General features: G+C 35.8%; 5 protein-coding genes across 7 annotated transcripts in view; 3 read left to right on the forward strand and 2 right to left on the reverse strand.

Annotated features, from left to right (window-relative positions):
- Positions 1 to 617: 617 nt before the first annotated feature.
- LOC113755411 (protein FAR1-RELATED SEQUENCE 5-like) lies at positions 618 to 3,244 on the reverse strand. Its single transcript, XM_027299417.1, has 2 exons — positions 1,083 to 3,244; positions 618 to 969 (listed from the first exon to the last, which is right to left on the reverse strand). Exons 1-2 carry the CDS (start codon positions 3,242 to 3,244, stop codon positions 618 to 620), a joined length of 2,514 nt encoding a protein of 837 aa, XP_027155218.1.
- A 7,050-nt stretch (positions 3,245 to 10,294) lies between these two features.
- LOC113762507 lies at positions 10,295 to 13,313 on the forward strand. The gene is made up of 4 exons (XM_027305980.1): positions 10,295 to 10,763; positions 10,881 to 11,155; positions 12,573 to 12,706; positions 13,034 to 13,313. Exons 1-3 carry the CDS (start codon positions 10,487 to 10,489, stop codon positions 12,636 to 12,638), a joined length of 618 nt encoding a protein of 205 aa, XP_027161781.1. The 5' UTR covers positions 10,295 to 10,486; the 3' UTR covers positions 12,639 to 12,706; positions 13,034 to 13,313.
- A 3,394-nt stretch (positions 13,314 to 16,707) lies between these two features.
- LOC113760456 (nuclear pore complex protein NUP88) lies at positions 16,708 to 25,987 on the forward strand. 3 transcript variants are annotated; one of them, XR_003467041.1, is made up of 11 exons: positions 16,708 to 17,183; positions 17,814 to 17,965; positions 18,309 to 18,431; positions 19,455 to 19,599; positions 20,337 to 20,398; positions 20,768 to 20,984; positions 21,838 to 22,752; positions 23,899 to 24,148; positions 24,384 to 24,944; positions 25,405 to 25,461; positions 25,571 to 25,987. XR_003467041.1 is itself a non-coding variant. In XM_027303036.1 (9 exons), the coding sequence occupies exons 1-9, from the start codon at positions 16,866 to 16,868 to the stop codon at positions 24,644 to 24,646; spliced, it is 2,445 nt and encodes an 814-aa protein (XP_027158837.1). In that variant the 5' UTR covers positions 16,708 to 16,865; the 3' UTR covers positions 24,647 to 25,092. The 3 variants fall into 3 exon arrangements, 1 of the variants encoding a protein (XP_027158837.1); XR_003467040.1 differs by having other exon boundaries at positions 25,405 to 25,987; XM_027303036.1 differs by lacking the exons at positions 25,405 to 25,461; positions 25,571 to 25,987 and having other exon boundaries at positions 24,384 to 25,092.
- Positions 25,988 to 26,148: 161 nt separating this feature from the next.
- On the reverse strand, positions 26,149 to 32,798 carry LOC113760457 (cytochrome P450 90A1). The gene is made up of 8 exons (XM_027303037.1): positions 32,062 to 32,798; positions 31,196 to 31,345; positions 30,808 to 31,062; positions 27,210 to 27,296; positions 27,035 to 27,113; positions 26,703 to 26,809; positions 26,472 to 26,611; positions 26,149 to 26,371 (listed from the first exon to the last, which is right to left on the reverse strand). Exons 1-8 carry the CDS (start codon positions 32,593 to 32,595, stop codon positions 26,257 to 26,259), a joined length of 1,467 nt encoding a protein of 488 aa, XP_027158838.1. The 5' UTR covers positions 32,596 to 32,798; the 3' UTR covers positions 26,149 to 26,256.
- Positions 32,799 to 61,067: 28,269 nt separating this feature from the next.
- Positions 61,068 to 62,743, forward strand: part of LOC113762051 (protein yippee-like) — a 2,924-nt gene continuing 1,248 nt past the window's right edge. Inside the window, exons 1-3 of the mRNA XM_027305297.1 lie at positions 61,068 to 61,341; positions 61,570 to 61,742; positions 62,655 to 62,698. Coding sequence (XP_027161098.1) covers positions 61,647 to 61,742; positions 62,655 to 62,698 — 140 coding nt within the window. The 5' untranslated portion in view covers positions 61,068 to 61,341; positions 61,570 to 61,646. The remainder of the gene's footprint in view (positions 61,342 to 61,569; positions 61,743 to 62,654; positions 62,699 to 62,743) is intronic.

Below are 62,743 nucleotides of genomic sequence, written 5' to 3' on the forward strand. Positions count from 1 at the left end.
TACACACCAGGAACCCAAGTAGAATAAATAGTTTACCGATTCCTTTGGGCAAGCATAGTAATATCTCCCTAGATTTTTCTCCGACTTCTCAACAATCTTGATGTCACAAACCCTTCCACACGAACACAATCGTTGGGGCCATTCAACTTCATAGCCATGGCGAAGGTGAGAAGAAGCTGAAGACATGCTGTTTACTATGTCAGCTATCGAAATGGCCACTTGAAATACGGGAGTTGGCCTTTTATTTGGCTACAAAAACTTGAATTGGTGGCTTTTGATTTTTCTACCACGCGCGTCAATTTCATATTATGAAAATTTTGAATTTGGTATTCAAAATTATAAACATAAAGTGGCGCGTAGAAAATAAAACACGCGGGAGTTAAAAATAAAACAGGCGGGAGTATTAAACAGATTCAGGTCGGTTAGTCAGTTGGCCCACCAAGAAAGACCCAATGCTTCCTATCACAGTGAAATTTTGAATTTAGTATTCAAAATAATAAACATAAAGTGGCGTGGAGAAAATAAAACAGGCGGGAGTAGAAAATAAAATCACGTCGGTTAGTCAGTGGGCCCACCAAGAAAAATCCAATGCTTCTTATCACAGTATAGCCTAGCGATTAACTTTTCCAAAAAGAAGCTGAATAGCTATTTCGGTCTGCAATTGTGTATGATCCTGTTCCATTCCATTCACTCCAAGGACTCTGCATCGTGTGAGATTGACTATGATCAATTTTTTGGCTACTACTTCCATCTCTGTCAACTCTATTTAACATTCCTGAGTGACTTAGGAATGGATGCTGAACTCCTTGAAAATCACCAGATGAGGATGCACCGAACTGGAATCTTGAGTCACCCATAGTCCCTGATCCTGGGTTGCTATAATGAATTGCTTGGCTTCCAGAAATACCACATGCATCGTAACTAAGCAAGTTACGAGGACATGTCCTTTTGTTGTGGCCATCACGCAACCTGTGATCACACCAATAAAATTAATGAAAGTACAACAAATGCAATGATAATCCATTTTATGATTTTCAGTTACTGCAAATGTATAATCTAATGTATTATTTACGATAACTAACCCACAGTTTCCACACTTAGCAGCTTTGTTTTTATTGGTATGAACCCGGTCACCTTTAGCTCTTGTCCTCTCGGGGTCCTTCACACAATATTGGCTCAAGCGTGACTTTTTTGGATCCGCAGCTAACCTTCCATTAGTGCCACAATCAAATCCACGCTCCACCCAAGCTCTCCTCCAATTATTAGTCTCCTTTATAACAATATCTCGTACACGAGCAAATCCATCATCCATATGGGATGCAAAGAAACACATTTCCTTGCAAATTGATGTCAACGTTCCAAATCTTGCAGTTTGAACCAACTCAGCATATATCTCCTGCCTCCCTTCAAGAACTTCATTATCCGCCTCCTCTCTGGCCTCGCATGTCCATCTTTTTAAAATGCAGGATTTTGGTATTGATTGCATGTTTTCCATCAGCATTACACGAAACATGTGTGCGCATGGTAACCCTTTCCATTCCATTTTCTTGCACGAGCACTTTAATGATAGGGTCCTTCGATTGAGCTCTACGGTCCATGTTCTGTCATCGGCATACTTTTTGAGAAAAAATATGCAGCCATTCCAAGTTTCTTTCCGTTCATAACAATCATATAGGCCTTGTCTGTTAAGGTGCTTCTTTACCCGAAAGAAAACATTTCGAGTATACACTTCGGATGCATGCTTCTCCAACTTTTGTAATGCAGTTGCCAAAACCACTATTGTATCTTCTGTCTCATAAACTGCCTTGGCCCCAGTATGCCTCAAGTGAGTAAGAGCCAACTCATGGATGATGACTGACTCATAAAATCGCATGTTCTTCTTCAAATACTGTTTAAGAAAGGCATTCATTTGTTCGCACCTTTGAGTGCTTCGCATTCCAGCAAAAAAAGTATCACGAAGCAACGATTCAGCCCATAGCAACCTCATTTCGAAAATCTTTTCCACCCATTTATTTTGGCGGAGTCCACATTTACCCAAAACAGCAAACCACTCTTCCTCCAAGTCACCAATGGGGTACGCCTTTTTCATCATCCTACCGAACATTGACTTGAATACATTTGATTTGGCTTTAGCGTCTGCATTTTTCATCAAATGCCAAATGCATAATCTATGTCGAGCATCTGGGAACACATTATTTATTGCCCTCCTCATTGCTTTGTCCCCATCTGTTATCACGGCCTTTGGCTTTCGTCCTCCCATAGTTTTGGTTAATGTGTGAAGGAGCCACTCATATTCTTCAACACTCTCACCCGATACCAAGGCTGTACCGAATACAACAGTATTATAATGATTGTTCACTCCAGAAAATACAACGAGTGGCTTATGATACTCGTTGACATTATAAGTCGAATCAAATATTAGAACATCACCAAAACATTTATAATCCAATTGGGACTCATAATCTGCCCAGAAAAGGGTCTTCAACCTTGATTCTTCGTCTACATCATATTCAAAGATGAATGATTTGTCACTGGCCTTCCTCCCATTGAAATATGCAATTGCATTTTTTGCATCCCCAGCCTCAATCAAGACTCTCCTTTCTTTATCGACACGGTTATATAGGTCTTTTAGCACAAATCCAACATTACCATATCCACCACACTGCATTGCAAAAAATTTCATAACCTGACTTGTTTTCACCCCTGCCATTTTCATTGTTCGTACTTGAGCATAATCGGCATCTGTTACGTGTCGATGAGACCATAGATATGGAATGCTTGATTTGGAAGCCATTTTGTGATTGTGTTCTTTCACGAAATTCGTCACCACATATTTTTCAGATGCTTTGTCATGTTTGATGCGTAGACATGCAAGACATCCTGTCCTTGTCTCTGGCCTGGGCTGCCTAATCCTCTGTGCTAGATTGTAATATCTCTCGTGCCTTTTTCCTTCCCGAGAACATGCGAATTTTCTATACCGTACAGTTCCATCTTGACTAATTTTAACATCTGCCTTCTTAATGCCAAAACCAGTGAGCTTGCCATACAAATTGTAGAACTCATATGCATCTTCCTCAGTGTCAAATACCATATTCATCACTTCTTCATCCATATCATCAACAGGGTAATTTTTTTCTATTGTTTCCGAGGAAATGAATTCTTCTTCACTTGAGCTAAATAACTCACAATTCTCATCCTCTTCATTCAAATTTATTACTGCATTTTTTCCTTTCTCCTGATCCATCTGCGACTATCAATCAACACAATATAATTATCTACAATTAATTTATCCAAATTTTACTACAAATATCTAATTTTATATTATCTTTGCTGAAATTTTATGCTCTTATGTCATTTTACACAATTAAATTAATCTAAATTTATTTAATTTTGCATATACATATATAATTTATTTTTTGTAATCCATATAATTGTACTACTACTACCTAATTTTATATTATCTAGTTTGAAATTTCTTCCAAAATATTTAAATTATCCACTCTTATGTCAATTTATTTATTTTTTCTAACTTCTTTTCAGTTATGTATCCAGCTTTACATTTTCTTCATTATGTTTATTGTTCACTCAATTAATATGTACTAATTGTCTTTTCTATGATGACAATATTTTTCACAATGTCATATTATTTTTGCCTACAAATCAGGCCGGTAGTCAATTTTCAATTGAACCAAGCAATATTAGTCAATAACTTTCGGTATGGACCAATATAACGACAAACTTTACTTACAATTCTATTCTAATTCTTCAATTACAACATGTACAAAATTAATTCTATTCTAATTCTTCAATTACAACATGTACAAAATTATATTTAATCTTCAAAATTTGTATTCTAGCAGAAATTCACTAATGATCCCAACATTTCACTTAATCCTTAGTGGGTCCATAATCAATTCGAGCAATCCAACTACAATATTCCCTGAGGTTTTCCACATAAATCAGTACATTTGTGCCTAATTTTATTAAATATTTTAATTGCATTTAGCATTTTCTTATCCAACTCATACAAATATTCATTAAATAATCGTGTTCAAGTCATCGAATATTTACCTTATACAATATTTTGCCTCTACAAACCAGTTTCTTTCTTTCTACTTTCTACAACTACACAATGAAACTAAAAACAATATTTCTTATTTTTTTCTATGCTCACAATTCTATCACTCTATTGTTCATAATTTAGAAAACAATATTAACAAATATTTTAAATTGCTCTTACCCATTTTATGTCATATACTAAACTAATTACATCATATTTTATGATTATTGGTTCATGAAGAGAGTTACCATTCATATACAAAAGTACAACATATATTCAAATAACAATACTGCATAAGCAAATTTATTCCACATTTCAATTTTTTCCCTCGATTACAAAAAGAATATTTCAAAACGACATCCACTAATTGATCATTGTTACAAAACATATTACCTTATCCACGTACCAGCTGCTTCTTCACCTTTATCTATTTGCGTTTTTTTCCTCCCGGCCTCTCCACTATTCACAAGACTTTTGCTCAATTGTTTGCTCTTTTTACAAGTATTTCATACGGATCCATCTAGCTTCATTTATTACCTTAGCCATTAATTTTCACCTATATTGGTTGGTAAAAGTAATTGTACAGATTAATATTCCTCGTTCATTCTCTTGCCAAATAAATGCTTTATACCTGGTATGATGCTAGCCAATTTTCACGTCACATTATTATTCCTCGGACTAGCGAAATAACCGACGAAATAAGTCTTCTTATTCCGGTCCTTCACATGGTTCCTTCCACTGACAAAAGTTGAGACCTTCAATTGTGGAACCCACTGTCTTTTCAGTGTGGAGCCCACTGTCACTTCCAATTTCGGTTGCCTTTCCATGACCGAAAACAACCTTCAATTTTGTTTGGGCTAACGTGTCTTGTCCTCCTCTCATCCGTACCTCCTTACTCCACTTTACCAATGCATTGGTACAAACCACTATACCAATCCTTAGAATTTTCGATAAGTTAAGCAGAACAGGAACACTTTTGACAGTTAACGGTCGGTCTAATGAGCTGGGAACATCTAAAATTATCGATCTGGTGTGGGAACCCAAGTTACCGAATGTCGGCTGGGGCAAGAACCCAAAAGATTTTAAAGCGGCCGAATCTTATCTGTAATTTCGTAAAAAGTAGCAGCAGTAGTGGTACATCCGATTGGGATGATGGCCTATATTAATGTTTCGCGTAATCGCCGTGGCCTGGGCCTGCTCCGCGGGAGAAGCGTGTACGTGGATGAAGCAAGCCACAAAAGCCACTAGGCTATAGGTCCCTCCGTTGCCTGAGAAGAAAAGGATCGCATAAATAAATCAATAGCATTTCCTTTCCAATCCTGATGGTGAAATGGGATAAACGTAATCTTGATTTTTAATTCATTTGATAGTCAATCGTGTAAAGAACATTTATTGATTAGCGTGGTACGTGGTATGTTCGTGCGATTCATGATTAATAATACCTCAATCAATTCCAAAGAAGGAGGCCCCCCAGGTTACTTGTCTAATGGACAGAAATGCTGCAGTGTGACGAGATCAGATACATGTAGGCGGGTGTAAAATGGGCAACTTCCAACGATGTCCCAACACTTTTTTTTTTTTTTTTGTCAACACAAGGGTGTCCAGATCAATTCTTACGGGGCTCGACTAATCTCCTGCGGTCCGGGAGAGGAGGCCCCACTCCACACCAAACACATTAACAGCGGGACTCGAACCCTGGACAACGATGTCCGAACGCAATTGATTGCTTTTTCTAGTTTTTTGATCGCTAGCATGATACGCCAATTTAGGTTCCAGTTGGGATTGCCAGACTTGAGAATTCGCCATATACTCAACACTTGGCTGTGTGGCTCTCATCAATAACAGGAAATATTTGGCTCACAATAATAATAATAAAAAAATGTAACACTAAGTGATTTCAATCTATATTAATTTGCTTGGGTAGGGATGGATTGGAAGATTCAGAGAACGATTAGGTAGTGTAAGTGAGAGGTTTTAAATTCGAACCCTTCCATTTATATTAATTTGCCTGATTGGATAAATCAACATGTTGCTGTTTTGTCAATAGCAAAGCTTAGACAACGGTGGAGAGCGCCTCGGGTTATACTTGACGATTTAGACTTGCTACTAACCGCAAGTCATGGTGAAAAGGTTCGAAATGCTCCGTCAAATCGTTACAACACTATTATATTTTCACGTTTGGATGGCAGTTTGTAAGATAAAATTTTTATGTTTATCGTAAACATATTTTTCAGTTATTTTTATACCTCATATATATTAAATCGTTATAATATATTTTTTAAAAAAATTTCAAAAAAAAAAAAACAATTCAAACGAGACCTAAAAGGGAGCATGCCAAGAACGTGTGAAGTATTTGCAAAGTAAATACTCATGTCATGGTTGACAATTTACACCTTACATCACGAACCTAAAAGAAGAATTAGAAGGAAGGGAGCAGAAAAAGAGCATGAAGGTGGGATTGAATTTCCCAGAATTTAATATCATCGAATAGGTGGAACTATGGGAGAATGATTTTGCAAATCCCGGGTGAAGCCAACTCCACGCCATATATGTAACGTCAAGAATTTCTTATTAGCTGAAAAATGAATTCCGATTGAAGTTGTCCACGGCGGACGTCAGAAACCATATGGCCCTTCCTTGCAGACTTGCAGTTTTGTTTCTTCTTACCCACCACTAGTCCACTATTATTGACTTAAAAATAACAATTACCATCACAGATTGCATTTCCTCAGTGGTTGCTGGGGAAAAATCTTTAATCAATTTTTTTTTTTTAGTTTATAGAAGGATAATAATAATAATAATCCAAAATAAAAAAAAAGGACGACAATAATCCAAACTGATTCAGGCAAGCCTTTCTGTTTACATGATCACCCACGCATTTTTTGTATCTCTCGTTCATAAAAATTATTCTCTCTTTTTAAAATTTTAATTTTATGCCGTAGATCCAACTTAACTATTAAGAAAATCAACCAGGTGACAATAACGATTTTTATTCTGACTTTTTCCCTCTCTCTCTCTTTCCTTGCTAAAGTTTGAAGTCAACCAATTAATCGGAGCCCGTGAATGAAAAATTCGGCGAATATCATACCCGGAAGAGGATTCTTTGACGAAGATTCGGGCCCAAAACCACTACGAAGTTTCGACGAACTAATGATCGATGACGGCAAGGCCATATTTATGGATTTAAATCAATTTTATTATCTGAAGTTGATCCCAATGATTTAAGCCTCCAATAGTAGAAGAAGGTATGGGATGATTTCGCTGGGACTCCTGCGCCGAGGGGGGCCATTGGCGGCTTTCAATAAAATATCTAAACATGTGGCTTGAGGATTTCAACCTTTCATTTCATGTTAATATGGTCTAAAAGATTCATAATATGCATATCATGTCCGCTAGAATTCAAAGCCATATTATGAATTTGTATCACCTGCTTTGACTTAAAAATAGTGGAGACAAGGCTGCTACTTGAAGAAATGCCTGAGACAACTCTTATAATTAATGACAGAAGCAGTGACTCAACATCGGCTTCTGCTATTCAACTCTATGAAAAGCCCAAATTGCAGCATATTTTAGACTAAACGCTAACCCAGTCGTCATCCGTGACTTAATTTGGAAACAGCAAAGGGAAAAAGGGCGCTGAATTTTATACTGTTTTCACTGGGTAGAAAGATAATAAAATGGTCAAACTTCTGAGACGAGAGGCCAGAGAGGTACAAAGGCTTCACATCTTCAAGCACTGCTGCTCCATTCATGTGAGAAAGTTTTTCACTTCGCAGCAGGAACTCGATCTTGTAATCGATTGTGTGAATATTCAACTGAACGACTTTTAAAAGTACGTATATCATATTGAGATTTATTATCCCAAACTAGTGGGTAGAGGTGTCAATTTGTCCCAAGTCCCAATGGGTTATCCATGCCCATGGGGACTTTGGGCGGGATGGGTATTGGATTTTGATATTGGGTTTAAAATGGGACAAATCCCAATTGTACCCATTAATTGATGGGAATACTTGGGTACCCATTGGGCTCAAATAACAAGGGCTCTGTTTGGTTTAACTCTTTTTGGGGGGTATTTTTGAAATATTTTATTATAGCAGTGTATATGAAAAATTTTTACTATAAAATTTTTTTGAAATATTTGATATACTAATATGGATGGGATGTTTTTTGAGTTATTGTATATTACTGTAATATTGTATTTGAAAAACTTATTTTCAAATTAAAAGAGCAAATTAAAAGAAAGAATTTATATACAAAGGAAGTTATTCTCGTAATGTTTCTAGAAACATCTAATATCGTGGCAATTTGTTGGCAATTAGTGGTGCCTTGATATGAGAGTGGAATGCAAAATTCAGAAATGTTTGGTCTGACCTTAGTTGTTGTAAGTATAGAATATCGTTGCAAATTGAAATCCATTGTTGGTTACTCCTTCAAATCATTCACCTCATTTTTTTGCTACAATTCAAGGACCACACTCGTTTTGAAGAGATTTTTTTTTTTTTTTGGACCTTCTTGATGTCTTCTAATAGTTTCACTGCATTTCTCAAATTTCTTTCCCCGTAATCCAATTTCCATTTCCAGATGATATTTTAATTTCCTTCGTTGACTACCGCAATTGGAAGGATTCTTGGTCAATTGATGGACGTTGACCTCCAAATAGGGATGGCAACGGGTGTGGGTGCCCGCGAGGTCTATTGGAGCGGGAGTTGGGGCGGGGCGGGGGGCGGGGCACCCGTTTTAAAAAAAAAATATGTATAATTATATATATAATGATATTATCAATTATACTACTAATTATATATGTCTATTAATAAAAATGATTAATTATTTATACTAAATTTATTAATACATTTATATGAAATTCCTAACTACACTTAATACAATAACATTTTTTTCTAAAAAAACACAATAATAATTTGGTGATTGTATTTGTATCAAGAGTAAAAACTTGATTATTTTAGTTATATTTGTTTTATCATATTATATTATATTCAAATAACTTTTGTTTTATTATTTTTATAAGTTTCAATAATGAAGTTACAATGAATAATAATTTGGTGATATGTTGATATTTTAGTACTTGATTATTTGCTCAAATTTAATTATAATAAAATTATATAATAATTTTTTTTTAACCCCACGCTGGGGAAACGGGGCGGGGGAATTATTTTAGCCCTTCCTTCTTGACTCTGAGAGTGGTAGAGCTCCTCCTAGAGTAGTAACACTGGACCAACCCAAGTGAAAAAAAAAAAAAAGAAAAGTTCCTTCATCAGAAAAATACAAAATTTTTTTACTAATACCTATAAGTGCTAATACTATAAGTGGAAAAAATAGCACCAGATTCGGGAGGGAGAACAAACATTTACATGTGCCCACATGATCGGTTGGTTTCCGTCGGTTCCACAATACCTGCTTGATTTAATCATGTGAAATTTTAATTACAAGCGTGATTGATTGATTTTTATATATTTTAAGCCATCCATAATCGCATGCGTCTGTAACAAAAATATTAACTATCCGTTATCCAAATTAATCCCTGGATCATAGAAGATACAAAAAACGATTGGAGGCCACTGTAGCTGGTAGCCATCCATATATATTATAATTTGATGATAAACCAAGCTGTCTCAGCATCTTTGTGCTGGTGCAGTTTGCCCCACCTGCTTGCTTGGCATTTCAGAATTTCTAAAACTCATCCCATTTTAGAATGATTTTTCCCATTTTTCCCGTGATGGATGCTTGAAAGCTATTCATTGAATCGTGCCATTATCTTACTCAGTGATCACGGATTTGCTCATTTAATTTAAGACTAGCCACCCGCAAAAGGGAAAAAAAAAAGAGTAATCAGCGTTAAAATGAAAAAATTCTGAAAAGAAGTTATTGGTCTAGATACCTCCAAATACGCACGCTATCGATCCATGATCACAAGAGTGTATGTGAGCAGACGCAGGCAAGCCAACTCAACAGACCGCAGCATAATAATAAAGAAAAAATTTACTGCATAATAAAATCTAGAAAGTTGATGCAGTTAATTGTCGTTAAGAAAGTTGATTAGGTATTGCCGTTGATTCAAACAAGAAAGAGAAAAATATGAATGAAAAGCATGCCCTCTTTGACCGATGCCTTCCGCGTGTAAAGTTCCTACTTCCCAAGTCGCTTGTCCAACTTGATATATGCACAGTCAAAACGTCGAACCATTGCACCTTCCACATATATTAATCGTTCGTCTAGTGGACCAGACATATATTGCCTCTCTGGTCTGGCCTCCCTCCATTTCATTCCTTTTCCTTTTCTTTGATTTTTTCCCCCACATAGACCATCTTTCTCCATTTCTCTTCACAATTCAAACGTACATACTACCACTAGACGACATTAGATTAGATCGGAAACAAGCAATTTTCAAGATTCTTTGGAAGAAATTAAGATATGGGGTTTGCCAAGGACGAGAAATCGAAGCGAGCGTTAAGATGGATTAAAACTTTTTTCTTCCTCATCACTATGCTGCTCTCGCTTCTCGTATTCTCAGCACCAATTCTCGTAGCTGTCGCGGATGCCCTCCTTCCATCGGCGCTGTTGTCAGCTTCTCTGTCTCCATCGTCTCTTTCCCTCCAAACCCTCTCTTCTCATCTAAGCAATTACGACTTCCGCTATTCCCTCATCGACATACCCCTCATCTCCCTCATTAGGTCAGCTGTCATTCTATGTAAGTAAAAAAATGAATCCGAGCAACCATTCAATTTCTTCTTTTCTTTTCTTTTTGTGCGATAAAGGTTAATTAATGGTTTCTTAAATTGGGTTTCATTCATGAATAATCATATAGGTGTTTACGGTTTATGCGATGGTCCGAAACTATCAGGAGGGCCGTACTTGAGTATTGCCACCGTGTTTTCAGTGTCGTCTCTGCTTTTCGTGTCGTTCAAGGCTTCGTTCGTGTTTGGCAACGCAAGTGTGAATGGAAGTGGATGTGTTCGGGGCATGGAAGTCGCGTTGTTCGCGTGCTCCTTGGCTCTGGCCGTCGGACACATAGTGGCGGCCTACAGAACGAGTTGCAGAGAGCGAAGAAAGCTTATGGTCTACAAAATTGATATTGAAGCTGTAAGTCAATTCCTCCGCCCCTCTCTGCCTTCTTCGCTAACCAGAAAACGGATATTTAGCAAATCACTAGGGACCATTTTGTCAATAAACATGGATATCTTAATTGAGTTAATATTTTCTCTATATTAAAAAAATAAATCTTATATATACTGACTGCATCATACATGAGTAAAATTTGAATTCATATGAATTGTCATGCATTTAATAGTGATAGCGTATAAAAGATTAATTTATATTTAAATTTAGAGATATCCATAGAATATTTTCTCTCATTTTTTTTTACCCCACTTTATATAACCATATATATTTCTCTTCCGCGAACATAATGGTATGTTTGGCTAAAAATGCATCAGACAAAACTAAGAAAAATCTGCAACTTGGCTGGGGTCCACCGTGGTGTAACATGGACCAAGTAACGTTTTGTTGAATTAGTGGACGGGATGTCCAAGGGATTGAATTCAAGCCGTCTTCTAGATGGCCAATTTAGAAGAAGAATCGCATGATTTTCAATGCTAAGTCGCTTGCCAATTGCATTATTCATGTCGTCATTTGACTTTGTCCAATTTTGTCTGGTACGAAAACGAGAAAAACATTTCGCTGATAGAGGCTTTTTATATTATATTTTTTAAAAAAATTTAGTGTAACGATTTCATATATATAAAATAAAAAGATAATTATGAAATATATATAAATTTTTTTTTCCATTGGGTCTAAGTGTTATTGAAAATTCTTGTTTTGGGTAGAGTAGAGGAGGGTTTTCATCCCAAATGCTTTTCGTTTTATTTCGAGAGAGTTATATAGACATTTTTTCCCTTTTGTGTTTACGAGAATTCCGGCAGATTCGGTTTACACGTTGTGCTTATGCCGGTCTTAGACAACAATTTAAAAAGTTGAACTGTGCGTAGTTGAAACATCGCTGGCTGCACAGGCTCGAAATCTTAATTGCTACGACTTAGGCCTCCACATAAATCCTCCTTTTTGACTTTTGTTCTTTTCGATAAGTGGGGTTTGCTAGGAAATGTAATCAATACAAGCCAATCGGTTGATATATTCCAAGCATATATCATGAACGGGGTCGTTGAGCACAAAGATGAACCCGATACAACTAATGGGATTCTTTGTTCTAACGTCCAATTGTAACGTGGCTTTGTTTGACAACTAAAAAAGAGGACAAGAATGATGAGTTCATCCAAAATACACTCATGAACAACAGAAATGGAATCATCACTGGCTTCCTGCATTATCACCTCACTACAAAACTCTCCCTACTAAAACTAAACATAAAAGAACGGCGATTATTGGTTTTCATTATATTATAATCAGGAAGGAAAAGAAAAAAAAAAAAACAAATAGTAGTATTGCTTTAGCATTCTGTCTAACTCTATATATGTATATGTTGTTATTCACATGCATTCAGGTCTCAGCGTGCAAGAATGGATTCCCAAGATACCAAAAGTTACTCCAAATTGAAAGATTGAAATAGTGACAAAGCTGGATTCTGTTCAATGTTACCAGTTTCTTGACCAGTTCAAATTTTCCAGCCAGGTTCAGGTAACCGTTAACATTCATGATGATTTGTAAACAATTAATGTCCATAGGCACACACTCCTGTGTCTGTCTGTCTGGTGGTGTACCTATTTTATAAAATTTCTTGGAGGACCATAGCGCGCATGTGCATGTGCGGTCACTTGAAATGTGTATGGGTGCCTACTAAGTTCTATCATGTGGAAGATGGTAGTACTTGTATAATAGCTGCTGGCCTAACTGATCATGTGAATCTGCACTATTCTTTTTGGCTTGATTTGCACTTTTATCATTCAACGTGGGATTTCATAGCTAGCTCTGAAATTCTGACTCGGGGTTTTGTACTTTGTACAGGTTATCCGAAGGATATCTGCAATCTGATGGTCCAAGAACTAGCAAAAGAATTCATCCGATCCGATGTACCATATACGTGTATAAAAAGTGTGATTGTAAACTGTAATGGCTCGTGTCGTTCGGTTATTGAATATAGAGGCAAAGGACCTCTCAAAAAAAAAATATATATATATATATATATATAGAGAGAGAGAGAGAGAGAGGCAAATTAAGGATACAAGACAATTTTGACGTTGTACATGTAGCGTTATCTTCCACGAATTGTTCATAGAGAATCACATATTGCTACTGTCTTCAATAATCAGCTGAAGGATATATATAACGAAGATCCAAATCAATTTGCAGCGTCAACATTTTTATGAAAGGATTTGATGATTATACATCGTCGGAAGGGGGGATGAACTGGTTAGAATATTCCACATCACAAACTGGATGCACAGCAGCCACTCAACTTCTATAAATTAATGAACAATTCATCAGAATACAACTCTAAAACCGATGATTGTTGTTGCCTGGCATGATTCTTGAGGACAGAATGACAGAACCATATATTCCATGAGTTCAGTTGATGTCATTTAGCCCTTAATCAACCAACCGAACGGACTCCAGGTTGCTGTCTTCCTTATCTATCCATCGCAGCTGGCACCTTGCTTAAAAATCAATAGCCAAAATTTACTCTGGTGGAATAACTTAGAGAAGTAGACCAAAAAAATATATATATAAAATAAAGAAAGAGTAACTACACAACCTGAGAAAGTTGAAACCAAAATCAGGTAAAAAGCTTCATACCTGCGCGGCGCAATTAAAGAATGGAAAGGGTACAAATTTCGGGTCCAATTTCGAGCTCCCCAACTTAGAGTCTGATATTTTTCCAGTCTACCATATTTGCACAGAATGCAAATAATGAATTTGAAGTGAAACTCAAACCATCCTGAACAAGCGTGAGGCCTTAAAACAAGCAGTTGTCCGGTGGTATTTTGTTAAGTTTGATTTAAAAGTTTATGAATTTATGCGTTTGGCAATTTCGCATGACACCGGACGCTCGGCAGCATATAGTGTAGACGTGTTAATAGCTCTCCTGGGTTTTGGGGATTCGGAGATTTGTCGTATGGTATTGATGATCCATAATTGCAAGATTCGTAATAATACTCATTAGTCATTACTCCCTCCGTCGCTGTCGCTGTCGCTTCTCTTCTGGTTTAGTGCTAGTGGCGTGCAGTTTGCAGGGGAATTTCTAAGAATATTGGTAAAATTGAAAATTGTCAGAAAAATGGGGTGTTGTTTGGTGGGGCTTGCCGAAACTGGGGTTGTCACATTTAACGTTTGAGGCTACCAATGAGTTTGTTTGGACAAAGAGAATTTGGACACAGATTACGGCCAAAATAAATTTTTTATGTGAAATACAATTTTGGATTGTGGCAAAATTTATTTTTTTTAACTAAAAAAACAATTTTTTTAAAGTAAAACCTCAAACCTCGATTGCGGCTATAGTTTGCCACCGTCCATCCCACCTAATCTGCGTTAACCAACGGTTGTGATTGCCATGCTTATTATTTCTTTATACGGCCATGCACTAATTTTTTTTTTTAAACTAACGCCGCAATTTGAATTTTCGGCATTAGTTTTTCCACCATCTATCCATCACAAAGTTTTTAGATCTACAAATCAAAGTGTCATGATTTAGTCAAAAAACAATTTGTAGTCAAAGTAGCACTACTCCAATTATTTGTTATATTGCCGACAATAACGACTCATGCCTCGTCTTCACGAACAACCTCAAAGTAGCACTACTCCAATAATTATTTGATTTTAAAATTAGGGTTAAAGGGTTTATGTTTATATTAAGGGTTACAATGTGAGGGTAGGGGTGGCAATTCGGTTCCAAATCAGGTTGCGGGTCGGGTCGGGCAACGCCAGAAATCTGTTGACCCGAACCGACCCGCCAACCGTGACGGGTCAGGTATGCTGACCGACCCGAAAATTTCAGGTTTACGGGGCGGCGGGTCGACCCGAAATGACCCGAAACTTAATTTTATTATTAATTTTCACTGTAATCTAATAAATCATTTCTCCAAAACTAATTTACATAATCAAGTAATAAAAATTTAAATAAATATTCCAAACCAACTAATAAATTAAACACCGAAAAGTGTTTTATCCAAACAAATATAAAATAATTAAAACAATATAAGTAAAAAATAATATAATAATTATTTGTCAAAATATATATTTCAACTTCACACAATTAAATAAATTCTTTAGGATTAAGTAATTATGCTTTGAAAAAAAGAATAATCAGTGTTAGATAAAATTATTTTTATGTTATTAATTATTTTTAATTCGTAAACGGGTCATATCGGGTCATATCAGGTCACCACGGGTTGACCCGAATCGACCGTTTTCTTTTCGGGTTCATGGGTCCAACCCGATTCTACCCGAATTCCGAAACCTCAACCAAACCCATTAATTTCGTGTTAGGTTCGTGTCGTGTTTTCAGGTCGTGTCGAAAATTGCCACCCCTATGTGAGGGTTTGAAAATTAGGGTTTCATATTAGGCAAAATGTTAAACACTAACCCCTAATTAAGCCTAATTTATTATTATTTAAGTTTATATACTAATTATTACATTCTATAAATATTGTTCAATGTTGCATTATTTATCATTATTTAAATTAACATTAATATTAAAAAAATTTTAAAATATGACTTAGGCAAATTTTATTAGTAATTTAATGGCTTACTTGATTATCATCTAAATTTATAAAATTAATATTATTCTAATATCATATATTAAATTTTTGACAATTCTACTTTATAATAGAATTTTAGTAATACGATTTAAGAATTTTGATTTTAAAATTAGGTTAAAGGGTTACACTGTGATGTGATGGTTTGAAAATTAGGATTTCAGGTAAAACGTTAAACCTTCAAACCTAATTAAGATTACATTTTACCAGAAAAAGAATACTTCATCGCGATTACCTTTTAATAAAAGTTACGTTTTATTAAAAAGTAAAAAAAAAAAAATCGCTTGTGAGAGGCGATGCATTAAAAAAACAAACCATTCCAAAAAAAACAAAGCGATCCAAAAATAAATGAAAAGTATAATTATTTTTATTAGAAGCCTCACATCACAGATGCGGCGACCCCTTTTTCCGGTAAACCCCACCAAACAACACCATTTTTCTGACAATTTTCAATTTTAATGATATTCTAAGAAATTCGCTGCAGTTTGCATATACGAGATATTATTTTGAATATTTATTATAGTATTTTTTATGACGTGACATATATAAAATAAAAAAAATTTAAAAAGATAAAAAATATAATAAAAAATATATTAATGATGCAAGTAAATAATTTTTATATCCAAACAAATATAGTAGTGTTTGGTATTTTGTCCCTTAAATTAATAATCCACCAATTTGCTAGTCTAGTGCTGAATGTTTGTGTACGCTGTACATATTGGTGAGAGAATTGTTTTAACAAACTCATCCATCCATTTCTCTTCTTTTCCTTCCTTTTCCTTCGACTTAGAAGGTCCCAAACAGAGGAAAGATTGAACAATTCCCTTCTTTTCTTTCCAAATTCCCCATCCAAACAGCGCGTACATGACCGATAGACCTCCCTCTGGGGGAAAAAAAAAAGGGGAAAAAAAAAAAGAACAGTTCAGTACTATCTAGCGTGCGGAAGCAGCACGACGTCGTGGAGCAATTAGCAACAGCGAAACTGGAGCCGAAGTTGTAAGTTTTGTGGGCGGCGGAGAGCATAGTGCAGGACGGACGACACCCAAATTGGCCGCGAACCAAACAGAGAGAGGGAGAGGGACACAATGAGATTCAATTTCAACTTCATAGGGCTAGACGATTCCGGTGACGGCCTTGAATCCCTATCTTCTCCGTCTACTTCAACCCCAAAAGAAGATGTTGAATGGCTTCCGCTCCAACACCACCCTATTTTCACTTCCGCTGCCGATGGCGCTCTTCCTCCCTCCTCCTCAGCCTCCTCTAAAACGCTCACGAATCTCTTGGCATGGGATGGAGCCTCGCGCCTCTACTTTTGGGACTCACAAAAACAGTGTCTCCACCGGATTTCTGTTCAGCTTGGCGAGCCTGATCCTAGTTCTATACTCGCCGCTTCTCCTTCTAAGGTCCCTCCCCTTCCGCTCTCCTCCTTCTTTTCCATGCAATTTTTTCAGCTGAACTGATAGCCTTGATAGTTATGTGCGTCTACTTATTTTTCTCGTTCATACGTTTCACGGGGCGTCCAGGTCCGGCGGCTAGGGTTTACTAGCGGTTCGTCGAGGTGGAAAGAATTGAGATGATAAAAGCGTAATGAGCGGGGAAATTAGAACAGAACACGAACGGAATTGTATTAATTAAATTGTGATGAATTGCTTTTATCATCTAATGAATAGCTTAGGCACTGATTGTACACGTTTAGGAAAGGTTTGGCTGCCTTTCACTAAGACAGCTCTAGCATGCTTTATGAGAAGCTTGTTATATTTCTTCTAAGAGATCTTAAGCACGTCCGTTCCTTTTTAATTTTAATTGTTTCAGCTGTGTCCTTATGCATTCACGCCCTATTGTTTTTCCCTCTGTGGTTTTTTTTTTTTTAAAAATTTATTTTAAAATTTTGGGCATTTTCTGACATGTTACCGCAAGATAACCAGTTCATGCTGTACGAGGACGGAAGAGGAGTCGAGTCAGTTCATGATGCTTTTCTTTTTCCTATTACATTGGGGATTATCTGTTTCTGATATATCACGTACTTTCTTAAGGTATTACAAGCAGATGTGCAGCTTAATTACGAGGTCCAGAAAATTTCCATCAATAGGCATGGATCTGCGATGCTCCTATCAGGTTCAGATCGACTGTGCGTAATGTATCTATATGGAAAGACTTCAGTCAAGGACAATATTGTTATCTGCCGGTATGTCATGAACTTCGAGCTTAAAGCAATTCCTCTTCACTGAAATGTTGTATTTCATGACGGTTGTTTTTTACTTTAGGATTTAGGGTGATTCTTGAATCTGTGCCTGGATTCTGTGGTGACTTTGATGGTGTAATGGATACTTAGTTAAATGGGTAACTGATGATTCAGCGTGATACATGCTTCTGGAATCAGAAATGAGTAGAGTCCAGTCGTCTTTGTTATTAGTATCTGGCTCTCAATTGAATGCCGCTCTAAAATGTTACTCGAATATAGTTTTTTAATCAGCTAGTTATGCTGGTAAAAATTTCTGTCACGTGATAACATTTTTCACTTTACACAGGACTGTAACAATAGGGGCAGAAATATACTTTCACAGAAGGAGTATAATCCGCATGTTGCAAGTTTATTGGCACCCTTCCAGTGATACACATCTGGGAATCCTTTCTTCTGATTCAGTATTTAGGTAACCTTTCTTCATTGACAATTATCTCAGTTGCATGTTCCTATTATAGAATATTTGCATTGGTTAAGAATTTTGATTTTCTATCCCTAGCCAAAGAAGTCCATCTAATATTTTTTGGAAAATGATATGTTTGAATGTTACTTTGATGGGATTCAAGCTCATTTGGGTAGTCAGTTTTTAGGTGTAGTTTAAGAGAAGTATATGTTTAAGGCATGGTAAGCCCTTTCAAACTGGCATAATGGTTTTACAGAGAACCTCATTTATGGTGATTGCTTGTATTGGAGATCTCTGCAAAATTCTGATTCATGCCTGTTACCGTGGCACTATAATCTTGATGAAATCTTAAAATGATCCTTGTTATGTTAAAACGTCTTTCCTTTGGGTTCCCTTTCAAAACTTTGGGGCTGAATTACTGATGTTAGGATTTATTTTTTTTCCTGTTAACTGAAGATGTAGAAAACGAGAGGAGGATGGTTTTGATACAGCTAATTTTTACTAATTTCCTAATTTCAACAATAAAAGGCATAGGCTTTCCCTGGAGTCACTATGCACTTTTTTGAGGAATTAAAGATGCTATTTACTTGAGCTCAGATTATGACATTAATTTTTATATTTTTGGTCTTTTCTTGTTGTGTAAGTCAACAAGCAAACTCATATTACACAAGTGATGGTCTTCAAATATTATGCCATGAATGTCGCACTTTGAGACTCTTTAAAGCTCTTGGATGTATGTATTTTTATAGCTTTCACGTGTTGGAGGCTCACTGAAGATGTGTCATTGCTAAATTTAGTTGACTGGTGGAAAACTAATCTTTCTTACGTACAAAAGATGAAATACACCATTTTACTTTGATTGGTAGAACAAAACTCCGACATCTAACAGTTAATTTCTGAGAACTCGAAGAAGTTTCCTTATATGTAAGATGTCATTCTTGGAATAAAGTGTGTGCAATCCATTGTAGCCAAGTATTTCTCGTCTTTCTCATTTTGAGAGTGACTATCTTTCTCTTCCTTATTTTGCAGAATTTTTAATTTGTCTATGTCTCTTCAGCAACCAGAACAGGAATACTATTTGCAGCCTGTGAAGTTTGGCAGTTCAACTAGAGCTTCGTCAATCTGCCCTGTTGATTTCTCCTTTGGTGGCAATCATTTATGGGACAGATTTAGTGTGAGTTAAATTCAATTTTCCATTATTTATTGCTTACCTTTTTACATCAAAAGATAAGCAAGTGAAATAGTCTAAACCATTCTGCTAAAGCGAGAAAAGTTAGCATAAAACCATTCAGGAAGATTGTTGCACTACCTTTGTTCTTGGATGTGACAAATATTTGGAGTTGAACCATGTTTGCACCTTTGCAAGCATGTTAATTAATAGTCGAGATATGTATGCATCCAACCATCACATAAAATGTTTCTTTTTTGTTTCTAACATTCTTATCACAGTTTCTGATTTTCAAATTTGATTTTTTTTTCTAATGTACAAAATCCTGATTCTTGTTTTATGCTTGAACAAAAATATTTAGATCCTCCAGCTAATTGGTACCATCTATGATTCATGCTCAAGTTCTTTGTGATGTCCAAGATTGTTGCTTCTATCTCTGGCTTTCTTGACGCTCTTTGGACATCATGATCTCTGCTAATCTCTGTCTCAGTAAATGTCCTGTAGTTCTCCCTGCTAATCCCTTTTAGTGATGTTCCAGTACTCTTGTGGCTAGTAATTCAAACTATTTTGTATTACCTTTGTTTCATCTAACTAATTACTTGTTTGTCTCTTGCATATACAATCAAGTGTTGCTAGAGTAGTGATTCTGTTTCTTTATGCATTTGTTACAGCCTTCTCAACCCTTATGGGATATACTTTGAGAGGTTACGTTGGCATATTGATTATTATATTCCATTCTACAGGTTTTCATTTTATTCAGCGATGGATCAGTTTATGTTCTTTGCCCCATTATACCATTTGGAAGGTAATTGCTCATTTATGCTCAACATATCAGTAAATTTAGAGGGAGCCACTAACTACTTCTCTACTGTGTTTGGCTGAACTCTGCATGATGTGTTAGCATCTGAGCCAGGTTCGTCGCTTGCATGCTTGGTTTGTATTATTGTCATGCAGATCAAGAGTAGTAGATTCCTGAATTGCTCATGGAGTTGATGTTTGTTACTTGACGAAATGATCTAACTGTAGAAACACTAATTTCTTGACACAGTGTATCATTGGGATGCTTCTAGTGCTTTTTTTTATAATATACTAAATTGTTTGCAATTGTTTAAGTAGTTCTCTCTGGAATGTAATTGAGTAAATTGATGAGCTGAATTTTAATGATTTTTCCCAGTGTTTACAAGTGGGAGGCGTTGCAGGAAATTTATGTTGATGCCAAAACATTTGGGTTAAATTCTACCAACTCAAAAGCTGTTAGTAATATCAATATGGCAATCTCTTGGTTGGAAGCAATATTTCCTGAATTAAGTCAGCAATCTGCTGAAGGTGGGGATTCGTTTGCTCTTAAAGCTCGGCCTTATGCTTTTATTGACTCGTCCATAGTATTGCAGGTATCTTTTCTACCTGTCAAGCTGTCTTTTTCTCTTGTATTAACCTCTCATCTGCTTATTTATCAGATTTACATAGTTTTGAAAGCTAAGCTTTAACATGTCCTGCATGCTCATCTTCTGTGTGAACTTTCCCCAATTGCTTTTTTTTTTTTTTTAAATCATCAACTCTGATTCAGTGTAGTTATCCTTGCTGTCTTTTACTTGGAATAGACCATAATATTTGGCTTTGTTGCTCGATTAATTCTCTTGTCCTTTCCCCCAGTTTTCTGCTGCTTATTTAGAATTTAAACTTTTGATGTTCCAAGCTTGCATTGAGTAAGATAATTGCAATTGTTTGAGATGCTTTCAATAAAATGAAGCAGGAAATGCGATGAAATGGAAGAAAATACTTTTTCCCTTTCCTTATCAAGCTTTAAGATTTTTGCACCCCCCCTCCCCCAAAAAAAAAAAAGAAAGAAAAACCCTAATAAAATGACAGTTTTTGTTGCCTTTACCGATTGCCAGAGGGCTGTCCATAGGTTTCTGCTATAAACTATACTAAATAGAATAAAGAGTGGAGATATCAGGAAAATTTATGTTGGTTAGGACCCACTTAGTTCCACAATCATCTAGGTGGAATGTGAATTGGAACCAATATGTCCACATGTAACTCTCTCATTTGTCCTGGACCAACTACTAAGCTTGCCAAGTAGTTGGTGATGATCGACATAAAATTTCTTGGAGATATCATTCTTTCTGATTACCATCCATTTCATTTATCTTGATGTTCAAGCCAGGAAGTTTTCATGATGAAGTGTTGTAAATTTTGCTAGTTCTGCTGAGCAAATTGAGCTGACAACAATCATGTTTCTAGGGGCCTCTACGTAATTTTTGTCATGGTGAAAAGAAAGATACTCAAGTTCAGGATGCGGAAGGTCAAGGGCGTGCAGTTAGTTTTCTTTATAACTTAGTTAGCAAAGATTCGGTTTTGGTAATTGCTTGGAGTGGTGGACAACTACAAATAGATGCCTTCGCTGATGAGATCCAGCCAGTCTGGAAAGCTGGTAGTCCTCCTCGTCTTTTTGTTGATTCATGTGACCGCATACTTGGTATTGCTATGATTTGTGAGTCAGTTTCAAGTGATCTCTCCTTTCTGGAGCCTGATCCAACCCTTGATCGTGATGTTTGGTTGGGGCATCCAGCTCCTTTGTTGAGATTGGCTATTGTTGACTTAGCTTTACCAGGTAAAGGTGGTTCACATATTTCAATGTCTGTTGATCCTCTTATGCCTGAAAGAACATATTGCTTTCATAATGGAGGCATAGATTCTGTTGTCTTGCACTTTCTGCCTTTCTCAAGTGAGTCAGATGGCAAGGATGGGGCAAGGAGAAGTCCATCTGTAAATCCTGTGATCAGTGCCTGCCACGGAGAATCTTCCTCAACACCTTCACTCTGTGGTTTCTTGGCTTTAGCAGATTCATTTGGAGATTCATGGATTGTAGGAGTTACATATTCTCGAGAATGTATTGTGTTAGAGATGGAGACTTGGAATTTGTTGCTTCCCCCAATTGTTGATGAGGAGAAAAACCCTGCTCTTGAGGAAGAAAAACAATATACCAATAGTACAACTATTATTAGCAAGGAACTCCTTAGTGGCCCTAAAGTGGTTCTTCTGCCACCATCATCACCAAATCTACGTTCTGTAACTGCAGACTCAATTGAAGGGCGATCTACTCTTCATCAATACTTCAAACTCTTTCATGAAAATTACATGGAATATGCTTACAAGGTAGCAGCTTATCATGTTGTTTTGCATGTAATGGCCCCATTAGGTGAAACTATAAATTTGGAAGGAAGATTAGGAATATTTTCCTAGCTGTGTGTTTATGTTGTTAAGCCTTTGTTCCTTATTGACTTTGTTCGTTAAGAGATATTTATGTTTCTGATGATAATGCCTGGAATATTGACCTATAAGACTACTATGTCTTCGGAGTTGCTTTAGATGTTGGGTTATCTTATTTCACATCTAAAACCAATAATATTATTGCTCAAATTATGTCACCGATGATCTTCAAAAAGAGCATTTATGATGATCTGCTATATCAGGAAGCAAAGAATCATATTTGCTGTATGGTTTATTGTGCCTTGCAAACATTTAAATTTCCTTTTCTAAATAAGAAATGATATAACAGATTTTAATGTCACCGTTTCTTCTGTAAAAGCAATAGCTTATTGAAAAATGGTATTATTTGGTGTTGCACTGTGAACTTTACAAAGTAGAAGGATAGGCCATACACAGGAAAACTTAAGAAGGTAGACTATTAGTGGTTCATTGTCTTCTTCTGCAAACAATGCAGACATAGTGAAAATTTTCTCCTCTTTATCCCAAGTTGGATTCAGTTAGAATGCTCCCTTGAGCACCCTACTCAGTGTAGAAAGCAACCAAGTGAGAATGCTGATCTTTTCTAGGTTCTACCATGGGCTCTTGGGTGTAATGTTCAAGTTCCCACTACATTCATTTGATTCTAGATTCCTCCAAAATTGGAAACCTGTGTTGAAGATTTTCTGAACGGTGGTTTATGGTATCTTTACACCCACTCACTTCAATATGACTGGTTGTTATTCATAGTCTTCCAAATTTGCTAAGTTTTTCTATTTTTGCTCAGCTATGCTGATATAAAATGATAGTTTATACTAGCTGCCAGAAGAATTTTCACATAGGTGAAGGTTCTGAATTTTCAGAAATGCGTTAACAAGTATAAGCTAGATTCTCAACTGGCTTTTTATTTTTTAAATGAAGAAATGGTGCAAAGTTGATTCTAGGGGATAATGATCATGTCTCAAGGATATGGGGAGTTGGGACTTTTGCCTTTTTAGTCTCCCTTTTGTCTCTGTGGGGTTTTAACTCCTGTTTTCCTCCATTGACATTTTCTAGGTGTACTTTGAACTCCAGCACCATGCACCTCAGCTGAAGAAGATCATTGACAACCAGCATTCTCGTTTACAGAAAGCAGAACGAAAGCTTTTAGAAGTTGAAGAGAAGCAGGAAAAGTTAGAGAGTCGCATTACCAATGCAGTTCAGCATTGCAATGTCCTAGAAGAGCGCCTACTCAAATTGAGAAACCTGCCTGGGATACACAAAAAACCGCTTTCCAAAGCAGAGCGAGATTTTAAAGCAGAACTAGGTAACCTCAGTTAATGCTTTAAAATATCTTTTCCTCCCTAGCTGCCACTTCCTGCCAGAAAACTGATTTTCAGGTGAACAAAGTGTTGTTACTATTCATCTTGGGTTGTCATTATGGTGTAGAATTTGGTCATCATTTATGATATACATCTTTGAAGTGATTATTCCTTTACCATTTCATGGATCAAATTCTTTGTCGATACGTTGTCTTATAGACCAATTAAACAATTTTGCAGACAGATATAATGGCGTGGAATTAGATGCATTGCGGTCATCCATTGAAGCTTTGGATGCAAGGTTGAAAAGATTTGAAAATTCTCAACAGGCCAACCAACATACTCAAGTATCAGGGAAGAGGATGAATTATATGCCAGCAGAGGAAGTATCCAAGCTCAGATCCTCGATTGAAAAGCTTTCACTTGTCAATAATGAGAATACTAAGATGGTTAAACTCATAGAGCCTGCTCTGAGAAACCTTGAAATCAACAGCACTCAATGAGGCATTTGCAGTTCAATTTGGCATCGTTTTGCTGGCTCATTGGTGGTCAAATTGGACAAGTTCAAGCTTGCAATCTACTCAGGAGATGCTGTTTACTTGGTAGCTAGAACCATCTTTTTGCTACTGCTACCCTTGCTTCTGTAAGTGTCAGATATGGAAATTCTTTGATGGTTGCATGCTGGTCCCACCTGTTGCTCTTGCTGTTTACAACTCAAGCTGAAGCTTCGCAGGCGCGCAAATAATTTTGTGACTAGTTGTTCTTTAACAACTGAAATTTGTATGTGACATGACTCATGAGGTTAGAAAAGATTCAGTTACAGAATTGTATGTGCAGTCTCGTGATATTCTATTGTCAAATGTGGTTCCATTAAAATTTATTGCACCTTTTTAAGGTTCTTTGAGTAATCAATTTGCTAAAAGCTTTACTGCTGTGTTTTTATTTGTTAGTACAGTGGTTTGCAGAACATTTTGAAAAGTACTTTTTGAGCCATTTTCAAGTGAAGATGTATGTTTTCGGCATACAATCTAATTCTCATAATTGGAATCAAATCAACATATGTTTCCAGCATGTCGTATATGAGTCCAAATTTTTTATTTAAATTCCATATCGCCCCCAATACTTTGAATAGCACCTTTTTTTTCCTTAATTAGCTTTCCATTATATGGTTTACACGAGTTGCATTATTTAATACTATATATGTGAATTGCCAGCTTAAAATCTATTAATATGACTATTTTTTGAATTTTTTTTTTTATAGGATCTTACAATCCTACGATTATACAGTTCGATCCTGTGAACCTCAAAATGATCCTAGGTGAGATCCTGATTTTGAGAACTTTGCTTTCAGAAGTTGTATGAAAGTGGTTTCCTATTTCTGCGCCGGTTTTAGGCAGATGAGCAATTTTTGGTCTACGTTATTGTAGTCAAATATGTCCGCACGTTTTTACGAGTGTTCTACAGCTGCCATGAGAAAGTTTGTGTTGCTGGACTCCTCCAAGGATACAGATGGTCTTTCAGTTTTCTTTATGCCTTATTAAGATGCAAAAACCAGAATGTCTCTCTGCCACAACCATTGAACATCAATCTGCTAGAGATGTTCCGCTTTGAAACTTCAGGAATGTTGAGCTTTCAGTTAATGTCCTTTCCTGGGGGTATTTGTTTCATCGGTAATGAAGTTGTGCCTCAGCTACTTCCCTCGTACCTCTTAAGAGTGAAATAAACATTCGAGGAGCACAATGATCAGAGCACGACCACTGAGTAAAAAGTTGCACATCTTATGGTACTATTGAAATAAACTCTAAAGAATTCTGTAATTTGACGCACTTACTGAATGGTCCCTTTCTTTTTTGGACTTGAGATTGATAAAAATGACGAGTTCTCACTTGCCAAAATTTTTTGCATCAGCAATTAGCACATTAATCTCCTTGTTCCCAATCTAGGTCCTTCTGTCATTATTGTAGTACTAGTTTTTGATGGGTTTTTTGTTTGCATCATTTGATCCTGAATGTGCTAAACTGTATAATGATATTTTATTAAGTCCCAGTACATACTGCTGACTAAAGCTGGATTCCTAGAATCTGATAGCCATATATTTCTCCCTATTAGGCCTCTATACTTCTTTACACGGCCCGGACACAACTCTACTCTGGACGATGATTGGGCAGCGCTTCTGCGTTCTTGTTGTTGGGAAAAAAACCAGCTTGTCTTGCTCAGCAGGAAGCCAACTGTTGATCAAAGTTTTTATCAACGAGAACAGTTAATTTAGGTGAACTTAAATCTTAGATAATAAATACCTAGTTAGGCGTCGATGAATGAGATAGATACCTGAAACGGGTAACTATGTGGTGAAGGAAAACTGAGAGCTCTACCCTGGCAAGCTCATAACCTGGACAACGCCTTGGTCCTCCACCGAACGGTGTAAATACATTTAGCGGACTTGTTGCTCCAGGAGTGTTGTTATTAATCTAATAAGAGTACAGAGAGAATCTGAACAAATTAAAATGAGTGAGAAAATAATAGTCTGAGAGAATATATGAGAGGCTATCAGGCAAGTACCTGCCATCTCCATGGATTAAAAGAGCGAGCATCTTTAAAATATTCCTGATTCAGATGGACTGCCCTCAGTGAAGCGAAAACCTTCCATCCTTTTGGAATTGTGTAACCTGCTTGGGGAAAGGTTGAATTAAGTATGTGTTTATGCAACATCTAATCCTAATAATGTTGTTGATGGGCAGGGAAGAAGGTAGATCCATGCAGATTCAAGATTCCAGCAGTGAATATCTCGTATAGTCAGGTATATAAATTATCTCATCAGCTCTTCATTCGCAGTCCAAATGCTTTATACGGACACTACAAATTATGTACTTGAATTGGCTGCTAATTCTAACCTTTCATATTGACATCTGTTATTGCTCGCCTAAACACCCCACTGATTATGTTAGCTATCCGAAGAGTTTCATTCACTACCTGAAAAGCACATCATACTCCGTTATTTAGAGAAAAAGTAAGATGCAAGTCACTACAGCACTGTTAAAATTTCCCCCCCTCATTCGACAGACTTACACACTGGGTGAAAGGCATTGATTTGTAATCTTCCCACGTCAACGCCTCTTTTTCACCTTTTCTTGCTCTGATCTCATCTTGTTCCTCCTGCCAAAGTCAAAAAACAAAAAAGAAAAAGATAAATCATCAGTTCGAAATCTCAGCGAATCTTTTAATTTCCATCCTGAAGCCTCGTTGCATGGTTGAGTAATTTCACATTACCCTTCTCCAAAGAGGACAAAAACTACTGCATTCATTTTACTAAACCATGTATCATTTGACAGTATGAACATGTTGGTAATGATGATATATTGTGCCGCAGAGCTTGTCTACGTTCTAGTGGAACATTCATCAAAACCAAAATCACAATCTGAGAATCATCCATCACCAATTGATGAGTCATTGACCCCTTTGTTTTCTCAAAATAGCACCCGGCAAAGCAGATGGTTATTACATTTACTATTACTCTGTTATTATCAATTCATTGGAAACTACTCCATAAAAGGTCCTGTAGAATATTTACCGCGTAAATGCAAGGCAGTTGGTTGGTGTTGTATACTATTGAGCGGCCATACGGCAGGTACAGTAGTCTTAGGAATAAAAAAACGGGTGTGTGGCAACTGGTAAACCTCCAGATTACGACAGCAGCAGCAGTACTACTACTACTACTACTAGTATTTTCTTGAAATCAGCACCAAACTTTTCCCGAGGATTCATTTTCTTCCTCCCTTGGAGCCCTTTAGTCCAACCCTTTACATAGCGGCCAGCCTAGGTTCTCCCCACATCTCACTGCTGTTTTAGTAAAAAGCTGCATCCTCAAGCATGATCCCCATATCTTTTAGACAAAGAGGTAGAGGAGTAAAGGAAATTACAAATATTGCCCTCCATAGGGACAGCTCACGGACAATAGTTAGGAAAAGTCTGACAAAGAAATACACTAGTGTTGCGGAAAAAGTAGGAGCAGTGTTGGGCGTGCAGATCAGATTTTTCTCAGACATCGAGGGATTGCCAGACATCAACTTGATGTTGTCCAGTTCCTTCCTCCTCCTCTCGCTGTAGCAACTGACTAAAATGTCTATAGTTGCTCAGGAAAAGCATTTCGTATTGTTTGACTTTCCGAACACCGACCGTGTGCCCATTCGACTCTGTCCCTCTTACCATTCGACTCACTTTTGGTGGAGAGAATAGCTTTTACTACTATTTGTTAAAAAGTCCTAAAGAACCAATTACTACCAGTCGCTAGGATTTTGTTGGTAGAAGGGGATGGCTATTAGGACTCGTTAAAGAACAATTCCCACAGCACCACGCTTCTTCAGTATGGTACTAGTGTACTACCAAATTACTGCTACCATGTCGTACTACTAGACTTTATTGCCACCAAAAGTAATACGCATCAATAATGATGACACTAATCAATTGTCCATACCTTTTCAGAACAACAAAAAAAAGCTGTCTACACCTAAATTTTTTTACTTTTCTTTTGTCCCGAAATTGGAGATTGATTGAATTGCATTTTTTCGAATTTTCTTTTGTAAAAAAATTACTGTAATAATTTGATATATATGGTGTAAAATGGATGATTGAAAAATATGTTCACAGAAAACGTAACAATTAATTTTGCTTTAGCCAAACATGGCCTAAGATAAAAGTTAAAACTACATAAGCTTGTTTGCTTCTCCCTCTCTCTTTTCTTTCATTGAAGGAATACAAACTTCTCTCACAATACCCATAAGGCATCAAATCCTCTATCCCGGAATTATTCTCTTAATAAGAAGACAAGAATTAGACTGTAGTATTACTATTATATGTTTCTGTTTGTCTGATGCCCAAGAGTAATATTGTCAAAACTCATTCGGCTTAGTGAATCCTAAGCCAGTATTGGGTAGTTTGTTTAGATTGGGCATTATTTACCCAGTTTTATTTACTTATATCATCATTACAATTTTCAATACACCTTTTTATCTTTTCAATTACCTTTTTATCTCACATACATCACATTACAAAAAGTGCTACAGTAAAAATATCCCAAATAATCTCAAATAACTTACAATCCAAATAAATTATTTTCTTACGAAAAATTTAAAAAAGGGAAGAGAAAAGGTCAAACTACAAACACGCCTAACCTTTGATACCTGCTGTCCCGTGGAAGTTCTATTAGGGCGGTAGTGCCAACATAAGGGAAAGTGATGCTTTGTTTTCTATTTATGTCACATACATTTCCATGATGTAAAGCAAGAATGGAGGCTCAAAGATACCAAATTGAAGTTACATCGCAGACTCCAAAATCACACATGGGGGCTAAAGCTAAACATTGAAAAGTCAAAACTTCTCTCATCTCTCTGTCTTCTTTTTTTTCTTTTTTTCTTTTTTTTCTTTTCCGAGTCGTTATTGTTTGTATTTGGATCTAATTTGTCGGCCACTCTCTAAGTATAGATGCCAAATGTGTGTAAGATCGCTTAAACACATGACATAATAAGTTTGTTTGGATAAGAGTTTATTTGGATGATTTATTTGAGATATTTACTGTAGCACTTTTTGTGATGTGATGTATGTGAGATAAAAAGGTGATTGGGAAGATAAAAAGGTGATTGGGATTTGTGAGAATAAATTAAGCAAACCAAATTCTCTCTATCCAAACAAACTCAGTACTGTCTATCGAATTAGACAATCAAAGCAAACAAAATTTAGCGCCAACCTAAGTACATCAACAGCAACGTGAGGTACCTATCAACACTGGTACGCCACTCCGTTTTGTGAGGGCTAAGTTTAACCAACCTCCTCTTTGTCAATTACGACTATTTATTAATTACTCTTTTGCCTCTCAGACCTATAGGGAAATCCTTTTAGCCAGGTTATGTAGTACTATGAAAGTTCAATAGCTTGAGACTGATGTGGTGAAAAAGTAATTACCACTGCTGTAAAATCTAGGACAGGCGGAGAAGGTGAAAAACTTCCCAGCAATCCCACTTTTTTTTATTTTCTATTTTCTTGATAATTTTTTAGGGATGATTTGAATTTTAGTTCAAATAAAGCACAACAACATGATGCGACTTTTAAAAAAATTTTAGGAGACAAACTTTTTAAAATTTTTTATTTTAGCGATGTGATGTTTATAAAATAATAAAAATAATTAAGTAATGTGTCGTCACAGAATATCCTAAAAACTTTTTTTTTTGTTTTGTTTTGTATGAAAATGTACACAACCCAAAGGGACTCAGACTACTATCTCCTCCATTACACGGAATTTCTATAATAGCTCTACGTTGCAACCTCCAAAGATTTGCTTGGATAAGAATTTAGATAAGGTGGGTTGATGATTTTATCCATGAGAGGAAAGACCAACATGCTGGATGGTGATGGGGTCTGGCCCCATTATTTGAGATGGGTCATTCTATTCTACCATATACTACAAGAAAAGAAAAATTAAAGGAAACGAATGTTCATTTTATATCAAAAAGTAATGAAGGGAAAAAGAACTTCTTCTTTTTTTTTTTTTTGGGGGTTCCAAAAAAGAAAGGAAGAAAAAAAAAAAAAAAAGAGAGGAGGAGGACAACAAAGAAGAAGACGGAGAAGTTGAATAAAGGAGTAGAGGAAGTGGATAGATAACTAAAAAACGCACCTTGAGCTGAGACAAAGCAAGAGGGGTCTCGGTTAAGAACTTGACGGCGAGCGTCATGATGGTGGAAGTGGTATCATAGCCGGCCACCAGCAAAGCTAGCAAGAAATCCACAATCTCCTCGTCCGAGAATCCTCCTCCGTTCCCATCTTCGTCCAACAATGCCCCCAACATATCATTCTTTCTCTCTCCTCTCTCACTCTCTTTCCTCCTCTCCCTCACCACCAGGCTCAATGCCTCGGCCACCTTTGTTCGAGCCTGCACATTTCAATTATGAAAGATTCTCAGGAAAAAAAGATTTCCCATGCACCCAAGCTATATTAAAAATGTAAACCCCACCAGGTATCATGATTTACTAGTTGTATTCGAATAAGAAGAGAGAAAGCTTTACTTGAATGGCTCTGCGATAAGTAGGGGAAAAAATGCGCAAAGGAACTGAGAAGAAGCCCTCTATAACCAGCATATACTCTTTCATGAGGTTCTGAGTCCACTCGCATGGATCAAAACTCATCAGCTGCTTCACCGTCAGATAGAACGTGATCTGCAAATAAACAAAACGCAGCTCCATATATATATTAGATGTTTAAATAAAGGAGCACAAATAAAATACCACGTTAAAAATAGAAAAAAAAAATATCAAAACTCATTAATCTTCACTGTAACACTACTGTTTATACCCCTAGAATAGAAACTTCCAACTACTCGAGTACTGATGAAGCATTAAAAAAGGAAGAAAAAAAATAAACAAATGCTCAAAAGGCAAACAGAATAATTACTTCATACGCATGCACATGCTGATTCATGTCCTGAACTCTAAAGCTTCCTTTTTTATTGTTTCTTTTTTTCTAATAAAAATGTATTGTATTCCTCTGCGGCTGGCTGCAAACTTTTGGTGGGATTTTGTAAAACACACACTTAGGAGCCATGAAAATCTGACTCATATTCATTTCTTTTCTCTTCTCTTAAGTTTTACCCTACCACACCACACCAGCGTGAATGATAACAAGCACTCCTCAGGAACTCAGCCCATGAAGTTAAGTGGCTGCTGCTAAAGTACGCCAACCAGCGTTCAATTAATCAGTGATCAACTTCTAAAGTGCGCCTGGCGTGGGGTCTGTCTATTCAGGTGGATAAATTTTTCTTCCTTTGCCGTTCCACAACCGAGTTGACTCGGAATCTTCTTTCCATTCTATTCTATTTTTTTTTTTCGGCATCGTATACTTACTTAATAGTACACCAGTATATGATTCTCTTTACCTTCTTGGCTTCGTCCAAGAGAAGCACGCGGCCGGTCCAAGACTCCATGTTGAGCCGGACCAACCGGTCTATGTCCATCAACAAATGATCCTTCATGATGGAAGAATTCGCGAAGCTCATAGTCAAGGAATGCATTCTCTTGTGGAGGCTCCCTCTCATGAGCAGCAGGGAGTGCCTCCCCAGCAAGTTGGATATGGAACCCGGATAACTCGACTCGAAAAGCTTGCCCTCGTTTTGGAGAATGAGCCGGTTCATTTCCGGGTCAGCCGAAAACACGGTCGGCTCGCCGAAAACGTGGGTGGTGAACAGGGAACCGAATTTAGACACTCTATCATCTATAAAGGGTTCCGGGTTTTCAGTCTTATAAGCTGAAATGAGCTGAAGGGTTTCTCCGATGAAGGGTAGGCCGAAGTTTCCAGGCGGGAGGCGGCGCCGACGGCGGGTGAAGTGGGCGGTGGTGGTGCGGAGGAGGAAGAAGGAACCGAAAGAGATGAGGAGGGAAAAGAGAGTGTAGAGGAAGATGTTGGCGGCCATGGGAATTGGAGCTGGTAGCTTATTCAATTCACATAGGTGGGATTCGATTAAATAGCGTGAATCGTGAATATAAAAAGAGAGACAGAGATAGCAGTGACTACTTACTGACTAGCGAGTGTTTGGGGGGTTACTGACTGTTGTTTGGTTTCTTTGGGTTTAAATCTGGAAGCGAAAGAGCTGCGAATTTAAGAGAGAGAGAGAGAGAGAGAGGAGAGAAAATATAGAGATGGGGATGGGGGAGAAGGGGGAAGGGGGGCATTAATGGAGGGACGCAGGCACACGGGTGGGTACTACATCAGATGAGATGGACAATTATTATGAGAGAATTATTATGATTTATGAGAGAGGAGAGTATCTGGAAGGAGAGGAAAGGAAATCTAGGAAGGATGGCTTTGATTTTGAAGCGAATTATTATGAGAAATCTAGGAAAGGAAATCTAAGAGAATTATTATGATTTATGATTTTGATTAATGGAGGGAGGCAGGCACACCTGTTCTCACTAATGCGGCATATTTACTACCGTATTTGGCATTTTGTAATCACTAATTTCCACAATGATGACACTCTCATCCTACTTCGAATTCGTTCGTAAGAACTAAGAGCAGGTGTGCATGGATAGGTGATTATTAAAATTTTATTTATAATAATTAATACTTTTTATGATGTAATGCATATAAAATAAAAATATATATAAAAATGTAATTAAAAGATATGTTGTAAAATAATATTTATTTTAAAAAAAAAAACTTGTATCCAAACACACTCATTGTAGCTCTTCTCATCATTCATACGAAAATAATTTTTTTAAAAAAATTACGTGCTAATTTTTTGAAGTGAATTTTGGATTTCAACCTAAAAATTGTTAAATATCATAAAGCACTTTACTGCTGCGGTTAAACTCCATCAAACGACCAACATATAATAAATAACAAACTATACTTGTTCATTCTTCAAAAAATTTTACCCAGTCATTTATTTATTTTTTTGGCTCATTAATCAAAAAATAAAATGCCACGACAGATCAAAAGTTTAATGATAATTTCACTTTAACTTCTTTCATTCCATTCCAATAGACAACTTACAGTCCAAGATAGAGTGAAATTAGGCGGTCAAAATCATATTACATTGAGTCCGTTTGGATTGCTATATTCTAGAATTTTTATAAAAAAATATATATTATAATAATTTAATATACGTGAAATAAAAAATAATTAAAAATTATGTTCACAAAAAAAAAAATTTTTTGAAGAAAAAATAACAATTCAAACGTAAAGATTTTGTTACCATCTATCTCCACAGTCAAATAAATTAGTGAACTTTACAAATGCATTTTTATACTTGCTAGTAATTTTGAATCGAGCCATCCGAGACAATGCACCGGTTGCTTTGTCAATATATGCAAAGCTGTGTTCATCTGCATGTGCTGATTCATGAAATTATTAAAAGGACATTCGTAAATTGGCTAGTAATCCACGCTGTTTCTTTGCTTCTTTTTGTTTGTGTACCAAAGCGAAAGGTTCGTCGTACAAACTTCAAACAGCAGTTTTAACTTTTAAATCCTGTGGTCGAATTCTAGGCTGTTTCATTTTCATGACACGCCGCTATTAATTAATAACAACGATTTTAGCGGTCTTTTCAGTGTTTGATACATATAGTATAGTAGTATAACGTTTGTGCGTTCACGCTTTCCGTCGTCCATAACTACTAGTGTTAGTGGTGCCGAATTCGTAACAAAATTATTGCGCTGTCGAAAGACAGAAATTTGAACAGAAAGACATGAATGATTTTGCTCAACCGGGAAAAAAAGAAGGACAATAATATATTATAAGAACAGTACACGGCAGTATTAATTATTTTGTTCTTTTCCAAAACAACGCTTACAAGCAACGTAATCCCTTCACCACTAGGGTTCTTCTAGGAGTATTTTTTATATAATAAAAAAATAACAGGGATGAACTATATATATATATATATATACATACAGCATGTGACTGAATTTCATATCAATCGTCACAAACAATTGTTCTAGGAATCTTTGATTTGTGGTTGACTTTCACTTAAGCACAAGGTCAACTGTAACAACTCGTTTTTTGTCATATTATCAAGGCAAATGATCATTACCCGGCTTAACAAGACGATAAGAAGCTTCTTTGCATATATATACTGCACTGTGCAAGTGAGCTGAGCTCCCCCCATCGGTAAAGTTGTTTTGTGAATTATAGGTGATAGGAGTACGGTGAAACTTATAGTATATGGTGGATGAAAATGACATTGCCATGTACATTTATTTCTTAAAATTTATATATATATTATAAAAAAAAAAACAAAATTGGTTTTTTGTGCTGATGCAACATTAAATTAAAGCCGTCAATGCAAAGCTAATAACACGACTAGAATATGAACATATCCCACCGCAAACTCGGTTGAACCAATAATTTATGATTCCACCATATAGGCATCTAATACACAACTATTTGATGCATCGAAAGTTAATGGTCCCACGAGGGACATTTAGTTCTCTACTGACCAGACATTCCTCATAGAAAAATAATATACCTGGGGAATTTGTAGATCCCATCCCACATGAATATGAGGAGGCCTACAATTATTATTATTATTATTTTGAAATGTCTGTCCAAAGTTCAAGTACTTTACTTGGCTTCCTGGATCAATTAGTAGTAGTACCACTACCAATTCTCTCTACTACAGCATTAAACATTCTCCAAGTCATGGGGTGGGTTGATGTTGTGGCCAACATTGCTATTTAAGACATATCTTTTGAATTATTAAATGGCGAACTTTGTCGTGAATCATAATTAATTAATCCCGTGGTCCGACCACAAGGAGTTTCACAATTAAATGTTACCTCCATTACGTACACACTGGAAATATTCATAGGCGGATTAGCTAGCGTTCCACACACAGATTTGACCCGCACTATCGATCCTCTCCCCCATTTATGATTTATAGGAGAAGCTGGCTGGCCGCTGGCGTTATATATATATATATTGGCGTTGTATACACATATATATATATATATATATATATATATATATACATATAGCAATCCAAACGAAAACATAAATTTTTCCACAGTACATTCTTCAATTACTCCCTCTGTTCCATTTTAATAGTCCTAATTTTTTTTTCGCACAGTTTAAGAAAAAGTATTTAACTTTGTTGGAGAAATAAATTTAGATTATTATTTTTCTAAAATACCCTCGCATTAAATAGAGTAAAACTTTATATTAATTATTCATAGAAACTTTTTGAATTGATGATTTATGAGAATTTGAATTGATGGTCAAGAAAGAATCAATCTCTTTCTTTTACATTATTTCATATTAAATCTAAATGTATTAAATGGAGTAGGTTAACAATCTATATTAAATAAGATAATTTATAATAATAACAATCTACACTAAATAAGGGTATTTTAAAGAAATTAAAAGATAACTATATTTTTCAATTGAAAAGTGAACTACAATGTGTGACACATGAAAAAGAAAAATAGAACTACGGAAGGAGTATCTTTTTTTAATTTTTCTTATAAATTTTACCTTCTTTGCATCTATAAGCAGGTAACCAAGCAACACGCGTTACTGTCCTACCCCCTCTCCAAATATTTATAGCGAAACAAACACAAGACCAAAAATGAACGAACTCCAATCTTTCCTATAATCGGTATGGTCATGTTCGTGTTTCTTATTCTCTTTTTCACTATTGATCTATTGCCTGCTATTAAAAGATCTAATTAAAGCTCAAGACTACGCGTAACTACTAAAACTACCCGGATGGAAAGAAGAAATATTGTTGAACTAGAAAGAGATGGCCTTCAACTGGCCAAAGACCTCAGCATCGCACATCTTGAAATTGAACTAGACTCTATGCTAATTGTTTCCCTCCTTAAATCTAATCCACCTGATACTCATGAACATGACTGCAGGGCGCTGATGACTACATCCCGCAAGGCATGTTTCTACCATAATTTCCGTGAAGCAAACAAATGTGCTGACATGCTGGCTAAATGGGGAGGAAGCAGTGATATTCAATACCTAGTTTTTTATCATTGTCCTGTTTTTGTTCTTCCATTTCTTTTGGATGATCTAAGAGGTGTTACGACACCAAGAATGACTGTACTAAACTAATCTCATGTTGTAGACTGCTTTATTTCCTTTGAATGCATTTTCAATTACCAAAAAAAAAAATATATATATATATATATATATTATTGAAAGAGATCCATCCAGTTTTGAAAGGACCACGAGGCTTTCTGCTTTCACAATAACGTTATGCATCAACCTTACCCTAGTGACCAAGCTATGGTGCCTGTCGTGCATCAGAAGCGCGGACCACAGCATCTAAAGAAATCCCATATTAATGAGAAGGGGACCAAAAAATATTGATGATAATTAAATTAAAGCTTGCAAATACATAAAGCTGTGCATTACAAATCGGATCATATGTTGTTCCGGTCTCAACTCTCAACCAAGTACTCTTGCAATCATACTTCAAGCTTTAGCCGCATGCAATAACTTCAACGTTTCACGTCAAGTTTTGGTGGATTTTCACGCCAATGCATTTCAATCAAAATCCTTTAATGGTCAAAAGTCAATATGATGGGTGTAGAAACCAACAAAAATAAAATGCCTACCTCAAAAATTTACTTTTAAGCGCAATGGTGAGTAAAGGTCTTATTTACTGGGGCTAGTTGACCTTTTTTTTTTGTTGGTGAAAACAATAAATAAAATAAAAAGTGGAGGTTTTGAGAGAGATTAGCCTAAAGTCGTTCAAATGAATAAGAGTACAGCAAAATCAAATAAAACTGATTTAAGTATAAATAAACTTCTAGTCAAAAGATTAACCTCGGCATTAGTTCACTCAATTGGTCATCAATACAAAGTTAAATTTATATATTCATGAATGAATTGGTTGTAATTATTAACAAACTCTCTGATAACCTATCTCTCTTTACTGTTTCAGACGCACAGAGGGGCTCGAGTTGACTAGATCAACGTGTGCAAGACGACTGTGTTGAGCTAGACTTTTTCCATTATCAGATTTACTCATCCGCTAGTTATAATTTGTTTGTATAGTTACTGTGGTTATGATCGATAATACTTCTCACATCCATGTATGAAATCATAAATTGGAGTTACAAAGGAAAACTACTGATACGCTCATGAAATTTAGGACTGAAGATGGACGAACAACCTAGTTCTAGTGTTCTAGACTACAGTTTGAAGCGTCTCATTTCAAAGTCTGGTCGATTTGGCAACCCCAACCTGGATTTTCTAATACAGTACTAGCTTCATTGCTGTGCCTGTCACTGTGATTATAACCGATGAACATGAACGGATGCATAATGGGAAAAAAATATTTATACAACGTGTTTGTCCTCATCTAATGGAGTGAAACCTTACCTAGTTACGAAGTTCAAGGCTGTCTTGGTTTTCTCCAAATCTAAAATCTTCCCTTCATCTCTCCATGAGCTACGGTGATATTATATGGCATACAATTTAGTAAATGAGAAGATGCTCCTTTATCTTTCAATGAGTTACAGAGCCTGATATGCCATGCATGATAGACAACTTTTTTCCAGACGAAGAAAATGGCTTCGTCTTGGATGGTGCAGGAATTCTTTTCTTGCGTGTGGCTGGAGGAGATCAATACACATTTTATAGAACATTATGGATTGCACTGTTTTTACTTTGACCCGTATATGAAGTATTTCTCTTAAATACATAGTAAAAGAAGTCTTTGATTTTCGTTGATCACCACCCATATCATTCTGGAGCCACGTCTTGTATTAAAACAGTTTCAAGCTGGCCGTAGAAGTAGAATGCACATTTCATGTGCTCGACTTTTTGCCGTTGAAGCTGAATTTCGTAAAATGAGACTTGCCTCAGGCATTCCACTTGGATTAGTAAATCCATTAATTGGGCTGCCTACCGGAGGTGCTAAGTTCGAAATTCAGCGTGTCAATAATTGAAAAGAAAAGGAAGGCCCTGAACTTGTTTCACAAATCAATTATACGTTGGAAAATTTGGTGAACTCCAGGACCCTTGACTCTTGTCGTGCTTTTTATTGCGCGTTTCATAGAGGGCATTAACTGATTTGACAGAAAATAAAAAAGTATAGGGGATTAACAGAAGAGAAGGGAACAAGAAGAAGACTAAACGGTGAATATCCAATAGTGTATCATTACGCTGGGGCCAGAATCCAGATGCTGCTATTCAAGCCTGACCCGAGAAAAAAGTGAAGCGATGACGCCATGGTCAACGGCTGTTGGTAGGGGTCCTCAGCCACGACAAAAAAACACACAGACGACTCCTCAGTCACACGTGCGCAGAACTGACGACGGTAGGGGGAAAAGAGGCCTTCCGTAGAACTTCAAAACAAAAAAAAAAAAGTATCATTCCAGAAAGAAAATTCATAAGAAGTTTTGAACAAGGTCTTTCTTTTCTTTTATTTTTTAAGGAAATACGTAATTTTGGATTTTCATCTAATATTTAAGATGTTCTTAAGGTTTTTAGGGAAGTTAGTACTCTCTAGACCCATTGAAAGTGTCGTAATTTTCATTTTGAAATGTTCCAAAATAATTATTATGTTAGAAAGGTCAAAACACTTTTTATTCTCTCTTTCCAATGCAGTCATTCTTTCTAATTATATGCATGTTATCATTCAAATTTAACTTTTGAATTTGTGGGGATAAAATTGGAAAGGAAAACACAAACATCACAATCAAATTACTATTCTTAAAAAGTTAGATTCCCCAAATATGACTAAATAAATGGGACAGAGAGAGTAACAGTTTTTAAATCTCAAATGTGTTAAGTGATATTATGATAAATTTTTTAAAAAATTCTAAAATCATACCCAAAAAAATTATGACCATCCCTTTTCTTTAAACAATCTGTATGATGTTTTATATAGTAATGGATTAGTGGGTCTCGATGCATGATAGTTATTTTCATTTGTAATTGATTTCAAATTTGTGACATAGACTTGCAAATATTATATACTATTACTTATTAGGATTAATTTTTATACACTATCAATGTAATTTTTTTTTACACAAGTAAATTTAGATAAATGTCACATCATTACCATCCAAAATTTAAATTCACTTTTTATCTATGTATCATACATCTATATCCGTTAATGTAAAAAAAATTTTACACTAACAATGTATATAACATATTAATCCTTACTTATTAGTATTAATAAGAAAGAATATCCATTTTTCTTTTGAATTAATCTTCTATACACTGTCAGTGTATACACTATCATTATTTGATGTATGACAACTAATCTCAATTTGAATTTAAAATCCAAATTTTACATACGTATTACATATTTAATCGAGATAGTGTATACACCGACAGTATAAATAAAAGTAATTCTTTTCTTTTATATATTTTAAGAGGAGTAGCCGAGCAAAGCATACAATCATAAATGGATGTTGCTAATGTCACAAGCTCAAGTTTTAAGGGATAATTTCAGAAACTTCTCATGAGTTTTTTAACAATTTCATTGACCTCTCCTAAATTTTGCAAAATTATAGTGACTCCTCTGCAGAATTGTAGGCCCGATTGCTTATATTACATAGGATGAAATTACTCACATACCATGAGACATTATGTCTTATTACAAACTAATATTTGACGATTGAGTAATTATAACACTAATTAAAGAAAATAATTGTTGGGAAATTCTTTAATGATGAATAGTAACTTCGTTCTACGAAAAAATGCCAATTGATATACTAAATGGCAACATTTGTTATTGGTAGAACTTGACAATGACTAGAAATTAGTTGTATAAAATATGAGAAGAAAGGCTCTTGCAAAATAAAGAAAATATAAGGCAAAAAAAAGGTTGCTTGTAAGGAAATTTTCTTTAAAATTCTTAAAGTCGTGTTAGTTATAAAGTAATTTCGCGAAAGTGAGAAAAGAGTAAGAAGAAAGGCAAAATTCAAAAATTTTCTATTCAAAATTACAATAATCATAGCAAACCTCATGTTAAGAGAGATAAGTTGTTTGTTTTGCTAAATCTTGTGATTATTAGTATAATATTGTTAATTATTTGCGTTGTCTAGTGTATTGAATATGAATTTTTTGAATAGCGAAATGTGTGTGTTAATTATTTATGATTTTAAATTATTTTAATTTTTTATTAATACAACTTATACACATGCATAAGGGGTATTTATAGAATACAAGTTTCATCTCTTTTCTTAAAGTGATTTTTTAACAATACTTTTTTATTTTTACTTAAATTGATTGTGTAACCAAAATCTTAACCTCAGGGAAGGTTAATATAATTTTGCAATCCTCAAGGGAGAGTAGTAAAATTATCGAAAACCTTAGAAGAGGTTTCTCAAATTATCCCTGAATTTTACCTTCATAGTTATGCTAAGATGCAAATTGAACTTGAAATGGATAGTTTTATTAGTTTAATCAAAATTGTTGTGGATAGTTTTATCGTTTGGACGGTGTTTATTTGCACAATTTTATTTACCTATATTATCAATATATTTTTTAATTATTTTTTTTATCTCGTGTCATATACATTACATCAAAAAAATATTACTGTATTCAAAAAAAATATCTCAAACAATCTCTTATCCAAACACGTCATTCGCCATCACCGCATACTTGCTACTAGGACAAGTAGTCGAGTCGTAGTTGTCCAAAACAGCGGTTGGGGTCGGTCTGGACGGACTTGGAGCCTTGGAGGCATTGCAGAATTTGCACATTTTCCAACTTGTACCGTGCGGCTGCAATCTCTCCTCCCCTGTACCCCACGGCTGGGATGTCAATTGGATATACGGCCGACCTCCCTTCCTTCCCTTCTTCTGTCAGTCTCACCCCACGTGCGGTACAATTCCACAGTAGCACGATGCCCCCACGACTATCCAAACGCCACACACAACCATCCACATTGACCGACGAATATGTCGTACTAAAACAAAATGCTCTAAATTAACCTGCGTTCCTTCTTTTCTTAGACCAACGCTGTTTTATTTTTATTTTTTTGATAATAATGCTGTCTTATAATAGTAGCAGTATTTGAAATACTATTTAAAATAATTATTATAGCACTTTTTATAATATAATATATGTGATATAAAAAAGTGAATTGACAAATATATTTATAATTCAAATAAAATATTATTTGAAAAAAATGAGATATCCAACCCACCCTATTACGTTCTTTGTTTCACCACTAACGGCCACATAAGTTTCATAGCAGTATATTCTTTTTTTTTAATTAGAATAGAAGATGGATATTGTAACAGCCCCACCTTCCCCTAAGGCGAACCAAAGGGGTGAGCGGACTGCCTGCCCAACTCTCGCCAGGACTAACGGATCAGTTTACGTCGATCTAATACGTTCCAGAACACACCAACGCGCGCAAACAAGTCAAAATCACAAAATAAAATTAAAAAAAATGAAAATCGAAGCCGCTGATGAACAGTACCGGCCATGTCAGAATCCGGAGTTCAACCAAACATCAATCCAACTTAACATTTACAAGCCAAAGCGGTATACCAAAATATCCAACAAGTTCATACACGTGCAATTAGCCAAATACAAACCAACCATTGGTTGAAACAAAACACTTAGGGTTTTCACCCTCAAGGAGCTATTCAAAATATACATTTACATGAGCTCAACTTGACAACCAACTAGCACAACCTTTCCCAAAATAGTCATTTTCCTATAAGGAAAACAAATGGAACGGAGTGAGCTAAAACTCAATGAGTTACTACCACATAAGCAACGAAGAGCATATAGCACAACCTTTCATTTCAAGTACACAATTAAGGAATAAAATAAATCGGTAAAAGGATACGGACGGCTCTCAAGAGCCCCTTTCCACGCTTACATTCTTGATCCAATCTCATTGACCATCCGTCAATGTTTAAGAGTACCAACCGTAGACCTCACTTCATTTCCATTCCTTCCACCCAACATACCCCAACCGGGCCCGCACTCCAATCAGTAGCTTTTGGTAATACTCGAGTTTACCGGAATCAAGAGTCTCATTACTACAAGATTTCCCAGTACAGTCCCCGTGGCATGTCAATTTTCACGACCAAGCCCTCGGCGGCTCGATTCATTTGACTACCAACGGGGTTGAGCTCAGTAACACAGTAAGGCCGTTGGATATTCGTCCAAACGACACCAAATCAGGTTTCCATGAAATGGAATTCAATAACTCATATATCAAGTTCAGTATCACAGTGAAACGGTAAACAGTCATTAACAATATCAAAAGGGGTGAGTGCGGTCAAGTACACCCTCACCTTAACCAATTCCAATGGCCAAGTAAGCCTTCACGGCATTAAAATCACATATATCAAAGCCACATTGTAAACATTCATGTGAGTAGTACACTCACCAATCAAGTAGGTGATGTTTCATGCACCGTCGTCAAAAGTACGTCGTGAAACACCGTCACGCCCTAGAACACGCAAACAAGTACAATGAGACTCGATAACGAGTTATAAAGTAATGCCAATCACAACCCCAATAGGGTTTCATAAGCATATACAAGCATCATAGGTAACCAGAAATTTCAGAAATGTAACTAACTTGGCCTTGAAAAAAAAAACAGTTTTGTCTTCCGTTTGCGGTAATGGCACAAATTGCACTACGCTTATCGGATGAGGGTGTAAGACCCACCGTCTAAGAAACAGAGCTACAACAATGTAGAAGGTCACTCAGTCCAAATCCTAGCACAACTAGGTCAAATATGCAAAATACCAAACCAGAACCTTAATTGCAGGTTTACAAATTACGCTATGCTGTAATTAGTCCAACTCAGTCTATACAAGTCCAAATCCAGAAATTCCAAAGGTATATGGTAGCTAGGACATCAAGCTACATTTCATCAGAAGACCTCAACAACCAAATCCAAAGCAATTCCAGTCAAAACCACCAATTACAGACGCAGTTCTTACATCCTGATGAACCCAGAACAGCAATAGTAATTTCGACTTTTCTTATTCTACACTACTCCAATTGCCCTGAAATTTTACAGACACCTCAAACACATCAATACCTACAACTTTCATATTTTAAACCAAGGCCAATTCGGCCTCTAACCATGAGATACAAAACCGGCCAGAATTGGGGATATAAAACCCTAACTTTCTCAAATTCCTTCCAAATCCAAAATTGCTTGCAACAACCAATCATTTACACCTACTAGAGTCATAAAACATCATTTCCCATCATCAAAGACAGCCACAACATCACATTCATATTAAACCAGAAAAATCATCAATAAATTGAAAACTTCACCAATTCATCTAAAACCAAGAAGTAACCCACAAATTCATCACTTTAGCTACCATTACGCATAAATTAAGCTTCATTAAGTGAAGGAGAAGGTTCAACCATCACTCACCTAGTAAACAAGAGAGGGAGAGTTGCTTGCCCTCTTAGCTTCCCAAAACACTTCACCAAACCACTTACTAACACCTAAAGAAGAGATTTTATGGAGTAGAATCAAGTCTAAGTGATTGCTTTGGATGATTTGCACTAGATGGATGCCAAACTTTGAAGAGTTTTTCTTCCTTCTTTGCTAAAGAGGGCCGGCCACAATGGTGAAGAAAATAGTGAATTTTGGGTAATTTTTGAGATATTTAATCCAAGGGTAAAAAGTCAAAAAGGTGAATAGTTGTCAACAAGTCACAACCTCTCACAAAGTGACACTTGTCACTCATTTAAAACATCTCTATCCTTTTGGTTCCCTCTCACATCAATCAGATCTCATCCTCTACTTATCTCTTGACACCCGATAAATTTCACTCAGTATCCGAAATTTAACCTTATTGGCCGAATTTTTTTTGAACTTTTCACACTAGTGGGTCCCACGTCCGTTATATATCCGTAATTTTTTCAAAAACTATCCAATACTAGAAAAATCATCTAAAAACTATATTTACTCATAAAATTCACCAGGAAAATTTCCTAAGCCAGAAAATGCAGAAAACATGCCATTAAAGGGGAAAAACCCTAGGAAAATTATTAGGGAAAATACGGGTTCTCACAGATATATGTACTAACTTTAGTCTCTCTTTGGAGTTTGGATCATCCTATTTTTGTTCGCAAGCTGTTTTTGTTTGTACAGTCTACACTAATAAATTCTAAAAGCACTCACTTCAAATACAATTTATAAAAACACAAAATAAAAAAAAAATTACCACAATTTTTCCTTCTATCCACCACCAACCATCTCTCTTCTCCCTCCTTTACCACTGCTTCCACCCTCCTTCCTTCTCCTCCCTTTTTCTCTTCCTCTCTTCCCTGCCCTTCCCTTTACTCCTCTAGCCACGATCAAAAGGGACCATTTCTTTTGGTTGCGACCAAAAGGGAAAAGGAGGAGTGGGGGTTGTGGGGGAGGGGAACACCCAAAAAAATACGGAGCTGTAGTTAAGACAAAGCGTACGTTACCTGCTAATTAAGCCGACGTTGACATAAAGGGTGCAAGACGTCTTTGGGAGTTCAAATTTCATGATACTGCAATGCAGTCATTCTGTAATCAATTCAAGTTTCAGAGTAATGTAATGCTATCCTTTTACATTTAATTTGCCTTTCGTTTTAAATATTGACTCCAATTTAATAAAATGAACATTTCTTGTCGGCACATTGGTGCTAAAAATAGCTGCCTAGGTTGGGTTATCTAGCTTTTGAGCTGCATAGATCCTCGATTCCTCTCCTTTACGCTTAACGGAAGTCCTTCGAATCTAGCTAGTCTCATACATCTCCAAACTCGAAAGCCAAAGGAATGTCGACCCAGGAGAGAAACATGGAGATGGCAGGAAAAAAAAGTCTGCTGCTTTTATTATGAAGATGCGTAAACAAGCTGAAACTTAATTAGAAGAAGTCACAGGGTAGAGCCATTAGAATTCTGGACATGACTGCCCCCCCCCCCCCTCCCAAACCCCCCAAAAAAAAGGTTCTTTCAATTATGCAAAGACTTAGGGCCTGGGCGATGCATGTAATTAACCGAAAACCCAACGAACGAAGAAAAGAAGAAGAAAGATCTAGGCGGGGAAGAGAAATGAAGGAGAAAATTTTGTTGGTAACGAGCATGGCAAAGAGTACAATTTACTACTCCTGCTGCTGCTGGATGGGAAGCGGCATCGGCAGAGGGAGGATCACATGCATCGTTAACCCCTTTTTCTTTTTTCTTCTTTTGTGGTGCCAGTGGTCAATTTAGCCATTACTGTGGATGTGTGGACTTTTGGGGGCGAGCTAGAGAAAGTTGTAAGTCGATCGCGTGAATGACGACTCAAATAGTAAAAGTATCAGAGTTCAGAGCTGCCCTTGAATTTTACAGTTTTGAATGTCTGAATAATTGGGACTTGGAGAGGTTGCGGTAGTTTGAACTTCTTTTTAGAGACGGAGCTAGATCCCATCCCCTGATGTTTACGTTTACTATTTACGGAAATGTGTTTCTAACTTTGTTCTAACACTATGGCCTATGCTTCCAAGTTCCAACGGACCCCATCTACTTTCGTGAGTATCTTGGTCATATTGGTATTGGGGCCATTTATTGGCCCGGGGCATGGGATGCCTCCTAAAATTTGTTTATCTCCTTGTCGGTTTGGGTTTTGTCATTTCTTGCTTTTTGTATAGGGTTTCTGGCTGAATTATTGATCGTGCCCCCGACAATTAATTTCATTCTGCATTATTTCTTAATAACATTCTCCAGTTCCATGTATATTGCACTGTCCATCTATTTCTCCTTCACCTTTTCTTTCCTGAGAATCACAGTCCTCCTCCATTTAAATGCTACAGTTAACTAGTTCTTTTCTTGATTAGGTTAATGTCCGTGCTGTAGATTTCAAGCTTGGGACTTGGCATGGGAGCAAAATGTTAAGAGGAAAATTTCGCACGAAACCAAGCTGGGACCAACATGGAAGCTTTACGTGAATGATTGGTGGATCACTGAAAAGACTTCACTCTACCAAATACACAGTTATACAGGAGGAAAAAAAACTAGAAATCACAAACGTATCCCATGCAGATGCTTGCAGCATTCCGTAAGTCATATACGGTAGCAAATTGCCGCCACTGAGAGATTGGTAACATGTCATAATCAGTTCACAGGAACATTCTTTGCTGTTTGATAATATGCACGAAGGACTTGCCCTGGACTACGTTTTTCCTTCGGCATGTTGGTGATCATGATTTATGGTACGATAGAAACGAGGCTCTAGTCGAACCACATCAAACTACTTTTGCATTGCTGCTGCATCTGAATTCTTCTTTGTTGATCTTTCAAGGTCACCAAGATCTTTAAAAATAGAGTTGTCAATAAGCTGAGAGCCGCCCCCCCCCCCCCCCCAACACCAAAACAAAAAAAAAAATTTGCCAAACTAATTATTGACGCTGCTGTTTTTAACAACCTCGACATCTCTTGAGAGACCACGGAGGGAAATGGATAGCAAGGTTCAGTAGGAATTTAGGATTTGCAACCAATTCAAGTGCTGAAGCATGGCAATTCGCGATGGATTACGCTTAGCTTTGGACAACAATGTTACTCATCTTATGATTGAATCTGATTCCCTTGTCATTCTTAATCTCCTTAATACTATTTGTTGTTCTAATACTTATGTTCTGTTTCCTATTATTCACGATTGCAGGGCACTAATAGGAGAATTTCAGCAAGTGAATATGCAACATGCATTTCATGAAGCCAATGGTACGCTGTGCTGACATTTTGGCCAAGGAGGGAGCTGTTTAGTCTCTTGATTTTGTTGTCTATAATAATTCCATCCCTCAAACAATTTGTTCTGTGTATTCAGATGATTGAATGGGTCTCGCAATTCCTAGGATGGCTGTATTCGACAACTCTTGTTAACTTAATATTACTTCTTTTTCTTACCCAAAAAAAAAAACGAAAAGAAACAATAAATGCAGAGACGACATGCACATGAGCAGTAGTGTCTGTCATTCTTAATGGTACTAACTGTAACAGCAAATCTTAGCAGTGGCAGTGAACTTTTAAATGTGACTTCAATTTAAAGTTTGAGTTGTAAATTTATTTGATCAAAAAAGACCACGGCATGTTTTACTCTATTTGACGTGGTCCAAAAATTGGTGAAAATGTCTTTCACAGAAATTCTATAATTTTTAAGGGCCCGTCTGATAATTATCCTGCTATCAAACTCAAACCTAAGGATGGCAACGGGGCGGGGGACCTCTCGCCCGTTCCCTGCTTACAAATTCCGCCCGCCCCCACCCAGTCCCGTTTCCTCCACGGATACCCCCGCGGGATTAATAAAAATTTGTTATATAATTTTATTATAGTTAAAATTTAGCAAATAATCAAGTACTAAAATATCAACACGTCACCAAATTATTATTCATTGTAATTTCATAATTGAAACTTATAAAAACAATCAAACAAAAGTTATTTGAATACAATCTAATATGATGAAATAAATACAACTAAAGTAGTCAAGTTTTCACTTTTGGCACAAATACAATCACTAATTCATTATTGTGTTTATGTTTTTTTTTGAGAAAAAAATGTTATTGTATTAAGTGTAATTAGAGATTTAGTATAAATGTATTAGTAAATTTAGTATAACCAATTAATAATTTGTATTAGTACACAAATATAATTGATAATATCAATTATATTACATGTACTAATATACATTATATAATACATATAACTAATAATAATATTATTATAAGTTTGTAATTAATTAAATTATTTATTATATATAATTATTTATTATATATTTATTTTATATATTTATTTTTTTAAAGCGGATGGCTGGACAGGGATAGGGCGAAGGGTGTACCTCTGCCCAATTAGCCCCACGCGAAGCGGGTGCCCGCCTTATTTGCCATCCTTACTCAAACCCTACATAAAGGCACTCTGAAATAACGGATGGACCAGAAAATCGTACAATATCACTTTCATAAATTATTAAGTGCCTTAGCTATGTCACAATAACGGATCACGGGGCGGCATATCTCCAAGTACCAAATCACGCAACCTACAAATTTCACAAAAAGGGAAAAAAAAGTTATGCATTCCTAACTTTTGGCCAATGCTTTTGGGGCAAAACTTTTCTGACTTTGTTTTAGAAATATTCTGTTAATATATTTTTCAACTATATTTTTATTTTGATATACATCATATTTCAAAAAAGAAAAAAAGAAGTATTGCAATATTTTATTTCTACAAAAGGTACCACCTAATTAAGTTGCTCTTGTCTCTAAAAACTCCTTTTCTTGAGTTTGATCCAATTATTGCACTGCTTATTGTATAACCGCTTGAGAATGCCTTATTCGATCAGTGGCTGGCCAATAACACTGCTGAAGCAATTTCTCTCATTCTCCGCAACTCCCAAAAGTTAATCAAACTCGCAAATGAAAAAACAAGGACGCCCCAGAAAAAAAAATATATATATAGAGATATATATAAAAGAAGAGTGAAAAAAAAAAATCATCCAAGGTAATTGAACGTAATTGAAGCCAGGGAAGCACATCTGCGCGAATCACTGCGACAGAAAACAGACATCATCGAGGGCACCAGAAGATTCACACCAATGAATGAATTGACTCCTAAAAGATGTTGGAACTGACAATGGAAATGATTAATGTTGGAGGATTTGGAATTCTTTCACTATGGAAATGGAACTGTACGTCAAATTACTCACTAAGATATGTTCATTACACGTTAAATCATGATTAGCCCATTAAGTTGTAATCATGAACCACTAGTACTTGTGCGTATTCATTCTACAGCTTGTGGGGGATGCTGAACTTTTCTTTTCTCTTTCTAAGTTTACTGCCACTGCTTCTATAAAACGATGATGATGGCACTTGTACTCCGTAGCGACCATGTGACCATCGCTTTCTAGCTTTCGGGCGACAGATTCCAGACATAATACGCGTGAGCTTATGATTAAATTTTCGACTATCAAATTGTATCTGTATATATCATGCTATTGATCTCTTTTCTTCTTCAGATTTATACCAAGCTGGACTAATTACCTTTCCAAATCGTGCTATGGATATTCTTATAGAATACTGATGATATTAGTAATAGGAAGTCCTGAAAAGTGGTGTTGCTTTTTGCTGCTTTTTCTAATGTGAAGAAAGATTAACATCAGTCACTAATGATCATTATAGCTCACAAAGCAGTGATAATGCAGCTCATGATCCAACATACCATACCACCCTATATGCTGTGTATGGAGACGTATTTTTTTGTAACCATGAAATTAATAATGTTTATGTATTAATTGCCAGGTCGGTGTGATGTGAATCAACTTTCCATGGTTGTCAAAGTGTCGACAATTCCATATTATCATTTGTCCAAACTGGCAATCGATGATCGATCATTCCTCTGTTTCTTTGGTTTTTCTTTTGGCCCTTTCGCGTTTGCTTTCACCCCTGATGTATCTGTCACTGGATTCTTCTGTCTCCTTACAAGTCTCTCCAGCAACTTCATATATACTTTCATTTTTTTTCTTTTGTTTTTGGGTCGTTGTAAATGAACATTTTCATCGATCTCCTTGCATCAACGACGATAATTAAATTGCCAAGTCTTTAATTCAGATCGTTTTTTGGCATTTCTATTGATTGAGTTCGATATAATGGGGTTCAAGTTAGGATAGAGTTCTTCTCACCGACTAAATTTCAAGATTGGTGTATATGAAACCGATTCCAAATGTAACAAAATTTCACATTATCTTGAGGAAGTTTAACCTATTTGATACGTAAATGAATTGAACATAATTAAGCAGATAGTGATGTGTTTCTTTGATACCATAATTAAACGACATAAAGCTGCAGAGCACAGACCAGAACATGAAACAGATAGATTAGTTTCCTGAAGTTGCAATTAGCTTGCAATATCGTCTGATTGCATGCTATCATTATGTTATCACGTGAGGATGACGAGAAACAAATCTTTGTTAATTTTAGGAACTGGCTTTAATTATCACCCCCCCTTTCTTTAGCCCTTTTGTATTAGTTCTAATGATTGATGATTATCTATTGAAAAGCAATCATCGGCCAAGTTGTACACCACACCATGGTGTGGGAGTTGCATGCATCATTGCGCAATCTTCAGATATACTGAACAAAGTATATTTGTTAGTTCTTTTTTATTTTATTTTTTTTAAATAATTGGAAGATGGTAGATGATCAAAGTGCTGCAGTCATTCAGCAAGCTAGCATAATAATAATAACAATAATAAAATGTTTGAACGCACTCTTATGAAAAAGGGGTTAGAAAAATGGATTTTTTATTCTATTTTTATGTTTCAAAGAAATTGCTTTAGGAGTTATTATTAGAAAAGAAAGGGAGAGTAAGGGACTAAGTGTAAGTGAGAAATCTGGATTTGAGACCTTTCCCTCACCAAAAAAAAAAGTAATAATAATAATAATAAAGGGCAGAAAATTTACTTAGGAGTGTGCGTTATTTGGGCCATGTCTTCGGTCTAAGCGTTTCCCAACTTGTATCACTGCGAGTGTCACTCTGGATCTAAGTCAGAGTTTGTTGGGCCTCCTTACTTTTTTAACGTTCTAGACTGCAAGAATTTGGGCGGGTTGAAATTTACGGGCTAAATCGTAAAAGTTGTACAGAGTTGGCAGATCGAGGTGATCCGATTGGTTGAGTTGTCAATCTGGCAAAGATGGTCTTCATTTAAATATAGAGAAAAATACTTGGGCTAATTTAAAAACCTATGCATGGAGTATAGACTATAGTTCATGTGACATATACTGCAGGTTTTTTTTTTTTTTTTTCACTTAGAGGTATCTCAACCTTTCTGTCAGACTAATTTCCTAAAGTTGCTAAAGTTGTGTAGAATTTTGCCCCAAGAATATAGAGAAAGGTAACACATAAGAATCAATTACGTAACCTATTAGTAATTAGCATATTACGAAACTAAACATAGTATCCGCGGAGAGGCATATACTGTAGTTACATTAAAGTTTTTTTTTAAAAATGACATTCTGGCCTTGCATCATTACACGGGAGTCATAAGTAGGCTTGTATACCAGATTACCATAAATTTTCTTAAGACCAGAAACTTTGACCAACTATACAAGTTTCTCAACCAGTAAAGATGAGAAGGGCTACGTTGGGCAGATCATTACACAACTTGGGCTTTTTATTTGGTCTGATCTTGGGCTAAGTATTATGGCCCAATAATGAGTTACTGACATGTGTAAGCTGATCTGATCTGCCCAAAATTGGGCTCAGTTGGGTAGTTTTTAGAGAAGCAACTTGGGCTAAGTTGGGCAGATCAGCTTACACATCTTGGGCAGATCTGATCTGGTCATTACACGGGAGCACAAAATCTGTCAGCAACCCAGAATTCAAAGTGTTATGGCTCAAAGTGGACTGACGAGAGAATATGTGGGCTTGGGATAGTTTCCATTTTCATATATTAGCCGAAAGATTTGATTGGATCAATCCGTGCCGACCAACCTTAAGCTTAACGTATTGTGCAGATGCAGTTTTAACTGATAAAACAGGGATCTTGATGCCAAGAGAAATGAAGTTTAGGACGCAAAAAACAAAAGGCAGCCCGAAATGAATTCTTATTGTAAAGCCACAAATGCACTAGCCTAGCCTTGCCGACTCAAGCTGCAGATGATCTTGTTTAAACTTTAAATAGATAATCTTGACTACACCTTACATCCGGGTAAATTCCAAATGACTAAGAAGGAACGTCACTATAAGCAGCTACTATATCCAATTGTCGGCTTGCTTACCTCATCATCCATCTACAAAGAACAAACTACCCACAGCCACAGGGAGACCTCGTGGTCCATTACGATAAAGGGCATTTGCATTATTGCTTGCAAAGGCTGAAGATTAATTTGATGGGTGCTATCCTTCCCCAATTGCAATGTATAGTCATCCCTTTTGCAAAATTCCGTAGCTCTTTTGTCAACCCTTGTGCTAAATGATAATGGAAACGGGACGAGTTGGATAACTAGCTTGCATCTTCAGCTTTGCTGTACTAGTAGTACCCCACTGATCATGAATCGTTATGCATGATTGATTGTGGTTTGGCATCGTACGTGTTACTGTTGGCAAGTAGACTGGTTTACCTGTGCGGAAGGAGGGATGTTGCATTATTGCAAGTTTAAAGTACACTCATCACCATGCATGAACAGAAGGATACACTTCGAGAATGTGAAATTGGAACCTATTTTCTTGGTTTATCTGCGTTATCCTATGTATTCATCGTTTATGGTTTGTACTCTGGGATTATTATTATTATCATTCTATTGCATTTTTTATACGGTAAACATAGACATTTTATTTGGTCGGGTCATTTTCTCGTACATAAAATTGAGCTTTATCACGTACATCATATCACATATAAGGTTTTCTAAGCGTGTATTTTTACTTGCAGTACACACAATGCTGCTGCTCCTGTTTGTTTTCATTGTCTTGTTACATTTGGTACAATTAATTTACGGGCCAAAGAGGAAACAAGTCCAATCTTGCAAGTGAATTGATGGTTGATGCGGACATCCCTCCTTTATCGAATTTTGGAACAAAACAATCTCTAGAAGACTAATTCTAAGGTTTGTTTTCTTCGTCTTTATGATCGAATAACACGCACGCAAAGAATTGAAGAGGAATAAGCATAAAACTTTGTTATATATCCGTCGCATGGGATTTGTCTAATACGTCTTACTTTTTTGTATTATTGATGAGTTATTATGCGGGACGAAATTTATCCAACGTACACTCTCAAATAGCAATTACGGTTTCCTTGTGAACAGGAAAAAAAATCGCATTCCAACATTCGAACTCTGAGGCCTCCGCCTCACCAGTATAATCTACAAAGAATAGATTTCTGTTGTAAATTACTACGTGTCATCATTGATGTATCCCCAAAAAGAATAGGAAAAGAGCTTTTGCACAAATAGTTTATTGTGTACGCAGTACACTGTACAGCATCGCATCGCACTGATGAGTAACGTGGTCGGTCCACCCTCAGAAGTTAGACCAACAAATCCCATGATCCCACAAAAATTGTTTTTAAATTTGACATGGGAGGCCCGTGCGCACACAGGATCCTCAGTGTCACTTTTTCAGTGGTAATTCAGTATCATTTCTATATTTATGTCAAGTGTTCTGTTTATTTAATTTGTCATGTACTGTTTATTTAAACTAGTATAAATGCCCGTGCTACGCACAGTAGATTATATTTCTGAAAAAAATTACAATCTATGGAGGAATTTAAAAAAAGTAAAATATTATAATCACGGACACATAAAAGTATATTTAAAAAAATGAAACTTTGTAACAATAGTTCAATATATGATAAAACATCTCCATTATTTATAAACGATCACTTTGATGAATGTTGGATAAGATTGTAGTGATCCTATTCATTATGATTCAACTACTGCATATGCAATAATAGGTTTTAGTACTATTTGTTAACATGTAACATATTAACAAAGCAATTTGGGAGCTTTCAGTAATATTTATTAAAGTGCTTATAAGCAATTGGTATTCTTTCCACATTCTTATAAACAATGAAAACAACAATAATATTATAATATTCAAAAAATTATTAATACTTAGAAGTACAATAAAAATGCCAAATTTTAAAGAATAAATAATACCAAAATTTCTAACTTGATTCTTATAAACAATGAAAACAACAATAATAATATAATATTGGGAATATTATTAATAATTGAAATAACAATGGAAACGCCAATATTTAAAGAATAAGTACCGTAACTTCTAACTTGATTCTTATAAACAATGGAAACAACAATAATATTATAATATTGGGAATATTATTAATAATTGCAATTATAATGAAAATGGCAATATATAAAGAATAGATAATACCGACTTGATTCTTATAAACAATGAAAACAATAATAATATTATAATATTAGAAATATTATTAATAATTGTAAATAATTGTAAATATAATGAAAATAGCAATATTTAATGAATAAATAGTACCAAAACTTCTAGCTTGATTCTTATAAACAATGGAAACCATCTCATTCTGGATTGTGCCCGTGCATAGCATAATCAAGATGGGACATGAATTTTACATTTTTTTAGAACCTCATTCCTACCATAAGTAAGATTTCTAAAAGATGCTTCGGTTGGGCAGATGCTCGTTATCATAAGTAGGCGTGTGAAAGATACTCCGTGAGCCATTTGCTTTACACCTATCAATGTGCCCGTGCACATATTATTCTGGAAAGTTACTATATGATTCTGGATTGTGCTACTTCTTAGGATCAACCATCTCATTCTCATGAGCTTATATGTCGATGGCACTTTTTATAAATATTAGTATGGGATTCTGCACAATGTTGAATTTGAAAGAATAATCAATTATGGATTTTGAAGGTTTGTCTTCTAAGGTTTCAGTTCCTACATTGTAAAGTTAAAAAGGACCAAGTATTAAGATTTATATTTTGCACGTTTGAGGTGATTCTCATTATTGATCTGGTCAGAATGCTCTTTCGACTTTCTTGCTCGGCTCAAGTATACTTTACTGGCGCAATCCTACTCCAGTTTTCACTCGGCTGCACAATAACTCAACAAACACAAATCAGATTACCAACCTTCTGATCAGGAGTCGTCCTTTTCCTATTTCTTAAGCCCTCTTGTTATCAAGTATCATATTTAAGAATTACCTGGTCCATGAAATGGATTAGAAAAGCCTAGAGAACCCGAATTAGTCATGTCATACCATAACTGGCTTAGAACGTTCCTAAATCCAACAAATAAGTGTTCCCCCCGATCAGTCACGAAAGATTAAGCATTTTACAATGAACCCCAACGATTTACAATTTACGTAGGAATTTGCACAGAAGAACAGGAGCACTCCCGTGCTTGGTTCGACGCAATCTACCCCACCCCCCTCTTGTAATTCAACACAAAATTATCCCTGCTTGCGAAAAGCTCACATTGAGTAAACTAAGAAGTTTTATGAACAGCAAATCACAATATTTAAGGGCATTTATAAAAGGACATAGTAAAAGTTCCATTCTCAACATGTCGCACCTTTTATAAATATTAGCATGGGATTCTGCATAATGTTGAATTTGAAAGAATAATCAATTATAGATTTTGAAGGTTTGTCTTCTAAGGTTTTACATTGTTTCTACACCTTCAGCAATTTCTGTTTTCCACTAAAATTTAAGGCAAAGATTGATTTGTTGCCTCGAAGAAGATACTTAAGAGTTAAAAATCACATAAAGACAGAGCCTCAATTCCTAAATTTGCAAGAATTATAAGTCAAAGTGTGTAATTTGAGACCAGGTAGCAGTCTGCCATTATGTAGACATTTCACGAAAATGTCTTTTTTCTCTAATCAAAGCTATGACCATGTTCGGGGACTAATCTGAATAATTAGTAATACAATGAGAACTATATGTCTAAATGTCTAAACTCACATAAAAGCCATAGTATCATACTTTGTTGAATCATCCAGCAAAGATTAGTAACATGGGAAGAAGGAGAATATTTAAAACTTGAATAGTACCAAAACTTCTAACTTGATTCTTATAAACAATGGAAACAGTAATAATATTATAATATAGGAAATATTATTAATAATTGTAATTACAATGAAAATGTCAATATTTAAAGAATAAATAATACCGAAATTTCTAAATTGATTCTTATAAACAATGGAAACAATAATAATATTATAATATGGGGAATATTTTTAATAATGGTAACAACAATGAAAATGTCAATATTTAAAGAATAAATAGTACCGAAACTTTTAAACAATGGAAACAACAATCATATTATAATATTGGAAATATTAGTAATAATTGAAATGACAATGAAAATGTCAATATTCAAAGAATAAATAGTACCGAAACTTCTAATTTGATACATAAGATTACTGTCCATAAGATTACACCTAAAAAGTATATTAATTTTTAGGTGCCATTATCTCATATGTTCTCGTAAGCAATGTTTTGCAAGATTCTTAGGTGCCATTGTCTCATATGTTTTTGCAAGAATTATTTTTTGAATCTATTCCCTTTTTTTTTTTTTGCTCTTTCTCTCGATCATCAACATTTTTGTCCTGCACGATTCCAACTTTCCACAGCAAAACTACAGCATAATCCAGATTTAAGCAGCCCAAGGACATGTAATGCAGTAAGACACAAAATCTGCCAAAAAAAAAACCAAAACACAAAAAACGAACCTACCTGCTAGTAGTAATCTCTTAATGTCAACCTTCAGAACATCTTATTTCAAAGAAACGAAGAAACTCCAAAGATCACAACTCATAATTAATAGTACTACTATTTTTCGTGATCAGAATTAATAGTACTACAGCAATATGCTACCATATTAACAGTTTGGGGTAAAACCTACATAAGTCACATCATGAGCACAACTCATGATATGATCAGTTTTTCAGCCATAATGTGGGACGTAGTATACTTTTGGGAATTACTCATTATCTTTGTCAAATTTAAAGGGCTATAGTGAAGCACTTTAAGCATGATCTTCCGCCAAAGACTTCTGCAATAAATGCAAACTGCATTCCTTGTTCAGTATAATGTTTCAGTTAATTCATATTACCTTACTTTTATATTTTTTTTCAAAAAAAAAAAAGAATGTTACATTACTCCCTCGTCAGTTTCCCCAGCTATTTGTCTCTAAGTCTGGATAGACACTCGAGGTGACTGGAGAAAATATCTTAATCTCCATTTTTGTTCTAAACTTTTAGCGCTTTGTGCGTAGAAATAATAGATTTGTTTTGAGTATTATTACATCTAATTATAATCTCCTTTATAATGTATTGTATACACACATAAGATTGTATCTCCTTTTTGTCCGTTATGCCCACTATTTATAAAACAGTCACGGGACTATTTCATGAAAGAGACATTTAGGTAGACATTTAATGAAAAAATAACGTTTTCCCTAATCAAAGCTATGACCATGTTCCGGGACTAATCTGATTAATTACTAATACAATGAGAACTATATGTCTAAATGCCTAAACTCACATAAAGCCATAGTACCATACTTTGTTGATTGAGCCAGCAAGGATTAGTATGGAAACAACAATAATATTATAATATTGAGAATATTATTAATAATTGAAAATACAATAAAAATATCAATATTAAAAGAATAAATAGTACCGAAACTTCTAATTTGATTGGCGCGGCATTTGAATCGGTGTAGTCGAGATTTTATCCATCGTAGTTGATGTGAGATTTCTCTTTTGTCGACGCAAAGTTGTTGGAACTGTTCCAATTCTTGTGCGGGACCGTTGTGGCGTCATTTTCGTTTTGTTAGCAGATGTTTCCTCCTTTGCAATCTTGCGAGTTTGAAATTTAGGCGTTGTTGACATGCCTGTAAACGGCCATGTTCCATTGTGAAGTTAATTTGAGAAGTTCGAGAAGGAAGTTGATTGGAAGGGTGGGTGTGGAGTGAAATTGTAAGAGTAATTCCCAAAAGTAGTACCAAGTATATTGTTGCTCCGTGGCAGTTGGAAAAGATCATGTGCTATCCTCAATTCCGTTGAATTAGGGGCTAAGTACCAAGTATATTGTTGCTCCCGTGGCAGTTGGAAAAGATCATTACTATCTTCAATTCCATTGAATTAGGGGCTAAGTACCAAGTATATTGTTGCTTCGTGGCAGTTGGAAAAGATCATTACTATCTTCAATTCCGTTGAATTAGGGGCTATCTTTATTCTCGTCAATGCTCTTCAACTCACTGGAAAATGGGAATCAATAGTGGTACCACAACCATCTGACGCGCGGGTAAGTGGAAAAAGTTTTAATGTAAGTGGAAGTTAAATTTTTGTTTGAGGGAACGTGAGAGTGTTAGTTGGAGTTAACTTCTTATTTGAGGGAAACGTGGGGATGTAATGTGCCCATGATGTTTTTTACGAAATAAAATATTTGTGAAATGTTAGGAAAATAGAGTTGAGAGTGGGAAGGGTTGTGGAAGCTTGTTCCTAAAAATCCCTTCTCAAATTTATATAGATATAGATTTCTTCTACCATCACGTGATAAGTAGAATTGGCACTGGATTTGACACCGAATAGTAGCACAAAAGATCCCAACTGCGAGCCAGTTCATTGGATTGGAGGCCTGAAGTCACGCATTAGATTAGAGGCCCTTCAGTCGTAGTCGCGATTGATAGATTCCTCAATTCATCGAGTACTTGAAGTTGGCAATTAATACTACTAATTACTGCTAATTTGGTGGAAGAGAAACTTCGGAATTCGACATATCATGTAGATTTTAGAATTTAGAGACAGGAAAGCTCCGCAACGTTGGTGGTGGTGGACTACGTCATGTCATAATAAAATGTGTATGTGATTTTTTTTCTTTTTATTTTGGCAACAAGAAGGTTGGCTGCCTGATTGGCATTCGCTTTGTATTGACTTGAACCAACTAACGGGCCCCCAAGTTTCTCTTCAATTCCGGGAACGGTCATTAGGTGATTGCGGACCACCTGACAGGCAATTCTCCTCCCCAATCCCACCTTGAAGAAGCCAATAATAAATGAATTCAAATTTTGTATAGTTATCATTCATTTAACGATAGTATATACATTTTCAGTATAGAAAAGATTAATTCATATAAATAAATTAGGATGGATATTTTTACGGTGCAACGGATTTTCTGTCCCACTTTTTATTATATTACTATTTTTTATAAATATCATATTTTAGTTCTTTTTTTATTTTATTTAGATTAATAACTATTAACTAAGTAAAAATTAAATACAATAATTTCAAAAGAATTTATAATAGAAAATTAAAAATATAGTATAAAATTCATTAAAAAAATCTCATTTTCATGCATTTTAATTTTTGAATTTGTTAAATTTTGTGTATTACTCAATTAACAGTTATTGAACTTTAAAGAAACAAAAAAGAACTAAAATATAATATTTATAAAAGACAAATAATTTTAGTGGTGTAACATGTTTACACCACTAATATGTTTATGACGGACAAATAATATGTTTACACCATATTAGTGGTGCAAACACCACATGTAATTTTTGAGATCGTCAGTTTGTAAAATTTATTGCTGTCGTGATTTTCCATTAGTAGACCCCAAGAAAAAAAAAAGATCACTGCCTTGATCAATTAGGGTGCATTTGATAAAATTGAAAATTGAAATTTGAAATTTGAATCCATTAAATTATTGAATTATTAAGTATTAAATATAATACATTTGAGTGCATATCACATTCAGTGATAAGTAAATAGTTTACCACTTATTTTTTAGAGCGAGTTTTATCTAAGAAATTCAATGCTATTTAATTAATTTAAATGTTCAATTTTTGGTTTATCAAATAGTTTGAATATGTTAAAATCTAAATTCATTAAGTTTAAGCGGTGAATTGGATTATCAAATAGAGCCCTAAATTTAATGAATTCAGATCTTAATATATTCAGATGTGTTTGATAAAAAAAAGGGAACATCTGAATTAATTAAATGGCACTGAATTTTTTAAACAAAATTTATCTCCAAAATTAAGTGATAAATGATTCACTTATCACTGAATGCGACATACACTCAAATGTATCAGATTTAGTATTTAATAATTCAAAAAGTTAATGGATTCAGACTACAGATTTCGAATTTCAGTTTTTAGATTTCAAATTTATCAAACGCACCCTAAGTTTTTCCTTTCCCTGACAAAAGCACTTTATTGTAAGTTGATAATTTAATTTCTCATGATGTATTTTTAGTAACAAAAAATAAGTGAGTACATAAATCTTAGCCATAAGAAAACGTCATTATTAGGTGTATTTAGCCATATCATGCTCGTTTGAACGGTATATTTAACTAATTAAGTGTTAGTGCATCCTTGTACTCTTGGGGTTTGGAATTGGAAGGCATATCAATGATAATTAATAATTGTTGACTATATACTTAACCATTATCCTTCCTTGTGCAGTATCTAGAAGGGACTCTTTTTTTTTTTGGTTTTTAACGCTTTCACCTCTCTACTACTATCTTCAACCTCAACGGTGAAGTATGCCATTCGAACTCTAAAATTGACAGCAGGATTTTAACTCTGAATCAACTCTAAAATGAAAGAATATATACGTATGAGGAGGTCTCAATCTTTTTTTTAATCCGAAACATAACTGAAAAATGTTTCTAAAAAAACTCTTATAGTTACTGATGGTTTTCTCTTTTCTTCCCTGTTGGATTATACTAGTAGAGCACTAACAAGTACTAATTAACTTCAATGCTTGAGTAATTATTTTCTTGAATTATTTTCTTTTTCTGTCTCAAAAAAAAAATTCTTTTCTTTTTTAATTTTGTTTTGCGGAAGAACTTGGGGGTTTCCCATGGTTAATAATACACAGCATAATATGAACAGAGAGAGCGAGGGGGTCTGACGAGATAATAATTCTGCAAGGGGCAAATGTATGGGTTGATGGACTCTGTAGTTTGCTCCTTGCTGGTGGCTAAAATGCCGAAACCTCCCCAGACCCAGAGGGAAATCTGGCGAATGGGTTGGGTTTACACTGCGCAAAGCCACAAACACGTGTTGCAAGAATTGGCAGTGTGCGTTGGAGACTTGTCCACATAAACCGCAAGAAACCCACCCACCTTTCTACAATTTCTTTCTTGGTTTTTGCCTTCCTAACCATTTGGTCTTTCTTTTGCGTCTTCCTTGCTTAGTTGCTTCATGCTTGCACCTTCATTTCTTCTTCTTTCAGAGGTTAGAGTTTTGCTTTTAGACTACTACTAGTATTACATTCTTTATTACCCTTTTTTCGCTGTCCCTCTCTCTCCTTTTGTGTCAATTTTATTCTTTTCTTCACTTTCACTGCATTATCTCATCGCCACCCCCTCCATAAAACTATTCTTTTACTCCCATTTTTTTATACTTCCTTGAATAGCCCAGTTCTGAATTCTTTCCCTTTTCCCTGTTTTTACTGTATACAAGAAACTAGCAAGGAGTACGGAGAGAAAGAAAACAAGACAGCCAAGGCAATTGCGTGAAGTAGTGAAAGAGAGAGAAAGATGGGAAGGCTGTTTGTGGTGAGTCTTGAAGGGAAGATCTATTGCTGCAAGCACTGTGGTACCCATCTTGCCCTTTGGGAAGACATCGTTTCCAAGGTTTTTTTCCTTCATTTCCATCTATTGTTGTTAGTCTATTCGTATAAAAGATCGATACTTTCTCATTGTATCTGATTTGATTTACTGTCTGCTTTCTGATTTGTCAATTCTTTCCTTTTTTGTTCCGTATGTGTATTTTTGTAATTGAGATTGTGCTTCTTCGCTGGAATTATCATTATATTGTTTGTGATGGGATTCTTTGACTTCAAGTTTGTGCAATTCTGCTGGAGTTGTTTGGTAAGCGGACATGTTTGATTAGAATTCTGCTACTTAAGTGGAAACTGGAAGGGAGGAGAAGGGGCTAATACTTTTCTCATTTGGGACTAAGTCAAAGCATCAGCTACAAAGTGATGCTCTCTCTGGTGCTTTATGTTGATTGATTTTCGAGAATTTGGCATTTCCTTCAATTCTCTATAAGGTTGTGATTTGAAGGGTTGACACTATATAGATTCATTGCCTCTCATGGTTAAAATGGGGCATTCGCTGTACTGGTTTCAAAATAGACCGAAATGCAGTACCTTGATCGTTGAATGCATTTTGTATTTTGTGAGCTTGTGTCGCGTGCTTCTGCTTGGCCATCAAGGACCTAGTGACCAGTTTTCACTTGTTATTTGTCCTGTTATGAAAATAGTATTTATGCATCAGTTAGGTTACAATATTCAAATGCATACTTCTAGCTGATTAATGGGGTTCACGTATGCAACTCTTTGGTTGATTTGAAACATGAGGCTTTACTGCTTTACACCCATGGAAAATAAGCAACCATGGAAAATAGGTGCAATTATGAATGCATTCTTCATTGTTCTAAGGACTTGAGGTTACAGTTCTTTAGAATTTGACTATTCGAATTTCTGGGAGTTTTGGTCATGCACAAAACTGACTTAGTGGTTTCCCTCTGTTCTTTTCCTTCAGTCTTTCCACTGCAGGCATGGGAAGGCTTATCTCTTCAATAAGGTGTAAGTTTTCTGGATATTGTGCACCCAATATCACAACTCAACTAG

The sequence above is a fragment of the Coffea eugenioides genome, chromosome 2 (genome assembly GCF_003713205.1).
Source record: "Coffea eugenioides isolate CCC68of chromosome 2, Ceug_1.0, whole genome shotgun sequence".
NCBI classification, from domain to species: domain Eukaryota; kingdom Viridiplantae; phylum Streptophyta; class Magnoliopsida; order Gentianales; family Rubiaceae; genus Coffea; species Coffea eugenioides.

Coding starts and splice junctions, on each gene's coding strand:
- LOC113755411 (XM_027299417.1), bottom strand. CDS start 3,244: ATGGATCAGGAGAAAGGAAAAAATGCAGTAATAAATTTGAATGAAGAG. Junction 970..1,082: donor GCTAAGTGTGGAAACTGTGG/GTTAGTTATCGT, acceptor GTGTGATCACAG/GTTGCGTGATGGCCACAACA.
- LOC113760456 (XM_027303036.1), top strand. CDS start 16,866: ATGAGATTCAATTTCAACTTCATAGGGCTAGACGATTCCGGTGACGGC. Junction 18,432..19,454: donor TCTTCTGATTCAGTATTTAG/GTAACCTTTCTT, acceptor CTTATTTTGCAG/AATTTTTAATTTGTCTATGT. Junction 20,399..20,767: donor CCCATTATACCATTTGGAAG/GTAATTGCTCAT, acceptor GATTTTTCCCAG/TGTTTACAAGTGGGAGGCGT.
- LOC113760457 (XM_027303037.1), bottom strand. CDS start 32,595: ATGGCCGCCAACATCTTCCTCTACACTCTCTTTTCCCTCCTCATCTCT. Junction 27,297..30,807: donor TTGCTTTGTCTCAGCTCAAG/GTGCGTTTTTTA, acceptor TGACTTTGGCAG/GAGGAACAAGATGAGATCAG. Junction 26,372..26,471: donor CACATAGTTACCCGTTTCAG/GTATCTATCTCA, acceptor TTTGATCAACAG/TTGGCTTCCTGCTGAGCAAG.
- LOC113762507 (XM_027305980.1), top strand. CDS start 10,487: ATGGGGTTTGCCAAGGACGAGAAATCGAAGCGAGCGTTAAGATGGATT. Junction 10,764..10,880: donor TAGGTCAGCTGTCATTCTAT/GTAAGTAAAAAA, acceptor ATAATCATATAG/GTGTTTACGGTTTATGCGAT. Junction 11,156..12,572: donor ACAAAATTGATATTGAAGCT/GTAAGTCAATTC, acceptor ACATGCATTCAG/GTCTCAGCGTGCAAGAATGG.